This window comes from Moschus berezovskii, chromosome 2 (genome assembly GCF_049115385.1).
Source record: "Moschus berezovskii isolate FMDL1 chromosome 2, NW_MosBer_1.0, whole genome shotgun sequence".
Lineage (NCBI taxonomy): Eukaryota > Metazoa > Chordata > Mammalia > Artiodactyla > Moschidae > Moschus > Moschus berezovskii.
The window spans coordinates 66,361,249-66,433,337 of record NC_142461.1 but is presented as its reverse complement, the minus strand read 5'-3'; the positions used below and the strand labels follow the sequence as shown (position 1 = coordinate 66,433,337).

Here is a 72,089-nt window from a genome sequence, read left to right as displayed (position 1 = left end):
CTCGTATAATACCCCTTTCATGTGAAGTCTAGAAAAATGGTAGAGATAAACTTATTTGCAAAGAGGAATTAGAATCACAGATGTAGAAAACAAACGTGGTTACCAAGAGGGAAAATGGTGGGTGGAATGAACTGGAAGGTTGTGATTGACATATATAACTACTATATCAACCACAGATAACTGATGAGAGCCTACTGTATAGCACAGGAAACTCTACTTAATAATCTGTGGTGACCTAAATGGAAAGGAAATCTAAAAAGAGTGGATATACGTATTCATATAACCAATTCACTTTGCTGTACAACAGAAGCTAACACAATATTTTAAAGCAACTCCAGTAAAAGAAAATTATTTGAGCATAAGGTATAAAAATTCATGAAATAAAACACCACAAGGAGAATAAATAGATAATAAAATGAATCTCCTGTAGACAACATATAGTTGAATTATGTTTTTTAAATCCCACGTTCTTCCAAACTCTCTGGGTTGTAGAGTCTAATCTATTTACATTTAAAATAATTACTGGAAAAGAGGAACTTACTGCTGCCATTTTGCTATTTGCTTTCTACATGAATTATAGCTTTCCCCTCATTTCCTCCATTAATGCTTATTTGTGTTCAGTTGAATTTTTTTAGTGTAACATTTTGATTTCTATTGTCATTTTCTTATATGTGAAATCTATAAATATTTGATTTTAGGTAACCATTGAATTCAAATCCTAAAGTTATAACAGTCTAATTAGAATGTATACCAACTTCAATAGCAAACAAAAACTCTGCTGCTGTAGTGTTCTGTTGCCTCTCACAGAGATCCTTACTGAAGATTCTTTGAAGTCACTGCTGTCTTGCTGCTTCCAAGATTTTCTTTGTCTTTTGACAATGTGACGATAATGTGTATCACTGTGGGTCTCTTTGAATTTATCCTACTTGTTTATTGAATTTTTTGAATTTGCAGATTAATTACTTCATCACATTTGGGAAGCTGTCAGCCATTATTTCTTCATGTATTCTTCCTGCCGTTTCTCCTTTCCTTCTTCCTACAATGTGCATGTTGGTCAGCAGTGCCCCGCAGATTCCTCAAACTCTGTTTACTTTTCTTCATTCTTTTTTCTTTTTGTTCAGACTTAGTAATCTCAATGATGGTATCTTCAAGTTTTCTGATCCTCCAGCTTACTCAAATGTGTTTTTGAACCCCTCCAGCATATTTTTCATTTCACTTTTCATACCCTTCAGCTCTAGAATTTCTTTTTGGTTAATCTTTATATTTTCTATGTCTTTGTTGACAGTCTCGTTTTGTCCATACATTGTTTTCTGTCTTTGTCCATGCATTCCCTTAGCTCTTTGAGCATCTTTAAGACAATTGTTTTATTTATTTTTTATTTATTGGAGGCTAATTATTTTACAATATTATATTGGTTGGTTTTGCCATACATTAACATGAATCCGCCCCGGGTGTAGATGAGTTCCCCTTCCTGAAGCCCCCTCCCACCTCCCTCCTCCCCTTATCTTCCCTCTGGGTCATCCCCACACACCAGCCCCAAGCATCCTGTATAATGCATCGAGCCTGAACTGGCGATTCGTTTCACATATGATAATATACATGTTTCAATGCCATTCTCCCAAATCATCCCACCCTCACCCTCTCCCACAGAGTCCCAAAGACTGTTCTATACATCTGTGTCTCTTTTGCTGTCTCGTATACAGGGTTATCATTCCCATCTTTCTAAATTCCATATATATGCGTTAGTATACTGTATTGGTGTTTTTCTTTCTGGCTTACTTCACTCTGTATAATAGGCTCCAGTTTCATCCGCCTCATTAGAACTGATTCAAATGCATTCTTTTAAATGGCTGAGTAATAATCCATTGTGTATATGTACCAAAGCTTTCTTATTCATTCGTCTGCAGATGGACATCTAGGTTGCTTCCATGTCCTGGCTATTATAAACAGTGCTGCGATGAACATTGGAGTACACGTGTCTCTTTTAATTCTGGTTTCCTCGGTGTGTATGCCCAGCAGTGCGATTGCTGGATCATATGGCAGTTCTATTTCCAGGTTTTTAAGGAATCTCCAGTTTTAAAGTCGTTGTATGGTTAAGTCTTACATCTGGGCTTCCTGAAGTATATTTTCTGTCTATTTATCTCGTTCCTTTGAATGGGCCATACTTACTTATTTCTTTGTATGGCTTGTGATTTTTTGGTTGAAAGCTGGGACATTTGAATTTTATAACGTGTTAAATCTATAAATCAGCATCTTCCTCTGGTTTGCTGGGTTTTTTAATTTTTTTAAAAATTGTTGCTATTGTTGTTTTTAATTTTTAAAAAATTGTTGGAGTGTGTCTCCTAAAGTGAAAACCTAAAGTTTTTCTCAGCTCTTTTATAATCTGCCTCTTTGTCTGGGTATGCTATCCAAAGTCTGACATATATAGGGTTGTTTTTTAACACCCAAAACAGCAGGTACTGCTCCTATAAATCTCCTGGAAGTTTAACTAGTGAGGGTTGAAACGCTAGCATACATCCTCCATGTCTTCTCCTTAGTTACATGAAGGAGCAATCTAGCCAGAACACAGAACCCCAACATCTGGAGGACAAGGTCCTTACTCCACACTCTGGTTCTAGAAAGTCATGCCAGAAATTGGTTTTCTGTCCCTACAAATGTCTGCCAGTGAGGGCAAGAAGGAGATGGGTAGCTGCCATCGTGCTGAAGGCGGAAATATTATATATAGAAATTAACTGCAATTTATCAGCCAAGTTGTTTCCTAAAAACCACAAATGTTCAAATAAACTTCAGAACTATAACTTGGTCACTTCACACTGTTTCTGCCAGTATAATTGCTATTTGGCTGGAGAAATAGATACCTGCTAGTTCACTACTCCATCATCTTCTCTGACATCATGCCTGACTTATGTTTTGAAAGGATCACTCTGGCTGCTGTATTGAATGTGGACCATATTGTAGTATGGACACCAGTTAGAAAGTTACTGAAGTAGGGATGCAATGTAAAGCATGATACATGTAATTAACACTGCAGACAGTTCTGTGTGAAAGTTGCTAAGAGAGTAAATCTTAAGCATTCTCATCCCAAGAAAAAAATTATTTTTTATTTCTTTAATATTATATCTTTATGAGGTGATGGATGTTCCCAAAACTTATTGCAATAATCATTTCATGATGTATGTAAGTCAAATCATTATGCTATATACCTTAGACTATATATCTCAATAAAACTGAAAGGAATAGTAAATGCTAGGGTTGAATATTATATTAAAATCCTATTTCTTTACAAAAATAAAGTTAATGAAGTATTTAGGTGAGAGACTGTGATGACTTATACCAGAGTGGTAGTGGGGAAATGGTGAGAACTTTCAAATTCTAGATGTATTTTGAAAGTAAAAGCAAAGATTTCTTAATGCATTGAGTGTGGTGAGAAAAAGGCTGTGAGAGAGAAAGGAGTCAAGGTTGGTATCAGTTTTTTTGGTTTTTTTTTTTTAATCAAAACAACTGGAGTGAACAAGTTGCCATCACCTAAGATGAAACAAATTCAGGAGCAGTTAGAACTTGAGATGTCTATATGACAGGTGTGTAGAAATAGGCATCTGTAGTTCAAGAGTGAAGTCTGATCTAGAAATGCAGATTTGTGAATAATGACACATAGGTGTCATTCCACAGGTGGAACTTAAACCTGTGAGGCCAGATAACATCACCAAAGAAGTGAGTATAAATAGGAAAGACAATGAAGGATCAGATCCTGGGGCACCATAACATAAAAAGAGATGAGGAAAGAGAGAACGAATCAGCAAAATAAACTAAGAGTGACCAGTGAAATAGGAAAACTATCAAAAAAGTGCCATGTCTTAAAAGACAGCAAAGGAGATTATTTTAAGGAGAGGGTGAGCAATCCATTGGTGATAACGTGAGCGTCGTTTTGGTTGAATTATGGGGATGACCGTTCCACTGGAGTGGATTTAAAGAGCACAGAAGGAGAGGAGTTACCAACAGTGGGTATCAGCAACAATTTTAAGGAAGCTTTCCTCAAAGGAGGGTAAAAAATTGGGTAGTAGGTTGAAGGAATTGTACCAAGATTAAGAGTTTCAAAATGGAGAGCTAACAGTATGTGTCTTCAGCAGTTGGTAATAATCCAATGGAAATTGCATTATTGATGCTGTGAAGGAGAGAGAAGGAAGGACTGCTGCTGGGAAAATACTCAGAAGCAGGTAAGAGGTGGTGGAATTCAGTGCACAGGTAGAAAGAGTGGTTCTTGACAGGAGCTTGAACAGTTCATCTAGGTCATAAGAAAGCAGGTGGATGGCATCTTGGTAGAGACGGTAGCAATGGTGGGAATCCAGAGTTTCACTTCTGGTTGCTTGAATTTTCATAATAAGGAAGAGGGCAAGATCATCAGCTCAGAGTGAAGACAGGCGATCAAGTGACAATGAATGGATTGTCTGGCAGAGAGACTTGAATAAAGACCTATACCCTACTGCCAGACGGGTGCTCACAATGAGACCGCCAGCATAATCACATCATTTACCCCAGTTACATTCAGTTGCCCAGAGAGTTGGATCCAACCTGTGCTATGTATTTTGGCAAGTGAGTACAATGAAGCGAAACAGGAGCAACAGTTGAGGATGTGTGCCAGGGGGTGATTAAAATGACTGGCCATGAGTTTAAACACGAGAAAGGACAAGAAGTGGGGAATGGACAGTGGAAGAGTGGCAGAATAACAGATCAGAAGTCCTAGAGGCAAAGGATTGTTGGGACTAGCATACTGAAAGAAGAATTGAAAAGATTGGAGGTGTGCCAGAGAGTAGAATGGAAGAGTGATTATGAAGGATTTACCATCAGTAAAAATGACAAGGTAGGGTATGACCTGATAGCATGTGACAAAGTGGTGTGTGAAGAACCAGACCATCAGAGACTCTGCTTTCTCTTCTTAACCAGTGCAGGGCTTGGGTCGGAGTTAGCACTCAATGAACATCTGTTTAATGAATGGGGAATGACTGACAACCAACTCTAGGCAATTTGGATTGATTTCCTATCTTTTCTGTTCCATCCCCATTGTTCTCAGTCCAGAATTGCTCAGGCAAAATTGTTTTAGATCAATGAGAATTAGCACAGGTGACCCTTGGCACAAAGCCTGCACAGTTTCTAATAGTGGTTCTCTCTATCTCTCTCTCTTTTTTTTAAATGCATATTTAACATTTTCTTGTGCAGAGGCTTCCAGGATCCAGAGTTGTTCTACTCTCACCTGCCCAGGCATATCCTCCAACTCTCAAATGTCTCTCTGGGAAAGGAATAATATTGCTTATTTATTCTTCAGTATGAGTCCGTCCGTCCGTTCCATCGCTCAGTCGTGTCCGACTCTATGCGACCTCGTGGACTGTAGCCTACCAGGCTTCTCCATCCATGGGATTCTCCAGGCAAGAATACTGGAGGGGGTTACCATTTCCTTCTCCAGGGGATCTTCCCGACCCAGGGATCGAACCCGGGTCTCCTGCATTGGAGGCAGAAGCTTTAACCTATGAGCCACCAGGGAATACCCCCCAAAATGAATATATTTAAATTAGGGTAATAAAAGTTTTGGGTTTCCCTGATGGCTCAGTGGTGAAGAATCTGCCTGCCAGTGCAGGAGACATTGGTTCCATCCCAGGGTTAGAAAAGTCTCCTGGAGGAAGGAATGGCAACCCACTCCAGTATTCTTACTTGGGAAATCCCATGGACAGAGGAACCTGGCAGCTACAGCTCATGGTGGTCACAAAAAATCATCACAACTTAGTGATTAAACAACAACAGAAAAAAGTTTTGGCTCCTGTGAAAATATTGTATGTGTCAGGAAGGCAGAGGGTGGTGTCTGTGGTCAGGAGAACTTTATAAAAAAAAAAATCAGACCAGAAACTCACAGCTGCCTCTCTTGCTTTTGCCCTGGGTGTGCCCTGAGTGGGAGTGCTGGTTCAGTGGGAAAGTTGCACCACAGACCAGTCTGCTTCCCTTTTCTTCCCTCCGTTCTAGAACACAGGCTTCAGTCCTGATGCAGCAATCCCAAAATGTGTGTGAGCATCCCTTCACAGGGAAGAGAAGATGTGGGTGGCTCAGCAAGGTCTCACACACACTTCACCTCATCTATACCCTCTAATGGCTTTCAAAGGACAAACTTCTACAAGTTGGGCCAGGGTCCAACAATAGTAATTTTGTCACCTTTTTTTCTCTAACTTCTGTTTTCATTAACTTTGTTGAAGTATAATTTACATACTATATATGTATTTCAAATGTAAAATTTGGTGAGTTTTGTAACAAACACCCAATCAAGACACAGAGCACTGCCATCAATGCAGAAATTTCCCTGGTACTCCTGATCGGTCAATTCTCCCCTACCTCTACCTCCAGGAAACCATGGTTCTGTTTTTCTTCTTTCTTTTTTTAGTGTTGTTTTTAAATTGTCAACTACAGATTGGCACTTACCGAGAGCATCGTGAGCAACTGAACAACCACAACAAGGGCATTTGCCATCTGCCTGCTCTGCTGCAGCTGCTGACCTTCAACACTCCCTGAAGGGAATTCAGGGTGGAGAGCAAGGCACTCTGTGCTCCCGGGAAACTGGTGAACAGGTCTATAGATAGTTAGATATTTTCAGGAACTGTTTTCATGATCCCAATCCTTGCATCTCTTCATATCTAGGAAAGCACTAAATCCCCTCATGGTCACATCATCTCCTTGTAACTAAGAGAAAACCTTTTGTAAAGTAAGTGCTTGATTGCATTGAACTCTCCCTTCACCAAAATCTTATATATTGACCTTTCCCAACTGCCTCTTTGGAGCAGTGTCTCAGAGTTATTTAGTGCTGTCTCCCAGGCTGCAGTCCTCACTCTGCCCAAACTTAACTCATCACTCTCAAATGTTATCCATCTTTTTAGTCAACAGGAATTTTATTTATTTATTTTTGGCTGTGCTGGGTCTTCATTGCTATGTGGGCTTTCTCTAGTTTCAGCAAGCAGAGGCTACTCTCTTGTTGCAGTATGCAGGCTTCTCATTGAAGTAGCTTCTCCTACGACTGGAAAATGGGCTCTAGGCCATACAAGCTTCAGTATTTGCAGCGCATGGACTTAGTTGCTCCGTGGTATGTGGAATCTTCCCAACCCGTGTCTCCTGTATTGGCAGATGGATTCTTCACCAATGAGCCACCAGGGAAGCCTAATGACACTATAGATGAGTGTGATTTGTTCTGGACACTTAACATGGATAAAGTCATACAATGTCCTATTGGGGTCTAGCTTATTTCGCTCAACATAATGGCTTTTAAGATTCATCTATGTTGCTGCCTCTTTCTCTTTATTGCTGTAGCCCATTGAATGGATATACCAAAATTTATTTACTTGTTAATCTAATGATGCTCATTTGTGTTGTTGAGCTTTTTTAACTTTTAAAATGAATTCATAATAATTATGCTTCTTTAAGTACCATTAATGAAATTATTAAGTAAATGCTGAGCTAGTCATGGGGGACACTAACCACCACGGTCATGCATGACTAGCAAGAAAAATAAGGTCAATAGATAGAAATGTTTAATATTTGTCTCCTTTCTCTTTTCCTTAGCCCAGGTCCCTCTTTCTATCATCTCCACTGGTGATCTTAAGGAGATGGCAGAACCATGGGCAAAACTGTCAGTGAGGTGTGACAGGGATCAAAGAGCATCCTGGAGACCTGGCTTGTCTGTTTGCTGAGAAGTTTGTTTGTTTTAAATACTTTGGTTTGCTGCAACCAGGACTAAAAAAAAAAAAAAAAGGACATAATTTAAAGGACTGTCTCCAACCTGGATGGAAGGACTTTTTTCAGAAGAAACTACACTACACCAGGATGAGAAGATGACGACATCAGAGGTAGAGAGCTTGCCCAAGATGCTGGACCTGATTTGTACGATCATTTATAATGTTTTCTTGACTTCTTAGCCCTCTGCATATAAATCAAATGCTTTTCTACCATAGGCCTGATCCTATGCTAGTTTTAGAAATTAATCCAATTGTCGGGTTTATAGACATGTAAAAGCTCATTCTGCTTACACAAAAACTCTGTTAGACTTGTGCCATCTTAATGTCCTTAAACCATGGCAACAGTCTGCTTCTAAATTGGAAAATTAAAAACAATAGCTGGAAATCAGAGTCAGGGCTATGGGAAATCCAAGAGGGCTGCTTGGCTTTTCCCAGCTCCCTGACAAACCTCATTTTTTATTTGATGGGTTAAAGCCTCCCTGGCTACAGGGCCTCCATAATGAAAAATCACGGAATATTAAGTTTTGTAAATTGTTAAATTAAGTTTCTAGTTTTGTTAATGTCTAGTGTTTATTAAGACTCACTGCTGAGACAGTTTCTTGTTACGTGATACTGCTAAAAGATTTAATTAAGTTATAAAAAAGGACATTCTAGGTTAGTTTCTAAGGCTTATCTCAGTAACCAATCTTCAGTTAAACCTCGGATGCTCCATAATGTACAACCAGGAGATTAACACCAGACTATAATCATTTAACGAATGAAGTCAGGTGACTTGGGGTCTACCAGGCTTTATCTAATGAAAGTTCTTGACTTAAAATTCTTATTCGACTAATAACTGCTAGCTATGGCTACATTATTTTCTATGTCACTTGTTTCACTGAGCCTGTGATATAATGCTGAACTGACAGTTCCATATGAGATCAATAATTGTAATAATGTGACTCTGGGTATGGGAAAAAGCAACAAGAGGAAATATTTACCTGGACCAGGAGGCTAGTAAGACAGTGGTCCAGAGACTTTTGCTCCTTGCAAGGCCTGGTCCAATTTTAGCATCACTTCCCTAGACCTGGGAATGAGCCTTCCCAGCACCGCCGGACACAATGGCCATGAAATGGTGTCACATGGTCAGATATGTGGCTATGAAGGGACCCTGCTGACTGGAAGTTGGTACTTGCCAGCTGCCTCTACAAAGATTACATCATGATCATTGCAAGCTGCTGACCTTCAACACCCCCTGAAAGAAGTTCAGGGTGAAAATCAGGAATGAGGCACTCTGTGCTCTGGAAAAAAAAAAAAAAAAACTGGCAGAACAGGCCTTCAGATAGTTAGAGCTTTTCAGAAAAAGGTTTTATGAGTTCCAATTCTTGCATCTTCTCATACCTAGAAAAACACTGACATCATTAATGGTGAAATCTGCTTTGGCTATTAAAAAAAAATTTTTTTTTTTTTTGCAATTAAAAGTCAAAATAGAGTAGCTATGGTTCAGACATCCTGGGAAATAACTATTTCCCAGATATCCTGAAAAATGATATTATGGGTGTGATTTCAGATTAGATGCTGTAACCTAATGTAGAACTTAATGCTCCTGTAATGCATTTTTGCTTCTGTACTTTGCTTGCTGCTCGTAAAACCAAAGTTACTCCATTTTAAGATAAGGTTGTTTTTAAGTAAAGATTCCTAAAATTGTTTTTGAAAAAATAAAAAAAAAAAACTTTATTTACAAAAATAAATGGTGGGCTGAAAAAAAAATATTTTGGTTTGTGCAGGTAAATTTTACATCATGTGTTATCATGGTTGTCCCACTTTTAAGCTGGAATGGGGTTACTCAGGAGTTCTTGATGATCTGCCAGGTGGCCCAATGACTATAGTAGTTTGGGAGCCACTAGTTCAGAGGGTCAAGCTCTGCAGAGGGTACCATGAGTTGGGGTCATGCTTTCCTGGGCCTCCAACACCATAACCCCTGTGTAAGAAAGGCAATTTGGAGAACATCAAACCTTGATAGAACTATGTCAGAACCCCTCTGAAAACACGTTTAAATTCTCCAATTCAATTATATGCACTCTGCATGAAAAGGAAAGCCAAACCCTGCATTTCTTGAACAGCATGGTCCTCAAATGCAAGTCAACCACTTCATCTGGTGCTCAAGGAAAGTAACAGCCAGATCTGTGTTCCAGAGATAAACATGTCTGAGTGGGACTCAGGAAGAAACTGGACACGATTCTCCAAATCCTGTCTTTTGCACTTTATGGAAGACTTAATGGACTTTTAAGGGTAACACCCACAATCCAGAAGTTTCACACTATGTATCAACTTGGTATAAGATTCTATTCCATTAAAGTCCTTTTGTTTACAAATACTTAGACGTCTATCATTCAGTTTGATCCTCAAACTCATACTATGTAAAAACAGGGAAACTGTTGGTATCCCATTTTGCAAACGAAGATACTGAAACAGAGTCAGGAGCAGTGCTGGGACCTGGTTGAATGAGTGACCAGAGTCATTGCACAAAGAAGCATGGGATCCTGTGGTGTATTTAAAATGTTGTCTTTGTTTTCATGATGGACCTTTTGCATTAATTTTGATTTTTAAGGATTGTGTTAAAATAATCCTTACCTTGATTACTGAATCTTTTTCACCCCAAGCTAGTGCCTGGTTTGCTTTATCTGGCCCTGCTAAACAGATGGACTATCTTGAATCTTATGGAGTATCCATTTATCCACTATCAAATGGGATTAATATCAGTAATTTCCTATGGTTCAACCTCATGGGTCCTCCTAGGATGGAGTCCTGAGGGCTTACATGGGTCTCTGTGCTGCCTGTGACTGCTTTATTATTCTGCACAGCAGTCCTCAGCCTGGCTGTGCAGTAGAACCAACCATGAGGCTTCTAATTAAAACCAGGATCTCAGGCTGGAGTAGGAGAATAGCAGGGAGTATTTTCAAAAGCTCAGCCAGTATGAGTTTCTGCATTAGAACCCTTGGATTAAACTAGATTAAACCAAACTGTAAAGGCTAGATGTCCTGGATTTGAATTCAGGTGTTATCACTTTCTAACCACAAGATCTGAGGCAAGTTACAAGTTATTGTGAGTGCTGAGTCATGTATATGTGTCCGACACAGTGCCTGACGCCTGATACATCTTGGATAACAGTTAATGCTTCTGTGAGCTATTACATTGTGCTGAGGTTCAGAGAAGCTAAGCCAATCACCTGAGGTTACACAGCAAGTATGTGAAAGAGTTGCCTTTGGGTCCCAGGTCTGTCTGACCCCACAGTCAGAGCTAATTGACTGTAGTTGATATATCCACTAAATGTTCCCGCTAAAGAGGACTACACTCTAATTAACACAAGCGTTTTCCAAAGAGTCCCTTCTGCACCCCCACGAGTGAGGACTGCCCTTGGCCAGAGCTGAGATAGCCAGGCAGAGAGGGGAGGCCCTGCAGCCCAAGTAATGGGTTCCTTTGGCCAGGAGATTTCCTGCCCATGGAGGAAGCCCTTGTAGCCTCTGGCCTCTTGGACGGTCCACTACCAAACTTGTGACTGGAGCTGCCAGCTGCCTTCATTTCCTCACTGCCTCTTTTTTAACCTTTCCTGTCCTGGATTCTGCTCCTAACTCTCAGCCCAAATCAGTGACCTCTCGAATGTTGAAACTGTGAACAAGTTGGGGACCTCTACCTTGAAGGGCACTGTCAGTAACTCCCTTTCCTGAGTTTGCTTTTTGCCACGCCACTGGCTGAAGAAAGAGACTTAATCTAGTTGAGCTTTATCTCCTGCCATGTCACAGCTCATGCCCCCAGCATTCCAGTGGTCCATGATTCCTCTGCCTCCAAGTATCCTGCTGCCGTGATGCTACGCTTGCCATTTTTTCCCACCTGCAAGGCCACCACCTTATTCTGGTCTATAGTTAACACCCAGTCACCCCTTCAAACCCAGATCTAATGGACAAGCTCTTTGTGGCATTCCCAGCCCTGCCTTCTCTACCTCCATGTCACCCCTGTCCTCCTAGGGGCTCCAATCACCAACATCAATTTTCTAGAATTCAGTTGTATCCACAACCGTTCTGCATACTGGACTGATATCCCTTAAGGCAAAGGCTATTATTACCTTCATCTCCCTGAACCCAGTGGGTTCACAATGTCTCTCGTGATAATAGCAGCAGCACAATGTTAGTGTTCATTGCCCATCAAATGCCACCCTGGCCACTTTACACCATTTAAGTTATTTAATGCACACACAAAGTATTACCACCTTCCTTATTTTACGAACAAGAAAAGTGAGATGTTCAAAGCTGGCATGACTTTCCCATGGTCACACAACCGCTTGCAGGAAGTGAAATTGGAACTCAGGCATTTAAGTTTTCAGGGTCCATGTGTTGACCCCTGTGCCGACTCCTGTGCCATATAACCTCCCTGGTAGGGAGTACCTGGTGTAGGGAACAGAGCAAAGGGGTTTCTCTTAAGGGGCTCGGATCTTACTGGGACCAGAGCAAGCACATGCTTTCACACACAGAGAGAACGTGGAAAAGCAGTGAGAGGAAACATAATTAAATGCTAAACCGTATGTGGTAGAGCAGTGTTTCTTCAACATGAATGTGTACATACGTCACCTGGGGACCTTGTTAAACTATAGATTTGGATTCGGTCTCTATGGGGTGGGACCTGAGACTATGCCTTTATAACAGTTCCCAAGTGATGCCAACGCTACTGATCCATGGCCCACACTTTGTGTAGCAAGGATGAGCTCAAAGGATTGAAATAGGTCAGAGGAGTCAGGTTTCACTGGGTTGGAGAGGTCCCATGACAATAAGCTGAGTCTGGGATGAAGGCAGGGTCTGGATAGGCAGAGGAGATGGGGGTCATTGATTCTGCTCTTGGGGGCCTGAGAACAAACGGTGATTTCAGGGACCTGTGATTTGTGCCCCAACTCCCCATACCCCTTAACAAGCAGTTGCACTAAGCAGGAGCTCCACATGTGAATGGCCCATTTTTGAGAAATGCCTAATCCTGACCATGTCAGGAAACATTTTGCAAATTCAGAAATCAGAGTCAAAGGAAGTCCTGTGAGCTCTACAAGTAGAAGCAGTAGTCAAAAGGGAACAATCTCTCCCCAAGTGGTTCCTCTTGGAGAGAGCATTTCTGCTGGCTCCAGAACTTTGGCCATTTATAAACCTTAGCAATGGAAAATGAGGAAATTCTCAAGGAGAAAGAGCTCTTGGCTAGCACTGAAGACGGAACGGCTCTCGACCAAACCATGTTGTCTAGGATGGAGACGTTCGAAGTTAATGGTAAAGTACTACTCCCCAATAATGACATTGCCTGTGATGTCTTTCTCTTGGCAACATAGGAATAGACAAGTCCATTGAAAATCTAGGTTTGTGCCTTAGAGATTCAGTGATGCATTTCTGGAATGCTTCCATTGGAAATTTGTATAACGCTAGTAATAGAAACTATGCCTTTAGCATAGAGTTGGGTTTTCCTTTTTTTTTTTTAGCTTCACAACTTGTTTAAATTGTATTTAAGTATTTTCCCTTTCATTAATACTAATACTTTTTATATGTCCCTCCTTTACTAATGTCTCATTGACACACAGATTATGTCTGTGATGTTTGTAATAAAAGGAAAATTCAAAACAAGAGGGATGAAAAAGTTGAACAAAACTGAGGCCAAGTGTCATATTTATTTAATGCAGTCCTGCTGAAATTCTTTAAGGTAGCTTCTGTGAATACTCATGTGTTGCTCAGGGAATGAATTCTCTTCTTGTGGGCTTCCTCGGTGGCTCAGTGGTAAAGAATCCGCCTGTAATGCAGGTGACTCGGGTTTGATCCCTGGGTCAGGAGGTTACCCTGGAGAAGGAAATAGAAACCCTCTTCAGTATTCTTGCCTGGGAAATTCCATGGACAGAGGAGCCTAGTGGGCTACAGTCACAAAATGATGTAGCCTAAAGCGACAGCCCTAGTGGGCTACATGGGGTCTCAAAAGAGTCAGACACGATTTAGCAACTAAACAACAAAGAACACGTTATAGTGGCATAACTAGTCTGTCTTAAACTCAGATTTTAAAATTCAGTCAACTCTGTTGTTTATTTTCTCCCTCAATGTTACACAGGTGATATATTTTTTAAAATCTCCTAGAACTCATAACATTGAAAGTCACCAATGAGTGCTTCCCACAGGGGATCTCTGATTTCCTATTTCAGAATATCCTCTTGGAATTAAGTCAATCAGTCATTCCCACTGTCAGTCTTTTCTGTAAGTTGTATGTGAAGGAACAAGTGCAGTTCTGTCCCCTGGCTTAACTGTCCCTCTTGTCCAGGGTCTGTGCAAATCAGTGGCTGGAAGGATAGGGTGACAAAGATGAAGGGCCTGGTGCTCTGCCTTTAGGTGTTCAAATGGGGTAACAATAAAGGCAGAATTACAGACGACTTTGATAATTGTTGGCTATTCAGAACTTTGGAGGAGGCAGCGTTATGGACGTGTGACTTTTTAAGATACTGAAAATGTTCAAGCAAAGTCAGGTGATCAAACAGACTCAGTACCTACTACCTGCTGAACTCTGTACTCAGCACCAAAATGATAGACAAGAATCAACCTAGGCTCTGGCCTCAGGGATCCCACAGTCATGTAGGATGGAGGATGGCAGAGTGAGCCTCTTCATAACTCATTGCTATACAATTTGTCACAGGCTGTCGCTGAGATTTGCACAGGACTTTACGGACAGATCTAATCTGGTGCAGGGCCCTGGAGGGCAGAGCTGAGATCTCTTCTAAAGTTTAATGGATAAAGAGGATCCATTAGAGAAAGGAAATGGAAGCTGGGACAGGGGTAGGGCACCACAAGAAATATTCAGGAAAAAACAAACAGCTCCATATTGTTTGGTTCAAAATTGGGTGGAGAAACTCAGTGGGGATTGAGATTAGGACCAATTAAGCCAGACCTCGTCCTGAAAGCATCTACTGAAAAAAAAAAAAAATGCACAATGTCAGAGTTGTGAGTTAATTTTTTTTAATTGTTAATTGGAGGATAATTGCTTTATAATGTGTTGGTTTCTGCTGTACAACAACGTGAATCAGCCATTGTTGTTGTTTAGTCACTATGTTGTGTCCCACTCTTTTGCAACCCCATGAGCTGTCCGTGGGATTTTCCAGGTAAGAATACTGGAGTAGGTTGACAGTTCCTTCTCCGGGGATTTTCCCGACCAGAAATTGAATTCACAGCTCCTGCCACATCTCCTTCATTGCAGGTGGGTTCTTTCCTGCTGAGCCACCTTAGTTCATAAGTATACCCCTCCCTCTAGAGCCTCTCTCCCACCCTCATCTCACCCCTCTAGGTTGTCATAGACCGCTAGGTTGAGTTCTCTGTGTTACACAGCAACTTTCCACTAGCTATCTATTTTACACATGGCAATGTACACTTTGGGCTTCCCTGGTGGCTTAAACAGTAAATAATCTGCCGGCAATGCAGGAGACCAGGGTTCAGTACCTGGGTCAGGAAGATCCCCTGGAGAAAGGAATGGTTACCCACGCCTGTATTCTTGCCTGGAGAATTCCATGGACAGAGGATTCTAGTGGGCTGTATATAGTCTATGGGGTTGCAAACAGTTGGACACAACTGAGCAACTAAGACAGCAACAACAAATGTGTATATTTCAATGCTGTTTGGGACAAAATAAGGGCAATAGCCTGGGAGATAGCATTTCAAATAGTTCTGAGAAAATGCTCCAAAGAGGCAAAGGGGAAGGTCAGAGCTATATATGATTTTAGTGAAGAGGGTATTTGCAGTCAAGTACACATTTTGTCAGAGGCTTGCTGCCAATCACAAAGAGCAGATGTCACTGTTAATGATTTTAGTGCTTTTTCAGATGTGAGGAGAGGAAAGAATTGGGCTCATAAAATCTAATCCTATAAATATCTATTTGAAGACCTATTCTATCATTTTTCCCAGAGTACAAGAATGCCTCATTCTTAACCTCCACACTGAACTCATTTCAGAGGGTGTTGAAAACAGCTTCAGCGGCTCATGATTTAATCCTTGTAGAGGTAGATGGCAGGGGCCAATTCATAGGTGGCAAGGGCAGTGGGGAGCTTTGTAGAGACTGAAGGTGGCTGAGAGGCAGTGATTTGAACTTCAGTTACTTATCCTCACAGATGGGGGACAAGTTGGAAAGAGCAACCCTGGGGACAGAGAGGAGCTTGGCAGCCAGAGATGATGAGAGACAGTGGCTGTGTGGAAGGAAAAGAGAGGATGCTCTGGAGAAACGGAAGTCAAATCAGTAAGACTATAGTAGGGGAGTCACAGCAAGTGAGGATGATGCATAAGTCAAAGGTGAATCCTAGATTTCTGACCGAGGTTACAGATACCATGAAGTAAAAATCTAACCACAATCACTCCTGTTTGGAGAGAACATCTTCCTAGATGCATCCACAAGTTCCTGTCTCCTCATACAAAGAAGATGGAATGCAGGAACTTTCTCGATGAATACCATTATGGACAGTGCTCACTGTGAGATTATGTAACACCGGTACCCGCTCAGGGCTTACTGAGACTAAAAACACTATTTGCTTCAGCACTAAGTGGCTCCAGTCTCATCTATCTGTCCATCCTCATTTATCTGTCTGTCCATCCATCTATCTATCCATCATCTATCTATCTACCTATCTCTCTATCAACTGAAGATTGCCTAAGTTATCTGAAGAAGCTCCGCAGACTTCAGGCTCTTGCTGCCCTTAAGACCCAATGAAACTCCAGGTCTTCCTTCATGAACCAGTATCAGTTCCTCTTCCCTTCAACAATGGAGTATTCGAGCCCAAATGACAGAATACACATTTGTGCCTGTGGTCCACATCTTTCTGGAATGTACTTCTTTCACCTTCTTGAAAATATGAGCATTTCTCTGGCTCACATCTTCCTGTCACTCTCCTTGCGGGATGTGTCTGATGTCTGGACTTCTGTTTCCAGATCAGCATGCTCTTGTTGGTTTCCATGGAATGTAATCTGGCCCCCTCATGCAAAGCCCTCAGTTATTTTAGGTATTATATCTCTCATCATGATATTTCTTCCCATCAATTTCCACCTGAAGAACATCCTTCTTGACAGAGAAGACCTCAAAAAATACAAATAGAGAAGTTATGGGGGGGGGGGGGTATTGTTTGTTTTAATTAACACAGAGCATTGGCCCCAGCATTGGACCTAGCTGTCCCTTCTTCCCGCTCTGAAGTTAATTTTAAATATTCTGCTAACAGACTTTAACTTTGGAGTCCATGTAGGGTCAGCCTTGCTGAAAGGACTACTTTCATTTCACATTACTGTTCTGACTTTTGTGTTTTGTCATGTCCCTATTTCTCAACATGTTTAAAAAATCTGACTACCCAGAGGTGTTTTTCCACTTTTTATTGTGAAATATTTGTAATTTCACAGAAAGTTGCAAATAATGTACAGGGAAGTCTTTGTGACCTTCACCCATTTTCTTCCAGTGATAGCATCTTACATAACTCTGGTACAATATGACAACCAGGAAACTGATATTCATACAATCCACAGAGCTTATGCAGGTTTCTTTAGTTTTACAAGCACTCGTTTGTATGTATGAATATAGTTCTCTACAATTTTATCAGACATGTATACTTGTGTAACCACCACCAAAATCAACATATAGAACAGTTCCATCACCACAAAATCTCCCTCATGGTATTTTTTAGAGACACACATGCCCTCTCTCCTGTCCAACAATCACTATCCCCAGCTACCACTAATCAGCTCCTCCTCTTTATAATTTTGCTACTTAAAGAAAGTTACATAAGTAGAATTACAAGTATGTAACTTTTTAAAGATTGGCTTTTTTTCCCCTTGCAATCCATCCAAGTTGTTGTATGTATCAATAGTTGGTTCTATTAGTAATGAGTTTTACTGAGTATTATTCTGTGATATGAGTGGACCACAGTTGGTTTAACCATTCGCCCACTGAAAGACTTTTCGTTTGTTTCCAGTTTGGGGCTATTACAAATAAAGCTGCTATGATTATTTAGGTAAAAGTTTTTGTGCAGCACAAATTTTCATTGCTCTGGGAAAAATGCCAAAAAGTGCAATTAATTGCTAGATTCTAGATATGTTTAGAATTATCAAAGCAGTCGATCTGTTTTTCAAGTGTGGATGTTCCATTTTACATTCCCATCAACAGTGTGCAACTGATTCACTGTCTCTGCATCCTTGCCAGCAATTGGTATTATCACTATTTTTACTTTAGCCATTTTGATAAGCATATGATAGTAATACTTCACTGTAATTTTAATTTGTATTTTCCTAGTAGCTAATGATGTTGAATATCTTTCCATGTGTTCATTTGTCACTTATATACTCTCCTCAATGAAATGTCTCTTTGTGTCTTTTGCCAATATTTTAGCAGGGCTTTTCTTTTTTACTATGCTAAACTAAAGCTAAACTTTTTGAGAATTCTTCATATACTCAAAATATATGTCCTTTGCTGGATATGCAATTTACAATATTCTTTCTCAGTCTGTAATTTGTCATTTCATCCACTTAACAAAGTCTTTTGCAAAGTGAAAATATTTAATTCTATTGGGGTCCTATTTATTGACATTTCCTTTTGTGAATTGTGCTTTTGGTGTCAAGTCTGAGAACTTTTTACATAGCACTGGGTCCTAAAGATTTCTCCTATGTGTAATTCCAAAGCTTTTATAGTTTTATATTATAATATCATGGTTCATTTTCAGCTGATGTGAAGTTTAGGTCAAGGTTTGTTTATTTTGCCTATGGATATCCAAATGCTTCAATACCATCTGCTGGTGTTGAAGCAATCAGTACTATCCTTCCTCAAGTAAATTACTTTTGCTCCTTTGTCAAAAATCAGTTGGGCACACTTGAAGGAAATGGCAACCCACTCCAATATCCTTGCCTGGAAAATCTCAGGGACAGAGGAGCCTGGTGGACTGCAGTTCATGGGGTCGCAAAGAGTCAGGCACGACTGAGCAACTAACAGTTACACTTACTTACTTGTATGAGTCTATTTCTGTGTTCTTTATTCTGTCTATTAATCTACATGTCTATCCCTGCACCAATACCACACTGCACTGTCTTGATACTGTTAACTCTAAACATAAGGTAATGTTATTTCTCACATTTTATTCTTCTTTTTCGAGATGATTTTAACTATTCTGGGGCTTGTGCCTTTCCATATAAAGTTTGGGGTAAATTTATACCATCAAAAACCTTGCTGGATTTTGTAAGAATTATATTTTACCTCTGGATAGTTCAAAAACTGACATCTTTTTGTTGTTTTACAATCCACGAACTTGATATATTCCCACATTTCTTTGGGTCTTTGTTGCTTTTTTTTAATGAAAATTTTGTAACTTTTGGGCATGCTGATCTTGTGTACATTTTGTTAAATTTATATCAAAGTATTTCATTTTCTTTAGGGCAATTATAAATGTATGTTTTAAATTTTGATTTCCACTTGTCAGTTGTATATAGAAAAAGGGACTGACAACACACATCCTTGCCTTGTTCCCAGTCTAAGGAGGAAAGTTTTCTGTCTCACCATTAATTGTGAGATAAGCAGGGGGCCTCCCCTGGCAGTCCAGTGTATAGACTTAGCCTTGCAATGCAGGGGGTGTGGGTTCAATCCCTAGTTGGGGAATGGAGATCCTACATGCTTCTCCGGTGAAAAACCAAAATATAAAACAGAAGCAATACTGTAACAAATTCAATAAAGACTTTTTAAAAATGTTCCACATCAAAAAAAGAAAAAAGAGTGATGTAAACTTTAGATACCTGTTGATACTCTTTTTTAAAAAAGAAAATTTGAGAATGTTCTCTTCTAATTTGCTGAGTTTTATTATATATGTGTTATTTATTATGAGAGTGATAATTATGACAGTTTATCATGAATTGGATTTTGTTAAGTACTTTTTTCTGCATTAATTATACAGTTACATGATTTTTCTTCTTTAGTCTATTGATATGTAGATTACATTGATTTTCTAATATTGAACAAGTCATGCATACCTGGAAATCCCATTTAGTATATAAATCTTTTTAATGCATTGTTGGATATGGTTTACTGCTACTTTTTGTTGAGGATTTTTGTGTCAACATTCATGAGACATATTGATCTTTAGTTTTCTTTTTTGTACTGTCTTTGATTTTCATATTATGATACTACTTACAAAACAAGTTAAGAAGTGCTCTTTACTCTTCTGTAAACCATAAGAGATTATCTGAACTTGCTGTTAATTCTTTTCTTAAAGGTTTGTTAGGATATTGGACCTGGATATTTCTTTTATAAGAGATTTTAAATTACAAATTAAACTTGTTTAATAGGCATAGATATTTATATTATTTCTTTCACTTTGGTTGAGTTTTTGTAGTTTGTGATTTTTCAGGAATTGGTTCATTTCTTCTAAGTTGTTAGCATAAAGTTAGTAGTATTTTATTGTTTTCTTTTTAATGGCTGCAGCATCTGTGGTGATACATCCTGTTTTATTCTTTATATTGGTGATTTGTGTCTTCTTTCTTTTTCTTTGTCAGTCTTGATAGTGCTTTATCAATCTTTATTGATTTTATTTAAACAACCAGATTTTTGGTTTTTCATTTTCTCCCTTGTATTCTTATTTTAAATCTCATTGATTTCTGCTCTGGTCTTTTTTTTTTTTTTATTGGAGGCTAATTACTTTACAATTATATAAGTTGGTTTTGCCATACATTGACATGAATCCGCCCCTGGTGTACATGTGTTCCCCATCTTGAACCCCCCTCCCACCTCCCTCCCCATCCCATCCCTCTGGGTCATCCCAGTACACCAGCCCCGAGCATCCTGTCTCATGCATTGAACCCAGACTGGCGATTCATTTCACATATGATAATATACATGTTTCAATGCCATTCTCCCAAATCATCCCACCCTTGCCCTCTCCCACAGAGTCCAAAAAACTGTTCTATACATCTGTGTCTCTTTTGCTGTCTCGTATACAGGGTTATATTTCCATCTTTCTAAATTCCATATATATGCGTTAGTACACTGTATTGGTGTTTTTCTTTCTGGCTTACTTCACTCTGTATAATAGGCTCCAGTTTCATTCACCTCATTAGAACTGATTCAAAAGTATTCTTTTTAATGGCTGAATAATACTCCATTGTGTATGTGTACCAAAGTTTTCTTATCCATTCGTCTGCAGATGGACATCTAGGTTGCTTCCACGTCCTCGCTATTATAAACAGTGCTGCAGTGAACATTGGAGTACATGTGTCTCTTTCAATTCTGGTTTCTTCGGTATGTATGCCCAGGAGTATGATTTCTGGGTCATATGGCAGTTCTATTTCTAGTTTTTTAAGGAATCTCCACACTGTTCTCCATAGTGACTGTACTAGTTTGCATTCCCACCAACAGTGTAAGAGGGTTCCCTTTTCTCCACACCCTTTCCAGCATTTATAATGCAATAGATGAGATCAGAAACACTCTGGAGGGAACAAACAGTAGAATAACGGAGGCAGAAGACAGGATAAGAGAGCTAGAAGATAAAATTGTAGAAATAAATGAAACAGAGAGGGAAAAAGAAAAACGAATTAAAAGAAATGAAGACAATATTAGAGACCTCTGGGACAATGTTAAATGCCCCAACATTCGAATTATAGGAGTCCCAGAAGAAGAAGACAAAAAGAAAGACCATGAGAGAATACTTGAGGAGATAATAGTTGAAAGCTTCCCTAAAATGGGGAAGGAAATAATCACCCAAGTCCAAGAAACCCAGAGAGTCCCTAACAGGATAAACCCAAGGCGAAATACTCCAAGACACATATTAATCAAATTAACAAAGATCAAACACAAAGAACATGTATTAAAAGCAGCAAGGGAAAAGCAACAAATAACACACAAGGGGATTCCCATAAGGATAACAGCTGATCTTTCAACAAAACTCTTCAGGCCAGGAGGGAATGGCAAGACATACTTAAAGTGATGAAAGAAAGTAACCTACGGCCCAGATTACTATACCCAGCAAGGATCTCATTCAAATATGAAGGAGAAATCAAAAGCTTTACAGACAAGCAAAAGCTGAGAGAATTCAGCATCACCAAACCAGCTCTCCAACAAATACTAAAAGACCTTCTCTAGACAGTAAACACAGAAAGGGTGTATTAACTCGAACCGAAAGCAATAAAGAAAATGGCAACAGGATTATACTTATCAATAATCACCTTAAATGTAAATGGATTGAATGCCCCAACCAAAAGACAAAGGCTGGCTGAATGGATACAAAAATAAGACCCCCATATATGTTGTCTACAAGAGACCCAGCTCTTGTCTTTATTATTTGATTTTCTTTTCCTGATTGTTTGATTTACTTTTCTTTTATGTTTTCTTGAGGTAAGAGTTTATTGATTTGAGAATTTTCCTCATTTGTATTGTAAACTTTGAGTGCTGTGAATTTCCTTTCCAGTGCTGCTTTAGATGCATTCCATAATTTGATATCTTAATTCAATTTTTTTTTAAGATTTTTTTCTTTGAGACTTTTCCTATGACCCATGCATTATTTAGAAGTTAAAAAAAAGATTCTGATTGTTTGAAGATTTTTCTGTTATTATCTTCTATTTTTATTCCATTATTGTCAGAAAATATCTGCAAATTTTAATTTATTTTACAGTTTGTTGAGGTTTGTTTTATGACTCAAGATATGGTCTTAGTAAATATTCCATATATGCATGGAGAGAATGCATATTCTGCTGTTGTTGCATGGAGTATTTTATAAATGTTAGTTAGATCCTGTTGGTGTTCAGTTGTTCTATACTTTTGCTGATTTCCTATCAATTGCTGAGAATGGGGTGTTAATATCCCCAATTATAACTAGGATTTGTCCATTTCTCTTTTCAGTTATATCAATTCTGTTTCATGTGAATAGAAGCTCTACTGTTTGGTTTCTTATGGACATCTTATAAAGGGTCACAGTTTTTCATTCACTTTGCCAATTTCTGCCCTCTACTTGGTATAGTTAGACTATTTACGAAAGTAATTATAGGTATGTTAGGTTTAAATCTGCCATCCTAGTTTGTATTTTTCTCTTTGTTTCTTCTATTTCCCATTCATCTGTTTCTCTTTTCTTATCTTCCAATAGGTTACTTGAGCACTTTTTAGAGTTCCATTTTTATTTATATATAGTTTGTTTGTGGTACATTTCTTTTAACAGTTTATTTAGTGGTTTCTCTATGCATTACAATATACATACATAACCTAGCATAGTCTATGGTATCAACATTTTACCACTTTGAGTCAAGTGTAAAAATCTTATTTACATTTATGTCTTTTTATTGTCTTCACTTTTTAAAATGAATTGTCTGAGGCCTTTCCTCTACATACACTGAGAGCCACGTTAGATGGTATCATATATTTGTTTCAACCATCAACTGTGATCTTTAAAAGCTGTGAGGAGGAGGATAATCTAATATATATCCTTGTATTTTACCCATTCTTCTTTCCCTTTTCCTGTCCTTCCCTTTAGACATGCCAAACCTTTTCCTACATCATTGCCATTCTATTTGAAGATTTCCTTTAGCCATTCTTCAAAAGTAAGTTCATGAGCAATAATTTATATTAGTTTTCCTTCATCTGAGAATCTCTATTTTTCAATTATTGTTAAAGGATGAACTAGAAACAGAATTCATGGTTGACAATTTCTTTCAGCAAACAAAAAGTATTGTGCCACTTCTATCTGATCTCTATGGTTTCAGATGAAAAATCTGCTGACATTCCAAATAGATATTACTTTATAAGTAATTTCTCCTTTCCCTCTGGCTGTTTTCAAGACTTTCTTTTTCTTTAGATTTTAAATTTCTTTATCTATAAATTTTTCAGATTTTTGCCTATGTGTCTTGATATGGATTTCTTCATGCTTGGGATTTGTGCAACTTCTTGGATCTGTAGGATCTTTCATCAAATTTGAGAAATTTTCAGCTACCGTTATTTCTTTGAGTTTTTTTGTTTTTTTTTTTTTTTTTGGCTTCACACTCTTTCTGGGACTTCAATGATGAGTATTATGTGTTTTGTGTATGTGTGTCTTTTTTTTTATTGACTCACACATCTCTGAGGCTCTGTTTATTTGTCGTTTTATTGTTGTTGATTTTCTGTTTTTCAGATTGGGCAATTTCTATTGTTCTATCATTTAGTTGAGTGATTCTTTCTTTTGTCATATTTATTACACTATTGAGCCAACGTGGTGAGGTTTAAAAAGGACTTTGGGAATTTTGAAATTATATAATTTCCATCTGAGTCTTTTATATATCTTCTATTTTGTGAGATTTTCAAAAAAATTTTGTTTGTCAGTACTCATTAAAGCATTTTTGTGGTGGCTGCTTTAAAATCTTATTGAATAATTCCAACATTTGTGGGGTTGTTTTTGACTCTTATTGTCCGTTTTATTTATTTTTCTTCTCTTTTCTATTTTTTTAATATAAATGTATTTATTTTAATTGGAGGCTAATTACTTTACAATATTGTATTGGTTTTACATACATCGACATGAATCCGCCATGGGTGTACATGTGTTCCCCATCCTGAACCCCCTCCCACCTCTCATCTGAATGATCGTAGGTTTAAGTTTCTTGCATAAACTGTTTAAGTTTATTAGATAGATTCTGGCCCATTTTGTGGGCTATCATTCTTGACAGTTTCTTCTAACCACTAAGAGATGAAATGATTGACATCAGTCAGTTCAGTCACTCAGTAATGTCTCTTTGTAACCCCAATGGACTGAAGCACACCACACATTCCCAGAGCTTGCTCAAACTCATGTCCATTGAGTCGATGATGCCATCCAACCATCTCATCCTCTGTCATCCCCTTCTCCTCCTGCCTACTATCTTTCCCAGCATCAGGGTCTTTTCAAATTAGTCAGCTCTTCGCATCAGGTGGCCAAAGTATTGGAGTTTCAGCTTCAGCATCAGTCGTTCCAATGAATATTCAGGACTGATTTCCTTTAGGACTGACTGGTTTGATCTCTTTGCAGTCTAAGGGACTCTCAAGAGTCTTCTCCAACACCACAGTTCAAAAGCATCAATTCTTCAACATTCAGCTTTCTTTATAGTCCAACTCTCATATCCATACATGACCACTGGAAAAACCATAGCTATGACTAGATGGTCCATTTTTGGCAGAGTTATGTTTCTGCTTTTTAATATGCTGTCTAGGTTGGTCATAGCTTTGCTTCCAAGGAGCAAGCATCTTTTAATTTCATGGCTGCAGTCACCATCTGCAAAAAAATAAAGCCTGTCACTGTTTCCATTGTTTCCCCATCTGTTTGCCATGAAGTGATGGGACTGGATGTCATGATCTTTGTGTTCTTGAATGTTGAGTGTTAAGGCAACTTTTTCACTCTCCTCTTTCACTTTCATCAAGAGGCTCTTTAGTTTTTCTTCACTTTCTGCCATAAGGGTGGTGTCATCTGCTTATCTGAGGTTATTAATATTTCTCCCGTCAATCTTGACTCCAGCTTATGCTTCATCCAGTCTGGCATTTTGCATGATGTACTCTGTGTATAAGTTAAATAAACAGGGTGACAATATACAGCCTTGACGTACTCCTTCCCTAATTTGGAACCAGTCTATTGTGCCATGTTTGGTTCTAACTGGTTCTTGACCTGTATACAGATTTATCAGGAGGCAAGTAAAGTGTTCTTGTATTCCCATCTCTTTAAGAATTTTACACAGTTTGTTGTGATCCACACAATGAAAGGCTTTAGCATGGTCAATGAAGCAGAAGTAGATGATTTTCTGGAACTCTTTTGCTTTTTCGATGATCCAACAGATGTTGGTAATTTGATTTCTGGTTTCTCTGCTCTCTAAATCCAACTTGAACATCTGGAAGTTCTCAGTTCACATACTATTGAAGCCTAACTTGGAGAATTTTGAGCATTACTTTGCTAGTATGTGAGATGAATGCAATTGTGTGGTAGTTTGAACACTCTTTGTCATTGCCTTTCTTTGGGATTGGAATGAAAACAGACCTTTTCCAGTCCTGTGATCACCTGTGATCACCAAATTTGCTGGCATATTGAGTGCAGCACTTTAAAAGCATAATCTTTTAGGATTTGAAATAGCTGAACTGAAATTCCATAACCTCCACTAGCTTTGTTCGTAATGAGCTTCCAAAGGCCCTCTTGACTTGGCTCTGTGTGAGTGATCATACCATCATGGTTATCTGGGTTGTTAAGATCTTTTTTGTATAGTTCTATGTATTCTTGTCACCTGTTCTTAATATCTTCTGCTTCTGTTAATTATCAACATAGGGGTAAAGGATTTCTCATATTCTTTGCTTTGTACAGAGCTAGTTAGATAAAACCTATAGATTGAAAGTTCCCAGTTCTAAAATACTTTGCCTTTATGCCAGTTAGAGCTCTGAATTAAAAAGCATTCTGCATTCTGGACCTGAACTACTCCCACCTCACTGTCATGTCTGTTTTTCCTCTTGTTATCCTTTTTCAAATGCCTTAAACCCTGTTCCTACCATGTACTTGAAAATATCTGTATCTTCCATGCTGGCCCTCACCCATACCTCTAGCATCTATGATATGTGTGTCTCTGAAACATAGTTTACCTTTCTATTCCCATTACATGTTACATTTCATCACATTTTGTGCTGTCTCAGTTCAGTTCAGTTCAGTCCCTCAGTCGTGTCCGACTCTTTGCGACCCCATGAATCACAGCACGCCAGGCCTCCCTGTCCATCACCAACTCCCGGAGTTCACTCAAACTCATGTCCATCAAGACATCTCATTCTCTGTCGTCGCCTTCTCCTCCTGCCCCCAATCCCTCCCAGCATCAGTCTTTTCCAGTGAGTCAACTCTTCGCATGAGGTGGCCAAAGTATTGGAGTTTCAGCTTTAGCATCAGTCCTTCCAGTGAACACCCAGGACTGATCTCCTTTGGAATGGACTGGTTGGATCTCTTTGCAGTCCAAGGGTCTCTCCAGAGTCTTCTCCAACACCACAGTTCAAAAGCATCAATTCTTTGAGACTGTATTTGCCATCCACCATCATCTGTTAAGCGTGAGCCTTCCCGTCACACTTATTCATTCTCACTATCATGACTATATGGTATCTGAGGTTTTAAGTTACATTCCTAATGCTCTCCCAACACTTTTAAACTCGCAGTGTTCAACTCTGCCCACATTTGGCACCCAGACTACTCATTCATCCATTCAACTAGCCAGTTGCCATTTTTCCAGCATATCATATCCATATCATATTGATGCTGGAATACAGCCTTGGGAACTTCCAGGCCATATAGAGGAGGCTGAGACATAGAAATAGTTCAAGGTGCTCAGGGTCACAGCAGATAAAAACACAATGATGTTGGGAAGCAGAGCAAGGTCCCACCCATCCCAGAGGAGCCTGCGGATCTATCGTGGAGCAGGGAAGTCTCTACTCTGCTCCCAAAGGATGAGTAAGAATTAGTTATGCATAAAGAAGGAAGGAATAGTCCTTCCTTGGGTATTCAGAAGGGATACTCTGTCTGAAGTCAGAAGGGTGTAACCCCAGTGGTCTGGCCTGACCATTGGTCAGTATGAGGAGTGGAGGTGAGGTATAGAGGCATGGCCACAGGCCACAGCTGGCTGGAGACCAGGCTACATGTACCCACAGGGAAGTTGTTTGTCTTGAAGGCAGTGAGTCCAAGGGCTGAAAACAAGGAAGCAACTGAGGCAGGATGTGTGTTGGAGAACTCACTCAAGCTGCTATGTGGGCCTGGACTCCAGGGGTGCATGCAGGTAGAGAGGACACCCTGTGGTAGACAGAGAATAGCCATGTGTCTTTAAGGAATATGAAGCAGCTAATAAACAGAACAGTTTAATCTCTGTCTACTGAGAAAACTAAAAGGAAATCCATGGAAAAATTCTTCCTTGCAGAAGGAACGTGTGCTTTAGTTGATTACATACTACTAAAGCACATGTGACCAGTGCGTTCTCTCGGCAAAACTCTATTAGCCTTTGCCCTGCTTCATTCTGTGCTCCAAGGCCAAATTTGCCTGTTACTCCAGGTGTTTCTTGACTTCCTACTTTTGCATTCCAGTCCCCTATAATGAAAAGGACATCTTTTTTGGGTGTTAGTTCTAAAAGGTCTTGTAGGTCTTCATAGAACCGTTCAACTTTGGCTTCTTCAGCGTTACTGGTTGGGGCATAGGCTTTGATTACTGTAATATTGAATGGTTTGCCTTGGAAGCTAACAGAGATCATTCTGTCTTTTTTGAGACTGCATCCAAGTACTGAATTTCGGACTCTTTCGTTGACCATGATGGCTACTCCTTTTCTTCTAAGGGATTCCTGCCCACAGTAGTAGATATAATTGTCATCTGAGTTAAATTCACCCATTCCAGTCCATTTTAGTTCACTGATTCCTAGAATGTCTACGTTCACTCTTGACATCTCCTGTTTGACCACTTCCAATTTGCCTTGATTCATGGACCTAACATTCCAGGTTCCTATGCAATATTGCTCTTTACAGCATTGGACCTTGCTTCTATCACCAGTCACATCCACAACTGGGTATTTGTTTTGCTTTGGCTCCATCCCTTCATTCTTTCTGGAGTTATTTCTCCACTGAGCTCCAGTAGCATACTGGGCACCTACCAACCTGGGGAATTCCTCATTCAGTATCCTATCATTTTGCCTTTTGATACTGTTCATGGGGTTCTCAAGGCAAGAATATGAAGTGGTTTGCCATTCCCTTCTCCAGTGGACCACATTGAGAAACCTGTATGCAGGTCAGGAAGCAACAGTTAGAAAAACAGATTGGTTCCAAATAGCAAAAGGAGTACGTCAAGACTGTATATTGTCACCCTGATTATTTAACTTATATGCAGAGTACATCATGAGGAACGCTGAGCTGGAAGAAGCACAAGCTGGAATCAAGATTGCTGGGAGAAATAGCAATAACCTCAGATATGCAGATGACACCACCCTTATGGCAGAAAGTGAAGAGGAACTAAAAAGACTCTTGATGAAAATGAAAGAGGAAAGTGAAAAAGTTGGCTTAAAGCTCAACATTCAGAAAACTAAGATCATGGCATCTGGTCCCATCACTTCATGGCAAATAGATGGAGAAACAGTGGAAACAGTGTCAGACTTTATTTTGGGGGGCTCCAAAATCACTGCAGATGCTGATTGCAGCCATGAAATTAAAAGGCGCTTACTCCTTGAAAGGAAAGTTATGACCAACCTAGATAGCATATTAAAAAGCAGAGACTTTGCCAACCAAAGTCTAGTCAAGGCTATGGTTTTTCCCGTGGTCATGTATGGATGTGAGAGTTGGACTGTGAGGAAAGCTGAGCGCCGAAGAATTGATGCTTTTGAACTGTGGTGCTGGAAAAGACTCTTGAGAGTTCCTTGGACTGCAAGGAGATCCAACCAGTCCATTCTAAAGGAGATCAATCCTGGGTGTTCATTGGAAGGACTGATGCTAAAGCTGAAACTCCAATACTTTGGCCACCTCATGCGACGAGTTGACTCACTGGAAAAGACTCTGATGTTGGAAGGGATTGGGGGCAGGAGGAGAGGGGGACGACAGAGTATGAGATGGCAGGATGGCAGCACCGACTCAATGGACATGAGTTTGAGTGAACTCTGGGAGTTGGTGATGGACAGGGAGGGCTGGAGTGCTATGATTCATGGGGTCACAAAGAGTCGGACACAACTGATCGACTGAACTGACTGAACTGAACTGAAAGCACATGTGATAAGCACAACATGATAAGCGCATGTGCTATAGTAGTATGTATTTGTAATTGATATTATTAGTGTAAAACTAAAGGAAGAAACAGTCCATCTAGGAGGGTATGGGTTTGTTAGGAAGGGGGAATGGGAGGAAGGCCACATCCCAGAAAGCTAATGAAGCTTACCTCAGCAGGCTAGGACCTCAGGGGATTAATTATGAGATTATTAATCCTTGAAATGCTCTCCATATTGTTTGATAAATTATATTATGCATGTTTTACTTTCATAATTTAAAAATCTAAAGGAAAAGAAAGCGAAGGCCTGGACAAAATTTGCAGATCTTGTCTTATAACCTAATAGGTTTTTCAACTGTTCCAAACCTCACTCACTGCTTTTAAAATGGGAACAATCATTTTCCCCCAAAAATTTTGAAACTGAAATCTGTTAATTGATCAGTTAATCTGATGTATACCTATAGAGCACCCCCTGTAGCTGGTGGCACACTGGGGCTTCTACAGTGAGCAAAGCTGGTGTAATATCTGGTTTAAGGACTGTGCTCTTTCAGCAAAGAATATATGCAGAGGTGTTTTTCACCCAGCCACACAAATGAGCAGCTTCTTGCCTTGTGGAAGGAGGATCAAGGAGAGGATTTGGGTGCCATTGGTCTTTGTATCTTTCCCCTCATGGAACCTCATGGAGAGCCCCTTGCTCACCCAGAGGGGATTTGGGCCCAGGCTAGGGACCTCTGCTCTCCACCCTCTCCAGCAGCTGCTTTCTGCCTGTGTTCTACTTCAGATCCAAAGCCCAGGAGGAGAAATGGAATGAACTGCGTCATGGTCCTAGTGGTCCTGTACCTGGTTCTGCTCACTGCGGGCGCTGGGCTACTGGTGATACAAGGTGAAGTATCTGAGTCCTGTCTGGTCCTTCCTTGGGTAACAATGTGGACCCACCTGACACAGAACTCAGGTTCGGGGGAGAGCCCTGGGGCCACTGCTGCCCATCTGCTGGGAGAAGGTTCTCAGGCCCTGGGTGGCCAGGGTGGTGGGGGGAGGGGAGGGGAAAGCAGAAAGGGGAGTGTGTGTTACGTGTTACGTGTGTGTGTGTGTGTGTGTGTGTGAGGGGGGCAGGGAAGAGGGAGGCAAGGAGAAACAGACCACACATGTGTACGTCTGAAGCAGTGAAAGAGGCAGTGATTTCACACAGGTGTGCCTTATGCATCTCAAATTAAGAATTCCCTGTCTCTGGGTGGGAAGGAGCTTTGTTTGTTTGGGTTTTTTTTAATTTATCTATTTTAATCAGAGACTAATTACTTTATAATATTGTAGTGGTTTTGCCATACGCTGACATGAATCAGCCATGGGTCTACACGTGTTCCCCATCCTAAACCCCCTCCCACCTACCTGCCCATCCCATCCTTCAGGGTTATCCCAGTGCACCAACCCTGAGCACCCTGTCTCATGCATCGAACCTGGACTGGCGATCTGTTTCACATATGATAATATACATGTTTCAATGCTATTCTCTCAGATCATCCCACGCTCGCCTTTTCCCACAGAGTCCAAAAGACTGTTCTATACATCTGTGTCTCTTTTGCTGACTCTCATATAGGGTCATCGTTACCACCTTTCTAAATTCCATATATATGCATTAGTATACCATTTTGGTGTTTTTCTTTCTGGCTTACTTCACTCTGTATAATAGGCTCCAGTTTCATCCACCTCATTAGAACTGATTCGAATGTATTCTTTTTAATGGCTGAGTAATATTTCATTGTGTATATGTACCACAGCTTTTTTTTTTTTTTCTTTTTTCATGTACCACGGTTTTCTTATCCATTCGTCTGCTGATGGACATCTAAGTTGCTTCCATGTCCTGGCTATTATAAACAGTGTCATGATGAACATTGTGGTACATGTGTTTCTTTCAATTCTGGTTTAGGAAGGAGCTTTGTTGATCAGGGTTTCATTTCAACATGATTTGACTTTCAAAGTGCTCCCAGTCCAAATGGTTAGGTCAGGAAGCAATTCCATTATACAAACAGTGAAGTTGCTCAAGCGTGTCATGTGCCCAGTTATCATAAACACACATCACACACATATTAATGCCTTACATGATTAGGCCAGGTCAGCATATTAGTGGTCATGCACTCACGCCCAAGGATGCACAAAGTTCTTAACCGCATGCAAGTTGATCATGGATGCAGTGGGTTCACAGACTGTGCCAGTGTGTTCTATGGACATGTAACATCTGTGAGTGTGAAGCGCCCATGTGCAAGATACAGACAAAGCTCTGTGCTCACTCTAGGTCCTCATAGTACACAGAACATGTGTTTACATAGTCAGAACTTACAGAGTTATGCACATATGACACAGAATGTCAGGGTTATGTTCAAATGCCTTGGGCTTTAATGAAGTCCCTGAAAGAATGCTGAAGGGTTGGGGTGTGGGGTGTCCAGTTCTAAACCTGCAGGAGCGGCTCCGGATCCTGGAGATGCCCTCCAACAATGAAACGCAGACCCAGCTCACCCGAGTCCTCACCAAGCAGGAGAGCCTACAACAACGGATGGACAACTTTATTCAGATCCCAGGTTGGTCCCTCCCTGCTGAGCTGGGACTTTCCAGAGAGAATGGGAGTGGGGGAGCTCCTTGTGTGTGGACAAGAGGGTCTTTAGACCTGAATTCCTTTCTTTGACAGAGGGGCTTCCCAGACCCTGGCCTGGCATGAGACCCTGGAGGCCAAGAGAGGAGGTAAAGGCTGATTGAGGAGGGCATGAAATTACAGGCACCCTGGGTGGCTGCAGACAGATCTGGAGAGAGTGAGGTCAGGAAGCTAGGAACCAAGGACCCTGACCAAATGATGATGACATCCAAGAGCCAAGGTCTTCAGGAACCAGCCAAAGGTCAGGTCTGAGTCACAGAGCCCTCAGACCAGCACAGAATGCTCAGGAGGGCAGGTAAAATGCAGAGCCCGGGGCGATTCCCAGGACCACTTCCAAGTGGCAGACTAATACTGGTCCGTGGCTGGAGAGAGGAACGGTGGGCACCAAGCCAGTTTAGCCAAAGCAGGGACCATGGAGGGGAGAGGACACTGGACCTACCCTTATAGAAGAGACCCCAGAAAGCACCCTGGCTCCTCCCACATGTGGGGACACAGAGAGAGGTGGCAGACTGCCACACAGAAGGCTTTCCCGTGCACTCAACCCTGCAGGCCCCCTGTCTTGGGCTTCCAGCCTCCAAAACTGTAAGAAGTGAATTTCTTTGGTTAAGCCCCACCTCCCCAGTCCATAATGTGTTGTTATAGTGGCCAGAATGGACTAAGACAGGACAAGGAACCCTGTCACATCCATCCAAGCCTTTGGGAGGCTGTCGTCCCCAAAGCAGTCCTGGAAAGGGAGAGATCTGATATGGGTGGCAGCAGTGATCGGTTCCATTTATCAGAGCCTGGGCACGCTTTCTATGTGGGTTTCCATGTGGCAGCCTCAGAACAGCCCTGCTTAAGTGGTTTATGAACCCTAGTTCACTGATGAGAAAGCTGATGCTCCAAACAATGAAAGGTCAGGCCCAGGATCACTCAGCTAAAGGGGCAGTGCTGCTGTTCAAACCTGGGTCTGTCCGGCTCAACCTCCCACTGGAGTCATCATCTACACAACTGAATTTTGCCTGCTGGGCCATGAGCTTCTTGTGGGAAGGCACTCCATCTTTTCTTCCTTCCACACGGTTTGGCTGATCCATGGTGCCCAATGACACTTGTTGAGTGAATGATGGTGTGAGTGGCACTGTCATCCTCACTTTATTCATTGGGGCATGGTGTCTCTGCTCCTTTTCCTTAGGTCTTTCAGGTCCAAAGGGGCTCAGGGTGGACCTCGCCTCCCCCACCTGCCAGGACTGCTCGCAGAGAAGTCATAGAAACCGCCTCTGTCTATTGTCCCCATAATCCTTTTTCTCCTCCTTGTCCAGGCTACATTCTGAATTCCTTTTCCTTTCCAGGACCCCCAGGACCCCGAGGCCCACCAGGAATCAAGGGAGAGGCAGGTGAGCAGGGGCTGGGTGTGTGTGCCAGCCAGGCAGCAGCCTGTCTCGGAGCAGCTGCAACACACACCCCACCCTGAGAGTCTAAACTCCGAGTGGGGTCTGTGTGTGAGGGAGGTCACCTGGGGTGAGACCCTACGTGTCCTGGGTTGCTGGGAAGTACCTGCTTCAAGGAGGAGACACCTAGGTGTGGGTGGAAGGGCGAGAACACTCCAAGACTTGGTGCTCAGAGTACAAGCCTATGAGCATCCCTGGAGACAGTCAAGCTCATTGGGCCAGACCCCAGAGTCTGACAAAACTGCCTTCACCATAGACTGGCTGCATGACCTGGGGAGCACTCCTTTACCTCTCTGAGTCTCAGTTTCTGTGTCTGTAAAATGGGGATAACAATGCTTCAGAGGATTACTGGGAAGTTAAAATTACAATTCAAAGCCCATGATTGGCTCCCCTTTTTAGGCTGTGGCCTTAATATGCCCAGGTGCCTTTCCAGTGGTCACGGCAAGGCTAGGTCAGAGAATGGGGGAGCTCAGCTGTCCCCTGGGGGAGAGGGGCTTCATCACTGTTACAATCCACTCTGCCCTTCACTTAGACTCTCAAACCTCCAATCCCCAGAAGGGTGGAAGCTGCTGAGTTGTAAAGATGCCAAGAAAGCTGTTACTAAAGAAAGAGCAGAATGAGGGGATTTGCAAGAAAAGGGGAAATAGACTGAGAGCCTCTAAGTCTCCAGGACACTGAGACAGAAAGAAAAACACCACTAGTTGCAGAAGGGAAACTTGTTAGGAGGGAAAACTTTTTTTTCTAGGAACTAATTTTTGGAAGGATTTTAATAGAAGGGGAAATCCAGAGGGCCTAGTGTTCTAAGTCTCCAGCAGGGTTTTTCTGGGGAAGGTTTTCAGAATGGAGGTTAGGTAAACAGTAGGAGGAGAGTTCAGGGACCCACCCAGGCACACAATCACACATGCACGGTCACACTAGGGCACCTGCCCACACGTGCACATACACTCACACGCATACACGCCCACACACGCAGTCACATGCACTCACCACCCCTACCACAAACTCATACACACTCACTCGCTCAGCCTTCAGGGCCAGGAAGGGACAAGGTCACCCAGAGGGTGGTGGGTCACCAGGCATCCCAGGGGCACAGCTGTGGTCCCTTCTGTCCAGGCGAGCAAAGGACAGGATGGGAAAGCTGAGAACAGAGTGAGAAGGGGAAGGATCTTCTGCCATGTATCACTGGTGGCAAGGGCAGACACGGCAGTGCTGGGAACTCAGAGAAGAAAAAGGTGGGAGATCCAAGTGGGGCCTGAGGTGGGCCTGGATCAGGAGGGGAGACTGCTAGTAGTGAGGACAAAGGGGCTGATAAGGCATCTAGAATCTTCCCTTGATGGCCAGCACTTGGTCTAGAGCAGTGCTTCTCAAGCTAATGGCCACGAATAAGAACCATTTGAGATGCTTTAGAGGCCGTGGAGGAGTCAGACCCTAGAGGTGTGGGGAACAGGCTTTGAGAAGCACGGCCCACTGCTCTGGCCACAACTGAGCAGCTCATCCTCCTGGTCTCCTGGCCTCCCCAGAGACCACCCTTGGGGTGGCTCTGGGTGCAGTAGAGGGATGGAGCTGTGGAGCCAGTAGTCTTGATTGCCACTCCTGCTCTGTGCCTACTTACCTGTGTAACTGGACCCATCACTCGGCTTGCTGAGATTTAACTTCATTTCAGCAAAGAATGGCAACTACATTAAAATAATACTAATTAAATTATATGTGCTTTGCAGGACAGCTATAAGGGTTGGAAATCATTGTTTTCAAACTCCGCTACATTGTAGGTAGTGTGAGTGATCCTGTAATGCAGAAAGGGATTTCAGTTCCTAGGTCAGACAGATCTGGGTTGGAACATGGCTCACCAGCTGTGTAACCTCTCTGAACCTCAAATAACTCACCTATAAAAGGGGGATAGTAATAGCAACCTTCAGTGAGGATTGATTACAACAGGAATATAAGACAGAAGATATGTGATACTGTAGCTGGCACGTGGGAATTATCTACATCAGAAGAAACTGAGGGTGCCTGCCTTCACGAAGTGAGCCCTTATAGGGACATGTCGGCCATCCTCAAATACTAGAAAGGTTCTTGTGGAAGAGAAAATAGATTTGCTCTCAGTGGAACCCAGCAGAAGAATGGAGGCCAAGGGGCAAAGATTTCTGGAGAACCAGTTGTGCTGAGGTAAGGGATGAACAAAGAGTTACATTGCCCCACAATGAAACAGGCAGATGCAGGGCTGGGGAGGCAGAATTCTCCTTGGTGGAACAGAAGGGGGATCCTTGCACTGGGTAGGTGGTCAGACAGTTGACCTATGAGGGTGATTCCAAACATGGCCTTCCACAATTCTCTGTGGCCCAGACTTTCTCAAAGTGGCCCCGGCAGCCCCAGAGAGGGGATGGATGAGAGCCAAGCCTTTGTTTGTGGAGCCTGAACCACACTGCTTCCCACTCACCCACTGCCACACCCAGGCTCGGGGCTGGGAGCACTGCAGCTGGTGAGGGGAAATGAATCGGTTTCATGTCTTCAGAAATCAGGATTCCTCTTCCCAAATTACCCACTGTTTGCCCAATCCACTGCCCACAGACGGGGCTAGCAGAACAAGTGGGACCCGCCCCTGCAGTATTGAGTACTTTGTCCCAGAAGATGGGTAATGCTGCTGTGAGGAGGCTCCAGGGGAGCATGTCAGTCTGCTTCACTCCACCTTTAGCTGTGATGGTGGGGAGGTTCTGAAGACAGATGTAGCTGTGATTCCTCAGCTGGTGCCGGATTCTGGTACTTTCCCCAGTACTACTTTGCTTCCCAAGGTGGTCCTCTTTGTGGAGACGTAGAAGTCAAAGCAACACACACTCAGGCCCACACCAGTTTCAAGAATGCTCATACAGGAACTTCCCTGGCACTCCAGTGGTGAGGACTCCATTCTCTCAGGGTTCAATCCCTGGTCGTGGGACTAAGATCTTGAAAACTGCATTGGAGAGCAAAAAAGAGAAAAGAAACCTCATACAGCCAAACAACTGCCTTAATGTGATAACCCTGACTGGCCCAGAGCAGCAAGGCACCAACAAACACCCCAGGGGAATAATTCCTTGCATTGTCCTAGGCTTTTGGCCCTTCTGCTCAAGTGGATGCTCTGAAGGACCGAAAACTTGTTTGCTCTTTGCATCTGAGGCGGTTGTAAGGGACTTTCTTTGTAATCAAGGTCTCTATGGCTGTTTTGTCTTCCATCAAGGAATAATCATTCTCTGAATATCCTAACCACCTCAAAGAATCTCATTCTCAAGACTTATACCTAACATCTCTCAAATCTTAGACCCAAAGAGTTCTGTACAGCAGTCGCTTCTTTGCCTCCACTCAAGACCTCTTTGCCTACTTTCCTAATTCATTAGAGAGGAGGCCAGGGCCTTTCTGTGTTCTCTCCAGCTCTGCTGCTGCTGCTGCTAAGTCGCTTCAGTCGTGTCCGACTCTGTGTGACCCCATAGATGGCAGCCCACCAGGCTCCTCCATCCCCGGGATTCTCCAGGAAAGAATACTGGAGTGGGTTGCCATTTCCTTCTCCCTCCAGTTCTAGAATCATGAAAATAATGGAATAGAGCCCTTTAACCAAATTCCATCTTAATGAGCCAGTCCTGCCCACTGGGGAGTTGCTTGGAGTGGGACTCTGCTGATGGTGGGACCTCACCAACCCTCCTCAGCCAGTGGGTACTGATGAGTAGACCCTTTATGGGTGGCTGGCAAGTTTGGGAAGGGGTTGCCGAGCCCTACCCAGTGAGGAGCCTCCCTTGATTGATACGCTCTGAACAGTGGCAGGAAGGAGGGAGGAGTGATGGAGGACAGAGGAGAGGATAGACTGGGGCAAGGTCGGAATACTGATGACAAGTGGAAAATTTGAAACCTTGTCCACCAGGAAAGCCTGTGTCTGAACCACTAGGGGAATAAGTGCTGTTGCAATGTTTTTCTCTCCACCAGCACCTCAAAGCTTCTGCTCTCAGCACTTGAAATCTGCTTTCTGGAATATTCAGAATTCTGTTTGGAAAGTTTAAAAAATAGTTCTCCAAATTCAGACACTGAAATAAGCCAGGCAATGCTGATGGAGAGCTCAGCTTCTGGGACCTCCCACTTCCCATCAGCCAGGCCAGGTCCTCTTATCCATTTTTTATAAGTTTATGCCTGGTCTCTGGGCAAGGTGGTGTGCTCCTTGAGGGCAGCCATTGTATCTTCCACTTCTGGATACCAAGGAGTTCAAGGAGTCTGAGCTTGGAATTTGAGTGGGACAGGAAGTATCAGAGTTGGATTTGGTGGCCTGGCTTGCCCTTCTCCTATGGTGGTGGTGGTGGTTTAGTTGCTAAGTTGTGTCTGACTCTTTGCGACCCCATGGACTGTAAACTGCCAGGCTCCTCTGTCCGTGGGATTCTCCAGGCAAGAATACTGGAGTAGGTTGCCATTTCCTTCTCCAGGGGATCTTCCTGATCGAGGGATTGAACCTGGGTCTCCAGCACTGCAGGTGGATTCTTTAACTACTGAGCCACCAGGGAAGCCCCACCCTCCTCCCATGTCTGACCACAATTTCTTGTTTTTTCAGGAAAAAAAGGAGACACGGGCATGAAAGGAGACATGGGGGCCATGGGGGCCATGGGACCCCCCGGAGCTCGGGGAGATAAAGGTGACTCGGGAAAGCCCGGTTCCCCAGGTAAGAGTCTGCACTGTCAGGTCGGTTGTCCTGTGGGTATTCCCCTTTCACCTGGCAGGCTGAAGCTAGAGGGTAAAAATACAATCCCTAAAAATCCTTCTGTATTTTAGGGGTGGCTGGAATTCCTGGAGTCAAAGGTGATCAAGGTAAGAATTGTAGGAATGGGCATCATTCCAGGTACCATTGTCCCTGTCTCGTATTTGACTGTAATATTAACCCAGAGCCTCTGAGATTTTGTAAAACCTGGCCCATCCTTAAGAGGAACAGAGCAGTATTCAGAGGGCAGACCTAATTGATATTCTTTTTGAGAGCTTCTCTTCACTTTGCTGCTCAGGCTTGTGAAGCCAGAAGCTCACACCCAGAGTTCTGAGTAAGTCCATAAGCTTCAAACCCTGCAGCAGTGAATGGAAATAAATTAATAAATTGCTGAGACTGTAATTTTCCTCCCACTAATAGGGCTAGTTTAAGGCTTCTAAAGAGAGAGCTTTTAAGCTGCCCAGGGAACATTTAAGGTGTTAAGAGATGCATGTGCCACTGCAGAGAACAGAGGTGTGTTGAAATCATAGGCAGCCAGGCCCTCTACCAACCACCCCCAGCCTTCTATTCATGACTTTACTTTCAGGACTACCTGGAGTGAAGGGTCTTCCAGGCTTTCCAGGAGCTGTGGGATCCCCAGGTGCCAAGGGTGAGACTGGCAGCCCTGGCCCCACTGGGCCAATAGGTGAGGTCCTGGGTCCTGTGGTGGGTGTGAGGAGTGATGTCTGAAGACCCACCCAGCCCAGCCCTTACACTTTCTGTGTTATCTGTTGTCCAGGACCTCCAGGGATGCCCGGGAGACCAGGAGTTGAAGGTGTGAAAGGAAGCAAGGGGGACACAGGTAACAGAGGCTGTGGGTGGGTGGGAAAGTGGAGTTGCAGAGTGTCAGTCATGGACACGGAGGAGGACTACTTCCCAGCAGGGCCATCAGAAGGAGGTAGAGGGTCTCCTGTGCTCTGGCCTCTGCAGCATCTGAATTAAGAAGGGCACTTTCCTCTGCCAGAGCCCTTTGAGTCAAGGCCCTATGGCTGTTTTTCTCTGCCCAGAGTCCATGAGAGACCTTGAATGCCACAATCAAATCTCCACTGTCAAACAGGAGGGGGGTGGGCACCTTGCTCGCACTGTCTCCTGGCCTGCCTTCCAGCTGTGCATGTAGAGCCCACTCTCTCCCACTGACCTGAGGTGGGGCCCCAAGGGTCAGGGCTCTGGATTTGGGCAGCAGTTGTCAAAAAACCCTGATGGGCCTGCAATGCAGGAGACCCGGGTTCAATCCCTGGGTTGGAAAGATTCCCTGAAGGAAATGGCAACCCATTCCAGTACTCTTGCCTGGAAAATCCCATGGTTGGAGAAGCCTGATAGGCTACAGTCCATGGGGTCACAACGAATCAGACACAACTGAGTGATTTCACTTTGTCAAAAACCCTACTTACACATTCTCCCTGGGGGGGGGGGGGGCAGGCTGAAAGGAGTGACCCACAGTTACCCAACTCACAGAGACTAGTTCACGAACCATCACACCAGCTTAATCAAGGTCATAAGCTGTTAGGCCAATTTAGTCAAGGTTATAAACCATCTTACCAATGTGGTCTGCTTTATAAACAACCACTAACTTTTGCTAGTTACTAAGTAAGTCTAGGCACCCACGATGATCTACAAAGTCTGGTCCACTGGATAGTCTAGTTGGGCCTCCAAGACACATAAGACCTGGTTCCTGCCCTCAGACATTCAGGCTGGTGCAGGAGGCAGGCAGACAGACTGTTGTCAGATGGCGTCAGGCATGCTCTGCTGAGGGTTTTGCGTGGAGGAGTGCCATGTACATTTAGGAAACCAGGGGCAGGCCAGGAGGTGTTGTGGCCAGTGCAGGTTGAGAAAGGGCTGGGCATCTTCCAAGGATGTCTCTGGACAGTCACTGCAAGTGCGGAAAGTCATACTTGAGTTAGACAACCTGGATGCCCTCATCCCAGAGCCACACTAGAAACCCACACCAGGGGCAGGCCCTCTCATTTTTCATTGATCAAGTGGTCAATGGATTGATTGATTTTTTTTTTTAAACAGATGTGACTTGACTCTGTCAAAATCTTCAAGTTCACAGTGGCCCCTGGTGTGGGTAGCAAAATGTAGCATCTTGCAGGAGTGATGGAAGAGCTGGAGTTGAGTCATAGAGGATGAATAGGGCTTGGCCAGGTGGAAAGAGGAAGGCAAGTCTACAAAAAGGGAACACAGCAAGTGAAGTCTTGGAAGGTGAGGGAGGGCTCTGTAGGTTGGCCCTCTTGAGTCCAGGTCTGGGATGTAGTGGAGGTTCAGGAAGTTCTGACCAGAGAGCTGGGCAGGCCACTTTCTGAGCCTGGGACTCTGCGCCTTTGACCTTTGGGTTTCCCCTGAAGGTTGTTAGGAGCCCTGGCACAGGTGACTCCTATACACACTGTCCTTCTAACCCATCCGTCTTCAAAGCTGCTTTCCTTTTCGCAGATGGTGGGTCAGGATAGGAAGGGGCTCTGCTACCCAATGCCATGTGGATGCCACCTGAAGGCTGTCAGCAAAGTCTTGCCTTCCAGGCTCCATCTGGGTGTAGTGGTCACGTGACCCCAACTTATTGGCTGCTCCTTTCTGATCTTATACTTCTCTCTTCCCTGACCCCAGATCTTAGGATTTCTGATTCTGAGGCCTAAAGCTGTCTTACCCCTGAGTTTTCTGCTTGGCTTCATGGAGATGTTGGCTTTTCTCCCTCAGTTATAAATTTTGGGGGGAGCCCCTGCACCCCATCCCACCTTTGCCAGACTAGTGATTCTTGACTAAGCAAGAGTATGGGTGATGAAACAAGATTTTAGACACAGGCAGCACTGCACCCACTTCCCAGGTCCCCAGCCTGTGTCTCCCACTGTCCAAAGGTGGGGAATCTTGCCTTCACTCTGCATCATGAGAGGGTTTGAGTCCTAAAACTCAAAGAGCATTTTCATGATAGCTCAACAGGATCAACACTCTTGTTAGAGCTGCTTCGCAGTAAAAGATGCAGCTAGGTTTGTGATCCAAGCCTGGCTGATTCAAAACTTGGGGGCTCATCCATTATACTTTATCATGCTGCCTTTTCCTTCAAACAACCTGAGAGCACCCCCACCCCATCAGGGCATTCTGATGAGGAGCACCTTCTCCCTCTACCCAAGTCCTGGAAGGATCAGAGCAGAAGCTTCAGCAGCTTCTTCCACTCTTAGAAGGAAACATAGAGCTGTCAGACCCTGTTATAGTTCTTTGTTATTTACCCAAGATCCCACAGACACTTTTGGTTGACTGGGAATCATTTTAACTCCATTATCAAGTCCCTTGGGGGTGCTAGTGGTAAAGAACCTGCCCGCCAATGCAGGACACATAAGAGATGCAGGTTCTATCCCTGGGCTGGGAAGAGCCCCTGGAGGAGGGCATGACAACTCACTCCAGTATTCTTATCTGAAGTATCCCATGAACAGAGGAGCCTGGTGGGCTACAGTCCATAGGGTCACAAAGAGTCAAACATGACTAAAGCAACTTAACACACACACATGCATATTAGGTGGGCACCTTTTTGGGAACTTCCATCAACCAAGCCTAGTGGTGAATACCAAATCTGGAAAATTCTAAGGGCTATTCCTTAACTCCAGCTGCTCAAGTAAACACAATGAATTGCATTTTCAATTTGGGGTGTGTGATGATCATAATTTATTCCAAATTGCATAGGTTTCCCACTCAAATCCAAACATTTCCCTTGATCAAGTAGCGGATGGTCTACATAGACAGCTCTGGAGGGAATTCCCATGGGACCATAACCTAGCTAGTTGTAGCCAGGGCTGTGTATCATCCTGAAGTCATGAGTTAATGGACTTTTGGAGTGGTCAGATTTCTGAAGTGGGAGATGGAAGGGAGGGTGGGAACAAGATCTTCTCATCATAGAAGGCAATTCCTATTTGTCAATGTCGGGATGTTGGTGTTCCCCAAACTAGAGGTACTGCAGTATTTGTTCAGTTTTGATTATATCAAACCAAGTTTTTCAAACTGATGTATTTCCCATTTTGTAAATAAAATCATCAATGTCACAGAAGAATATCCAGCTGCATGGGATTGAAAGCAGAGAAAGCATGGTCCCTTGACTTAACCTAGGAGACAGCTAGATCTCATTTTTGTGCATATATGCTCAGTTGCTCAGTTGTGTCTGACTCTTTGCCACCCCACGGACTTCATTGACCAGGCTCCTCTGTCCAAGGGATTTCCCAGGCAAGAAGACTAGAGTGGGTTGCCATTTCCTACTCCAGGGGATCTTCCCAACCCAGGAATCAAACCTGTGTCTCCTGCATTGGCAGGTGGATTCTTTACCACTGAGTCACCTGGGAAGCCCCATTATTGTGCATTAATTAGCAAAATAAAGAGGTCTGTTTATTATTAACGACAACTCTAAGCCAGGTAATCTGGGCCTTTAATCCCATGATCTTAGTGCATCCACTCACACAGCTGAGTTTCACCATCCCTGCCTTACAGCTGAGGAAGTAAAGGCTCCAGAAAGTAAAACCTTTCCTCAGGGTCTCATAGTTAATATACACTGAGTCCAAGATTTAATCCCAAAGTCTGATTCAAAAATTGTGCTTTTCTAAGTTTTGTTGTATAGAATAGCATAGAGTGTAGGCCACAGAGAGATCAGAATTGCCCATATTTCCCACCCATGGTAGATGGGTCAGTCCTAGTTTAGCCACCAAATCTTCCTAGTGTTTGAAACACTCAATAACCACACTCCAACCCATTCTGGTGGGATATTTCCCCATGTTCACACCCCTTGAGAAAGAAGAACCATCTCAGATTAAAGATGGCAAAGAGGAGACTCCTTCCATTCTGTTGGGAAGATAGATGGCATAGCTAATATTTAAGGTAGGACATTATCACCGAGAATAAATTTTTCTAATGGCAGTTCCTTTCAGTTCAGTTCAGTCGCTCAGTCGTGTCCGACTCTTTGCGACCCCATGAATCACAGCGCGCCAGGCCTCCCTGTCTATCACCAACTCCTGGAGTTCACTCAAATATGTCCATCGAGTTGGTGATGCCATCCAGACATCTCATTCTCTGTCATCCCCTTCTCCTCCTGCCCCCAATCCCTCCCAGCATCAGAGTCTTTTCCAGTGAGTCAGCTCTTCACATGAGGTGACCAAAGTATTGGAGTTTCAGCATTAGCATCATACCTTCCAATGAACACCCAGGATTGATCTCCTCTAGAATGGACTGGTTGGATCTCCTTGCAGTCCAAGGGACTCTCAAGAGTCTTCTCCAACACCACAGTTCAAAAGCATCAATTCTTTGGCGCTCAGCTTTCTTCACAGTCCAACTCTCACATCCATACATGACCACGGGAAAAACCATAGCCTTGACTAGACAGACCTTTGTTGGCAAAGTAATGTCTCTGCTTTTTAATATGCTATCTAGGTTGGTCATAACTTTCCTTCCAAAGAGTAAGCATCTTTTAATTTCATGGCTGCAATCAGCATCCGCAGTGATTTTGGAGCCCAAAAAAATAAAGTCTGACACTGTTTCCACTGTTTCCCCATCTATTTCCCATGAAGCGATGGGACCAGATGCCATGATCTTAGTTTTCTGAATGTTGAGCTTCAACCAACTTTTTCACTCTCCTCTTTCACTTTCATCAAGAGGCTTTTTAGTTCCTCTTCACTTTCTGTCATAACGGTGGTGTCATATGCATATCTGAGGTTATTAATATCTCTCCCAGCAACCTTGATTCCAGCTTGTGCTTCTTCCAGCCCAGCATTCCTCATGATGTACTCTGCATATAAGTTAAATAAGCAGGGTGACAATATACAGCCTTGACGCACTCCTTTTCCTATTTGGAACCAGTCTATTGTTCCATGTCCAGTTCTAACTGGTGCTTCCTGATCTGATACAGGTTTCTCAAGAGGCAGGTCAGGTGGTCTGGTAGCCCCATCTCTTTCAGAATTTTCCAGTTTATTGTGAGCCACACAGTCAAAGGTTTTGGCCCAGTCAATAAAGCAGAAATAGATGTTTTTCTGGAGCTCTCTTGCTTTTTCCATGATCCAGCGGATGTTGGCAATTTGATCTCTGGTGCCTCTGCCTTTTCTAAAACCTGCTTGAATATCTGGAATTTCACAGATCACGTATTGCTGAAGCCTGGCTTGGAGAATTTTGAGCATGACTTTACTAGCATGTGAGATGTACAAACCCCCCAAACTTGGTGTTTTCTAACCTTTGATCTTTCAAGTGATTGCAAAATCACTTCACTTTGGGGGAAAAAATCCACAACAAAACTAATTTTAGCTCTAAATCTTTTAGCCATTTTGAAAAGTAAACTTGTTTGGAAATAAGGAAGGGCTCACTTCAGCTTGTGATCATGGCATTTCTCTTTCTAACTCCCCATCTCATGAAACGATGTTCGGTTCAGTTCAGTTCAGTCGCTCAGTCGTGTCTGACTCTCCACGACCCTAGAAGCAGCCAAAACATTTAAGCTCCAAAATACCAATCTTATAAAAATTTCTGCATCTCAACAGTGCTCATGTCTAAAATATAACAAGAATCTGAATTTTCTAAGTCCTTTTATGTTTCTTTTGAGACTAAGCCAATGTGCCAATAACTTGAAATCTAGTTCCTCATCTGTATTTTAAGATGTGTTTTACTTTTAAGGTAACAAAGAATAATCCATAATAGCAATTGAGCCTTATATCATGAATACAATTTCTCAGCTATTTTCATTCCCTGTGTCTAAGTATTGAGTTAGTCTGAGAATTTATTAAATTCTCCCAACTCATATTACTAAATTGCCACAGATTTTTCCTCATTTTCCTGTAAGTTTCTTAGAGACATCTGCAGAAGTGTACATGTGTCCCAGTTTTGGTCCCCTATCTACCATCTGACATCTTATCATACAACTCTAAGTTGTTAGCTATTAAATTAACCATGTTTGCCAGGCTGCACTTAGCCTGTAATTTGGGATGGTATTTAAGGAAGTTTCCCAATGTACTGGAAATTTCTACATTAAATCAGAGTCAGTAGGCTTGTGTGTTATGTTGGACTTGTCAACTAGCTAGGTGATGATAGGTTGATATTGGACCTTGCAAGGCCTTGGTTTGCTCCTCTGTGGTGTATGGGGAAAGGCCTAGAATAACACACAGGTCCCTGACAATTCTCCAGCATTCTGGATTTGAAACAGGCAATTTCCCCTGATTGAAGGGAAAGATTTTAGGCAGAGCACCAGCTGAACATGAAAAAATAGGAAGGCTTGTACTTTTCAACTGAACTATTTTCTTGGGAGAAAATTATGTCTCTAAATAAGCACCTTGCAAATAAACATTTGGGGCCCTTTCAGCTTGAGCCTGTGACACCCAGGGAATCCCAGTTTGCTTGTGGTTAAGAGGACAAACTCAGCATTCCTTCGCTTCCAGTGTAGGCTTACAACACGCACTTCTAAACGTGCACTTCTGTTTTTCAGCCGTTTCTCCTTCTCCCTGATCCACTCAGGATGCCACCTTGATTTATAGTGAAGTAATTACTAGTCCTTGGATCATGCACAGTCACTCAGTGAGCAACCTCTCAGAGTCGAGGGAGGCCTGGAGAGAAATCACACAAAACTCAATTCCAGTGTTCTGCCCTTGAAGAGGGGAGTTTTGAAGATAAAACCTACACCTGTTATATATCTATTTATACCTATTATACAATTCTCAGAGGGCATTTTATCAAGGGCCAGTGGGTTCTGTGAGAGCTCAGCCAGGGGAGGGGTCGTTAGTTCTTTAGAGACAGGAAGTTTTCTTGGAGGAGCTGAGATATGAGCTGGTCCCTGAAGACTGAGTGGGATGTGTTTAGGGAAGTGGTTACTCAAACCTTGATTCCTGGACTAGCAGCATCAGCAATACCTGGAAACTTGTTAAAAACACAGCGCCTCAGATGCCCGAACCAAATGTACTGAATCAGTAACTCTGGGGTGGAGCTTAGCAAGTTGTTTTTTGTTTGTTTGTTTGTTTTTAGAAATGTAAGGGAGAAACGTTTTTAAATGTTTTTATTTATTTATTTGGCTGTGTTTGGTCTCAGTTGTAGCATGCAAACTCTCATTGTGGCATGTGGGATCTAGTTCCCTGACCAGGGATCGAACTCAGGGTCCCTGCATTGGGAGCTCAGAGTCTTAGTCACTGGACCACCAGAAAAATCCCAGAAAGTTTTTCACAGATGTTGTACAGGTGACTCTGATGTTCACTGTAGTTTGACTACTCATTTAGAAGTAAGGGATGGCCCAAGGCTACTGAAAGTCTTTGGAACCAGGTGGAGAGCCCATGTGAAATTCCAGGAGGGATTGAGCTGGCATGCTGGTGGAACAGGCAGCCAGAGTGCCCAGTGGGAGGCCAACCCTGGTTCCCAAACCCAACTTCACCACTCCCTCTCTGTGTGACCTGGGATAAATCACCTAGCATCTCTGAGTGTAGACTTCCTCCTCTGTAAAGAGGGAAATGGCACAACCTAGCAGGGCAGCTGAGAGATGCACGGGAAGCCCCTGACAGGATGTCCGGCATAGCGCGTGCAGGAGCAGATGCTTAGTCTCTTAAGAGGTGAGGGACTGGGGGAGGGTGTGAGAAATGAGGTGGGAGAGTCAGGCCTCAGGAACCATGGACCTAGTGAACCAGGGCTTACCTAGGGCTCCTGTTTGTACAAGACATTTGTTGTTTGGTGCTTTGGAGGCTTCTTAGGTAGTGGGGAGGCAACCAGGAGAGATCACAGTGTGAGGTGGCTTCAACCTTGCATCTAGGGACAGGCTCTTAAGGTAAAGATGTGTGCAATATGGCACCCTTTAGGATGAGACGGGGGGATCAAGAGTCTAGATATGAACCATTTTTCTATTTAACAACTGAAGACAGGTTTCTGAATGTGGTTTCTCCTCCTTAATCTTGACACCTGCAATTCGGATGCAGGTAAGCACAGAGGATGACTTCCCAGGTGGCTCAGTAGTAAAGAATCTGCCCTCAAATGTAGGAGAGGTGGGTTTGATCCCTGGGTCAGGAAGATCCCCTGGAGGAGGAAATGGAAATCTATTTCAGTATTCCTGCCTGGGAAATCCCAGGGACAGAGGAGCCTGATGGGCTACAATCCATGGGGTCACAAAGAGTCAGGTACAGCTGAGCGACTCAGCGCACACCTAAGTAAAGAGGAGACATCGCCACCCCTGCTGGGCCCCTTACGGTCAACAGCAAACATTTCGGGGGGCTTCCTGTGGGGGCTCTGGCCCCAGTGTCCCAGCTGCTCCCCACTGAAGGAGTACATACAAGTACCAAAGGGTCCCCAGGGTCTGCATGACACCACTTGCCAGACACGAGGCTTAGGGCTTGACACAGGTAACTTCATTTCAGTCATATAACCATCCCCGAGGCAACCAGAAGCTCAGAGGAGAAAGTTAGGCTGAGGGAGAGGGAACTGGACTAAATGTCATGGAGGCAGATGCAAACCCAGGCTATCTGGGCCCTGTGCTGCCCTGGGAGGAAGCGCATCATCCATGGGCAAGGTCAGAGAAGGTTTTATAGTCGCAACATTTAGCATCATAGCAGCTTTCACAGGCTTGATCCAGTTCTCCAGAAGACCAAAGGGGTGAGACTTTCCAAACAGAGGGACCAGAAGAAGCACAGCTGGCCCAGGGTGAGCTGGGGCCTGCCTGCCAGAGTCTGAACTCAAAGATTCCTCCAACTTTTAGAAGAAGCTCTCTGAGACTCAAACTGGTCCTCATCTCAAGAATGAGGGGCAAAACTAGTTGCTCTCTGAGATCTTTCCAGCCCTTCCAGCCTCCCTTAGTGCCCAGGCCTGCAGCAGCAGCTCATAGCTCCTCAGCCCTCTGATCCTCCTCCTCAGGCTAGCCATCTGAAAGGCGGCCAGGAGCCAGGACTCCTTGTTCATCATTCCCAGAAGGGATTCTGAAGAGGCCTGACAGGCCCCACCACTGCCCTCCACTGACCAGCACACAATGGGTGCTCAGGAAAGCCAGGAATTTGAAGTGGGAGGCAGGAACGTCCCCCGGGCGATTGGCAGTGAGAGTAACTGAGTTCCTCTTGGTTCCTAGTGACTATCCAATGAGTGGGTTTTTGGTTGAAGAATGGCAACCCACTCCAGTGTTCTTGCCTGGAGAATCCCAGGGATGGGGGAGCCTGGTGGGCTTCCGTCTATGGGGTCACACAGAGTCGGACACGACTGAAGTGACTTAGCAGCAGCAGCAGCAGAGCTGGCTTGTTGGAAGGGACCCCAGTCAAGATCATGGTGGAAGTACAATCCCATTGTTACCCTCAAGAAACTGTTACTTCATGATCAGTAATGAGCTTTACTTTCCCCAAGTTTGCGTAACTGTCTTGGAGAGTCCTGTTTCCCTGAACCTGAGAGATCATGGAGTTGCTAAACCAATAGGTTATTATCCCACAATAAGTAATGACCCATCATGGTGCTGGGAATAGTAGGGCTTCCCTTGTAGCTCAATCAGTAAAGAATTTGCCTGCAGTCCTGGAGTCCTGGGTTCGATCCCTGGGTTGGGAAGATCCCCTGGAGAAGGAAATGGCAACCCACTCCAGTACCCTTGCCTGGAAAATCTCATGGACAGAGGAGCCTGGATGTCTGCAGTCCATTGGGTCGCAAAGAGTTGGGCACAACTGAGCAACTAACACTTACTTACTACATAAGTTAGTGAATACGATGAATGGAGAAAGGGAGGGAGGGAGGAACTTTCACATCAGAACTACAAATAGGATCATCCCAAATAATTGCAGTGGTAATTTTTCCATTTTCTGGACATGAGACCCTTTAGCTGCCTAACTGTTTAGCTACAGCGGGGACCACAATGAAATAAACCAATAGACTTATGGAATATCTACTGAGGGTGAGAGACTCCCAGAGCTTCTAGTGGCCACTGAGTCCCCTCCAGTCTTTTAGAAACAAAACTAACTTTATTTTCAAAATATCTCTCAATTCTTTTCAATAGAAAACCTTTTTTCCAATCTTTTCCTTCTTTGGCAACAAGAAGGAATAGATATCAAACTGGACAAAGAAGGCCAGTTACTGAGTGTGGGGTCTGTTCACCCAACCCAGACCTTCATCCACCACGTTTCTATTTCACCGCAATACACGTCCCCATTTATCTGCAGTCTGTCTACTTTTATGCTCTGCTAAAGAGGCTTTAAACAATCGAGGAGAACCGATGTACCTTTCCATCTGCATTAATCAGACAGAAGGTAGAGGCTGTCTAAGATTAAAAGTGTTTAATATCTAAGTTTTATTATCTTCTTCCCTTTTCTGTATTTTGATCTTAGGACTTCAAGGACAGAAAGGAACAAAAGGAGAATCAGGAGTTCCAGGTAAAGTGCTGGCTTCATTTTAATTTTCCACAATAATGACTGGAAGGACTCTCTGAGGCGGGTTTTGTTGACCCTGAAAGCAGGGCTGTAAATGCAGTAACTTTCCACCAGAGTGCCGAGGCCTCCAGGGCTCTGTCTTTCAAGCCTCAGGCTCTTCCAGTGATAAACCAGGGGAAAGGGTATAGAGACGGGGTGCAGTTGAGAGCGAAAACGGTAAAGAAGCCCCCGGAGCTGCTGTATGGCGGCAAATTCAGGCTGCGCAGCCGCAGTGGAGCCAAGCAACCTTTCTCTCCAGTTCCCAAGATGGTTGCCTGGCCTGTATCTCTTTGGTCCATCTCACTGTTCACGTTGGCCCTCAAGGCACCCCCTCTTCCTGCTACTTCTCACAGGAGTATCATCACAGTCCTCGTTGGTCCCCACCCTTGCACATGGCATTTCTAGTCTTCTTGCCGGCCCCACCCTAAGGAGCCAAAACAAAACTCCTCGGATACATTTCCTGAGCAGTCTTTATCACTCCTAAGGTGGATTTTCTTTTCCTATTCTAACTTACTAAAGGGGAAATTGAGACCTGGAAATGTTCTAGCAAATTCTCCCAGAATGGCTTCCACATAATGGCCCAATGAGGGCCAACAATTTTGGAATCCTGTCGGCTATTTTCACCCTCTTGTCCGCAACCAGAGTTTACCTGGGAGGTGTCGGGGCGGGGGGGGGGGGGTGGTTGCGGCAAGGGCAGCACTCTGCCCCTGCCCCCAGGCTGAACATCCAAATGGCCCATTGATAGGGGTGGGGGGGGGACCTTCAGAACAATTCATTCATTAAACACCAGGGCTGTTAGTTTCCCTTGGAAAGCAGAGCAGAGCATCTGATGGCAGTGGTCTCTCTTCCCCAGGTCTTACAGGCATGAAGGGAGAGAAGGGAAGCCCAGGCCTGGGAGGACTCAAGGGGGCACCTGGTCCAAGTGGTCAAAAGGGAGAGCCCGGATCGAGAGGTAAGGTCTCGGCTTCTGACATAAGGGTTCAAAGGAGAGGCCTGTTATAAGGGGTTAGGAGTGGTTTTCAGAACCAGAAGGCTAGAGGTTTAGTGGTTCTGTGGCGAAGTCTTGTGCTGGGATTGCCCTCAGCCCAGAGCTTACAGAGGTGAATAAGGCACAGCTGGGCACTCGGAGCAGCAGGTGACAATATGCTGGCACCACGCCCAGCCAGGCCCCTGGACCATACAGTCTCCATGACTGACCTCAGGAGAGACCTCCCACTCCATGCTTCTTGACCGTCCTTCTCTAATCTAGCTTAAGTCCTTCCTGCTGTAGCTCAGGCCCATTTCTTCTTGCTCAACCATGGAGATCCATGGCATATCCAGTCCTCATGATTCCAGGGGGGCCGGCAAAGATGGAGGAGTCTGACCCCCACCACTCCTCCCCACTGGTGGCAAAGGAGAGCGGGGGGTTCCTGACTTGGTTTCCTTCAAACTGTGTGGTTTTTCTCCTCATGACAGGAGCTACTGGGCCACAAGGAGCCAAGGGAGAGAAAGGTCAAAAAGGTAATTGCTATTTCTGTTCTGTTTAACATATACCATAGAGGCTACTCTGTACTTGAAAGTCGTATGTGTTCTGGGGGAGAGGCCTTGGTTCTCAGAGAGATTCCTCATTTTGGGGGAAAGCTAAAAGGCTTGTCCCTTGAATAAGCCTGCCCGTGTCACAGAGCCACAGGTAACAGTTTCTCTCTCTCCCTTCTTTCCTCACTTCTTCCCCACCCCTAATTCCCTCCCTCTCTTCCTCCCTTCTTCCTCCTCCTTTTTTTTTTTTCCTCCACAACGCAAGCAAAACATGGTGGGCTGGATTTGCAAGGCCAGCTGCAGAGGCATCTCCCCCTATGGCCTCACGCCTGCAAGCCTCAGTGCAGAGAGGCCGCTGGGAGTGCTGGTGCCATAACGTGGGATCTTACCACTATGATGACACCCAAGCAGAAGACTTCTTTTCCCTAACTGAAGGACTTCCAAGGCAAAAAGAGAAGGGGGAGGCAGAGGATGAGATGGTTAGATAGCATCACTGACTCAATGGACATGAGTCTGAGCAAAGTCTGGGAGATAGTGAAGGACAGGGAAGCCTGGCATAATGCAGTCCATGGATTGCAAAGAGTCATACATGACTTAGTGACTGAACACCAACAGTAAGACTTTCAAAAATTAAAAGGCAGACCTGCATCTACCCAAAGTCCTGTGCTGCTTCCCTCACCTCTCCCACGTGTGTTTTGTCACCCAGGTGACTCCTCGTTAAGCGTCCGGATTATTGGCTCTAGGAACCGAGGCCGAGCTGAAGTTTTCTATAATGGTGCATGGGGGACAATCTGCGATGACAGCTGGGACAATTCAGATGCCACCGTCTTCTGCCGCATGCTGGGTTACTCCTCTGGAAGTGCTATCTACAATGTGGGAGCGGGTGAGTGAATCAGTCCTCAACCAAGAGTCTTTTAGTTTTTTTGAGGTGTTGATGTGAGCTTTCTCTCCTGGGTAGGGTGTTGGCACCCATCAGTTGCAAGTGACTCATCGTGGTTGGCTTAAATGAAAGGGATTGGTTCAAGCAACTGAAAAGTTTCTCAGCTCCGGACCCCAGCTTACATCCTTCTGGCTGGCAGTCCTAGGAGAAAGAAGGCTCTCTTCCCCCACAAGGACAGAAGTCACTGTCCATCCAGTCCTAAAGCCAGAATGCCATGTGTCCGACAGTGTTTGTGAGGGGTGGAAGGACACCTGAGGGGTGGAAGCTAGGAGAACAAAGATGCCGGACAGGCAAACACAGCTGTCATCTCAACTCTCTGGAGCCTAAAGGCCTGGGCAGCCCAAACTTGATCATCTTCAAGGAGAAGGGAAGGGATAGTGAATCAGAGCAGGGACTTCCTAAAATCAGTTTTGTAAAGATGTCCTAGAGTGCTGGAGATTCAACTATGTTTTGCAGCCAAAGGTCATTTTCTTTGGCCGTAAAAGCAGACCTATTCTTCCCTGGTGGCTCAGTGGTAAAGAATCTGCCTGCCAATGTAGGAGATGTGCGTTCAATCCCTTGGTCGGGAAGGTCCCCTGGAGTAGGGCTTGGCAACCCACTCTAATATTCTTGCCTGGAAAATTCCATAGACAGAGGAGCCTGGTGGGCTATAGCCTGTTGGGTTGCAAAAGCAACTTGGCAACTAAACAGCTAAACAACCACTAAGAGCTGACCTGGCAAGGGCACTCGGCTGCTTCTCCTGCTCCCACCCCCAAATCTTCTCTGCCTTTACCCTCCCCCCCAACCCCACCAAGTGCATACCTATTTTTTAATCTGAGTCTAGTTGGATTATAAAACTCCTTAAAAATACACATTTCCTCCCACAGATTAAGCCTATATAGATTGTCACACTGTAGTGTAAATTACTAGAATCAAATAAGCCAGTAATTTCTCTGAGCTCTTGATCTGAAATCGATGATATCAGAAGGAACGGGGTTTGAAGGAGGTATGAGTGCTTCAGAACTGGGAATGGCCTGGTTACAAAGGCATTTAAGGAAGAGATAAACCCTGAGAGGTCCCTAGGAGATTTCAAATCAGGCTTGGATTACATATTAAATACTTGGATGAGACTTTTATCAAAGGGTAGAAAGCAGAACAGAGGCAGGGTCATCATAAGAGAGCAGATCAGTCTCCGCACCTGGGCAGTTGCAGGAGAAATGATCGTCTAGCTCCCTATGGAAGACCCCGAGGACAGACGGACCACATAGCTTGAACCCTAATCCCACACTCCTCCCTCTCCTTGCTTTCTCTGTGTCCAGGCTCTGGGAACATCTGGCTGGACGATGTTGCATGTTCAGGGTCAGAATGGACCCTGTGGGACTGCAGCAAGAACACCTGGGGCTCCCACAACTGCAACCACAATGAGGATGCGGGAGTGAACTGCAGCTGACCCCACAGCCCACTCACCACTCTGCCCCCAAGGTGTCCACAGCCAAGACACTCAGCCCACGAAGGGAGGCGGTGCTCTCTGAGGAGTTCCCAGGGGTGGCTGACAGTCTCTGAAGCGGGTTCAATAAAGCTAATAAAGCTCAAAGCGCTACCTGGCACTGCCCTGGGCTGTGGCTGAAATTACTAGCTCATCACTCCTGTCCCTTAGGGATGCGTCCACTCAATGCACACAGCATTTCATTGAGTCCTCATGCTCCTCGCACTCCCACCCAGTACACAGGGACAGTGGAATCTTAGCTCAGAACTGGGGCACATGGGGGCTGAAATTCGATGGTGAAAGTGGGACTCACCTGTTGTCAGAATTAGTCATGACCAGCCCTTCGGTCAATCAGATGTAGCCTCTTTGCGCAACAGCAGATGGTCTCCCCAGCACTGGAGCTGCTCGCCAGCAAATGAAGAGACCTCATGTAGTTGACACCAGGTTGCATGGAAAATAGGAATTGTGCCTTTAAGCATGAAAATTTGTTCTCATTAGGATGTGAGCTCCATAAATGCAGGAACTTTCATCCATTTTATTCACCCGCGGGAGACGTGGGTTTGATCCCTGGGTTAGGAAGATCTGGCTGGAGGAGGGCATGGTAACCCACTCCAGTATTCTTGCCTGAAGAATTCCATGGACAGAGGAGCCTGGTGGGCTACAGTCCATGGATTCACAAAGAGTCGGACACAACTGATGCGACTTAGCACACATGTATGCACTTGTAAGTGGTAGAGCACAGGAGGAGCAGTGGAAGGGCTGGGAGATGGAGCGGACATCCCAGGGCTTCCTCCCTCAAGAGCTCAATCAGCCACCCAGGACCCAGTCTGCACTTTCAGAGGCTGCAACTGCTCAGAAATCAGCACCAGGTTCAAAGCTGCAGGGTGATGGGAGTGTTCTCTGAACCTGGGCATGGAGAGGGGAATGGGACCAGGATTCGAAAGCTGGTTATTTTAATTTGGCAGAAACCTCTATAATGATGCAGGTTTTCTTGGCATTTCAGGATGGAAGAATGGAAAGTCAGGGAGGAAGGAAGCCTGTCAGGGGTTCTAAGATGTAATATTTTACAAATGTAACTCATGTGTCTTATCAGCCTCCTTACCTCTCAAATTTTATTGCTCATTCCTTCTATCCTAACAAGTCCCCCCTACCCACCCACCTACAAGGAAAGTCAAAAGCAGGTCCAACCTGAAACAGAGAGTGGGGGTGGGGGGGTTCATCTCTACCATCTGAATCTCAAAGTGACTTCCTGAACCTCTTTAGAAACAGGAGAACCATGAAAGCAGAAACAGTTTTCTAGTTTTTTCCATTTAGCTTATCAAAAGCCAAGCCTAACTGACTTGGTCACAGTGTTTTAAGTGCAGGAGATCAGAGCAGAGAAAGCAGGAAGGGAGGGTGCTGTGAAAGCCCCCTGCCCTTCCTTGGGGAAGGTGGGAAAGGAGATGAGACAGAAATAGAGGAGGGTTCTCCCTGCAGTATCAGGCCCAACTTTCCCATCTTCATCTCCTTTCCCAGGATCTGCCTCCTCCAAGAGTGATGGACTGTGAGACTAGTTCCTACCTGGGGGACCCCTTGCATCACCCTTAGGGATGTGTGAGCATGCATGCGCTCTTCTCTCTCTCTCTCTCTCTCTCTCTCACACACACACACACACACATCTTTCCACAGGAACAAATAACAGTTTATAGGCAGAATAGACAAAATCCTTGTGGAGAATGGATCAACCTCCCCCTACCCCTCCCCTCCTCCAGCAAGGAAGCTGAAAGACATGGTTCAACACACCCAAAATTTCCCTTCCATGGCTTTGGTTTTCATCTCTTAGCTGTTGATCCCCCAATCTATACTTCCAGTGAAGACCTCTCTCCTGAGCTCTGGCTACCTATATGTCCACCAGCTGCTTCCACGCAAGTACCTCAAAGTTCAGGCAGCTAAAACCTGCTTCCTCCATCCAGTGTCCAAGATGGAAACTGAGTGTCAGACGCCATGCCTCCAGCAGGCACCAAGTATCACTAATTCTACCTCCCAAACATCTCTCCAGTCCACTCAGGTCTCTCCATCTCTACTACCATAGTGGCCGCCTGGCCTGGATGCTTGGAGCTTCTAATCAGTCCCTTTCCACTATCGTGTTCCACCAACCACCTGCAGGCAGCAGCCTGACAGCTCTTAGAAATCATACAGTTCACTATGCCACTCCATGCTCATATCTTTCAATGGCTCCCCGTTCCCTTAGGCAGTGGGTCAAACTCAGCACCATGATTACAAGGTTGGCACTCTCACGAAGTCCTCCTGCAGCCTTAACGTTTCGTGTCCCCCCATTACATCCAGTCCTGTTCATTCAGTCTCTCTTACACAACAAACTGGTGATAAATATTTCCTGACTAGCTCTCTGAAGGAATGCTAAACAGAGCACTGACCTTTTCAATATTGGGATTGCTTCACAGTCTTTCCTCTGACGAGAGACATATCCTTGTGGTGCAGTGGTTCCTCAAAAAGAAGAAGGTTTTCTCCAAAGGCAGATCTAATCCTAGGCCTTTCACACTTTAGAAGATTAGCTTTGGAAACAAAATCATGGGCTCCAAGTTTTGCAAGGTGTGTTGCAAATTTTAAAAGATCCTGTCTTCCCACTGTCTCAGCATCGCCACAAACAGGCTGTGAGCACCAGCCCAGGTGATCAGGTGCACCGGTGCAATAAGCTGGGCCCCTGCCACAAATTCCCCTTCCTCCTCCCACCCACAGCGACTGTGACCTAGTGACACTCAAATGCACCAATGAAATCCCCTTGCACTGTTTGCTTGTTTACCCCATCCTGACCCCCCAACGAGGACCCTCGTCCATGAGTCTTCACCCTCTTCTGGCTCCCCATCTAAGCAGCTGACCCACTCCCTGGGGCCCCTCTCAACCTGCAGGGACTCTGTCTTGGTGACTGTAATCCCCACACCTCTTTTGGGTCCCCTCTTGAGGCCGCACCTGACCAACCATCCCACTGAAGAGCACAGCACACCAGAACAGTACATGATACCAGGGATGTCATTCCCATCTCACAAGTATGCAAACTGTGGAATGCTGGCTCCAGTTCCATCTTTCTATTCACGGCCTTTGCAGCGTGACTGCTGCTCTTCTCAACAGGAAGCAGGGCTTTCACTATCTCTCTCAGAATTCCCACCGTGATATGAAACTAAGCCCAGGCTAAACCTAATGGAGGAGGCGTGTGAAGGAGTGTGAAGTGTGTGAAGCACGACCCAATTGCCCCAGCTGAGGTTATCCTCTGTGAGTCAGCATACAGCTGGCCACAGTCACGTTAGTGAGCCCAGCCAAGACTGGTCAAGCCTGGCCCACATCAGAAGACCAACCCATAAATTCATGAGTAATCACAGATGGTTGTGGTTGAAAGCCGCTAGGTTTAGGGGTGGTTTGTTATATAGCAATAATGGCCTCAGAAGACTACATGCAGCTAATAAGAAGTAGAGGGGGATTCACCCAGCAGGAGAGTTGCTGCCTGCATGTCTGCCAAGTGGGTTCTCTGATAAGCTCTCCGGCCGAGCTACGCTGAGGAAACTCCTTTGGAACCACAGTGACCACAGACCTCGGCCGCAGCATGTGGCATGCTGGTGCTGTGACTGACTGGCGGTTAGTGGTGGGGCTGAAGAGGAACTGGGTAAAATTAGCAGGACAGCATCCTCAACCGTTGGAGAGCAGGCTAGGGGCCTGGGGCCACCATATGTTGGGCATGACCCCTGTGTGACACTGCCGTCCACTGGCAAATACTCTCCTCCCTCCTGCTTCCCCTTCCTGGGGATACTGGACCCTGGCTGAGGCCAGCAGCACAGACAGCAGCACTGAGCACGCTGGCCGGGCACGACAGAGATGGCAGGGCCCTCTAAGGACCCTCATCACTGTGTGCAAGACCCCCATCAGTGGCCTGGCAGGGCAAGCACAGAAAGCTTCCCAGCATCTAGCTCTAGAAATGCAACTCAGGACTGAGATTCTGGAGTCAAATGTCCTGGGATAGAATCCAGCGCTGCCATTTAACAGGCCTTCACCTGCACAATTATATTATTGAAATTCTCTGACTCCCAGTTTCCTCATCTGTAAAATAAAATCTAGTAATAGATTCCCCCCTCTTAGAGTTCTTATGAGGATTCATTGAAACGGTAAGTTAAGGTCAAGGTCAAGATGATGGAATAGGAGGACCTGGGGTTCACCTCTCCCCACAAGTATATCAGGAGTACATCTACATGTTGAAAAGTTCACACAGAGCACCTGCTAAGCTCTAGCAAAGGACCCCAGACACCTCAAAGGACAAGAAAAGATCCCAGCATGACCAGGTAGGATGAAGGAGAAAAAGGGAAGAAAAAGGAAATAGGGAACAGGATGGGACCCACACCCCTTGGGAGGGGGGGAGCTGAAGGAGAGGAGAGGTTATTGCACCTGGGGAGGCACCCTTTCTGGCAGCAAAGCACACTGAAATAGAGGGAGACTGGTCATAGCCTGGGAGCCCCAGCTTGAGACGGCTGTCTGCCAATGCAGGCAGGGGCTGGGTACTGAAGGGTGGGGTTAGGAGAGCAGACCTGGGGAAAAGACTGCTGTTGGCTGCATGTAGGCAGCTTGAGGAGAAAAGAGTGAGGAGCTCCACGTCCCAGAAAGCTCCTGGAGGAAACGTGGTCTGCCTCGGAAGCGAGGTACCATTGTTGAGTGGTGTACAAGTAGAGGGGTCACCATCAAGAGTCCTCGACAGGGAGACTCTCTCCCCACCACACCAGCCCCTGCCTCCATGGGCACTAGAGGGGAATCCCATCAAAGTGAACCCATGCACCCCATGCATGGCTGCCTTATCACTCTCCCGTCTGAGTGAGCCTGCACCCCAGTCTGTAGCAGCCTCTTGCCCCTCCCACCCAAGAAAGCAAGAGTGCCCAAGTCAGGCACTGCCTTTCCTCCTCTCGCCTGGGCAAGGAACAGACACCTGAGGGTCGCCCACATGCAGAGGTGGGCCCAAAACCAAAACTGAGCCCAGGGGCTGTGCAGCTAAGGAAGAAGAACCGAAATCTTTCCAAGAAACTGCACAGGCGATGGATTAAACTCCAGCAATCAGCTTGGTAAACCCAGCATCTGCAGACTATATGAGTGGACATCAGTGCCCTCATAACTGAGACTGGTCTACCTTTAGCAGCTGTGGACTCTGGGGACAAGTACGTGTGGGTGTTGGGCCAGGTCAGAGTTTGAGCTGTCTGCAAAGTGCCCACAGCAGGTACAGAGACCTACCTAGAGGTCTTGGAGGGCCTCCTGGGAAGAAAGGGGTTGTCTGCAGCTCACCGTGGGGACAATGACACCGATAGCAGAGGCCTCAGGGAGGCTTTCCAAACAACCAGCAAGACAGAAACACAGCCCCACTTATCAGCAGTAAAGTCATACTAAACTCACAGACACCCCAAAACACACTCTCCAATGCAGCCCCACCCATCAGAGGAACAAGACACAGCTTCACCCACCAGAGTGTAGACACGAGTCCCTCCCACCAGGAACCAACAGAAGCCCCTGAATCAAGCGGACCCACCAGGGAGCAGACACCAGAAGCAAGAGGAACTACAACCCCACAGCCCATGGAAAGGAGGCCACAAACAGTACGTTAGATAAAATGAGACAGCAGAGGAAATATGTTGCAGACACAGGAGCAAGGTAAAAACCTACAGGACCAAATAAATGAAGAAGACATAGAAAATATATATACCTGAAAAATAATTCAGAGTAATGATAGTGAAGATGATCCAAGATCTCAGAAAAGAATGGAGACATGGATTAGGAAGATGCAAGAAATGTTTAACAAGAAACTAGAAGAACTAAAGAATAAATGACCAGTGATGAACAATACAGTGACGGAAATGAAAAATACACTGGAAAGAATCAATAGCAGAATAACTGAGGTAGGAGAATGAGCTGGAAGATAGAATGACCAGTGATGAAGCCACTCCAGTACTCTTGCCTAGAAAATCCCATGGACGGAGGAGCCTGGTAGGCTGCAGTCCATGGGGTCGCTACGAGTCAGACATGACTGAGCTACTTCAATTTCACTTTTCACTTTCACACATTGGAGAAGGAAATGGCAACCCACTGCGGTGTTCTTGCCTGGAGAATCCCAGGGACCGGGGAGCCTGGTGGGCTGCTGTCTATGGAGTCATATAGAGTCGGACACGACTGAAGTGACTTAGCAGTAGCAGCAGATAAACAATACGATGACAGAAATGAAAAATACACTGGAAGGAATCAATAGCAGAATAACTGAGGTAGGAGAATAAGTGAGCTGGAAGATAGAATGGTGGAAATAAATGCCACAGAGCAAAGGAAAAAAGAAATGAAAAAAAGAGACCTCTGGGACAACATTAAATGTACCAACATTTGAATTATGAATATCAGAAGAAGAGAAGGATCTGAGAAAATATTTGAAGAGAATATGCTCAAAACTTCCCTAACATGGGGAAGGAAATAGTAACCCAAGTCTAGGAAGCACAGAAAGTCCCATACAGGATAAACCTAAGGAGAAACATGCCTAGACACATATTAATCAAATTAACAGGAATTAAATACAAAGAAAAATATTAAAAGCAACAAGGAAAAGCAGCAAATAACATACAAGGGAATCCCCATAAGGTTATCAGTTGATTTTTCAGCAGAAACTCTGCAGGCCACAAGGGAGTGGCAAGATATATTTAAATTATTAAAAGAGAAAAACCTACAACCAAGATTCCTCCACTCCACAAGGATCTCATTCAGATTCAACAGAGAAAGCAAAAGCTTTACAGACAAAGAAAAACTAAGAGAATTCAACACCACCCAACCAGCTTTAGAACAATTGCTAAAGAAACTTCTCTAGGTGAGAAACACAACAGAAGAAAAAGACATACAGAAACAAACCCAAAATAATTAAGAAAATGACAATAGAAACATATACAGCAATAATCACCTTTGGGGAAATTCTCTGGTGGTCCAGCGGCTGAGACTCCATTCTCCCAAAGCAGGGGACCTGTGTTCAGTTCTGGTCAGGGAACTAAATCCCACATGCCTCAGCTTAAGAACTGGCACAGCAAAATGAATAAATAAAAATATTAAAAAATAATAATAATTACCTTAAATGTAAATGGATTAAATGCTCAAAAAAAAATAAAGGTATAGATGTTGCTGAATAGATGCAGAAACAAACCCACATATGCACTGTCTACAAGAGACCCACTTCAGACCTAAGGACACATACAGACTGAAAGTGAAGGGATGGAAAAAGATATTTCATGCCAAAGGAAATCAAAAGAAAGTTGGAGTAGCAATACTCATATCAGGTAAAACAGACTTTAAAATAAAGACCATTATAAGAAATAAAGAAGAACACTACATAATGATCAAGGGATCAATCCAAGAAGACATAACAATTAGAAATATATATGCACACAGTATATAATATATAGGCACCTCAATATATAAGGCAAATGCTAACAGGTAAAAAAGGGGAGAGCAATGGTAACATAATAACAGTAGAGGATTTTAACACCCCACTTAAACCAATGGATAGATCATACAAACAGAAAATTAATAAGAAAACACAGTCCGTAAATTAGACCAAATAGGCTTAATTGATATTTATAGGACATTCCATCGAAAAACAACAGAATGCACTTTCTTCTCAAATGAAAATGAAACATTCTCCGGAATAGATCACATTTTGGATCACAAATCAATCCTTGGTAAATTTAAGAAAATTGAAATAATATCAAACATCTTTTCTGACCATAGCACTATGAGATTAGCAATCAATCACAGGGGAAAAAAAACAGTTAAAAAAATGGAGGCTAAACAGTATGTTAAAAAGTAATCAGAGACGCGAGAGACGCCCGGCTCCCGGCGGCGCAGACGCCAGAGACGCCCGGCTCCCGGCGGCGCAGACGCCAGAGACGCCCGGCTCCCGGCGGCGCAGACGCCAGAGACGCCCGGCTCCCGGCGGCGCAGACGCGAGAGACGCCCGGCTCCCGGCGGCGCAGACGCCAGAGACGCCCGGCTCCCGGCGGCGCAGACGCCAGAGACGCCCGGCTCCCGGCGGCGCAGACGCCAGAGACGCCCGGCTCCCGGCGGCGCAGACGCGAGAGACGCCCGGCTCCCGGCGGCGCAGACGCGAGAGACGCCCGGCTCCCGGCGGCGCAGACGCGAGAGACGCCCGGCTCCCGGCGGCGCAGACGCGAGAGACGCCCGGCTCCCGGCGGCGCAGACGCGAGAGACGCCCGGCTCCCGGCGGCGCAGACGCGAGAGACGCCCGGCTCCCGGCGCAACCGACCACGTGCAGAATCATGGCTGAGAGGAGCTGCCCCGCACCCAGGGTTAGGGCGGTGGCCGAGAGGAGCTGTACCACGTCCAGGAGGCGGTGGCTGCTTGGGCACCGGAGGGCCGAGAGGAGCTGATCCACATTCAAAGCAGGAGGGGCGGCCTTGAGGAGATACCCCTCGTCCAAGGTAAGGTACAGCGGCTGCGCCTTGCTGGAGCAGCTGGGAAGACGTACTCCACGATCAAGTGGAATATAAGAATCCAGTGTTCTGGGGAGGAAGGAACAAGATGGCGGAGGGATAAGACGGCGAGACCAATTTCTTCCCTACAAATTCATCAAAAGAACATTTGAATGCGGAGTAAAGTCCACAAAACAACTTCTGAATACAGGCAGAGGACATCAGGCTCCCAGAAAAGCAGCCATTGTCTTCTAAAGGAAAGAGAAGAAATCAAGCTCCACCCACCAGAACACTGACACATGCCTCCCTAACCAGGGAACCCGGACAAGTCACCCGTCCAACCCCACACACAGCGAAGAAACTACATAATAAAGAGAACTCCACAAACTGCAAGAAGAGGGAAAGGCCACCCCAAGCAAAGCAATATAAGCAAGATGAAGAGGCAGAGAAATACCCAGCAAGTAAAGGAACAAGATAATTGCCCACCAACACAAACAAAAGAAGAAGATATAGGGAATCTACCTGATAAAGAATTTCAAATTTTGATGGTGAAAATGATTCAAAATCTTGAAAGCAAAATGGAGTTACAGATAAATAACCTGGAGAAAAGGATTGAGAAGATGGAAGAAAGATTTAATAAGGACTTAGAAGAAATAAAAAAGAGTCAATATACAATGAATAATGCAATAGATGAGATCAGAAACACTCTGGAGGGAACAAACAATAGAATAACAGAGGCAGAAGACAGGATTAGCGAACTAGAAGATAAAATTGTAGAAATAAATGAAACAGAGAGGAAAAAAGAAAAACGAATTAAAAGAAATGAGGACAATATTAGAGACCTCTGGGACAATGTTAAACGCTCCAACATTCGAATCATAGGAGTCCCAGAAGAAGAAGACAAAAAGAAAGACCATGAGAGAATACTTGAGGAGATAATAGTTGAAAACTTCCCTAAAATAGGGAAAGAAATAATCACCCAAGTCCAAGAAACCCAGAGAGTCCCCAACAGGATAAACCCAAGGCAAAATACTCCAAGACACATATTAATCAAATTAACAAAGATCAAACACAAAGAACAAATATTAAAAGCAGCAAGGGAAAAGCAGCAAATAACACATAAGGGGATTCCCATAAGGATAACAGCTGATCTTTCAACAGAAACTCTTCAGGCCATAAGGGAGTGGCAAGACATACTTAAAGTGATGAAAGAAAATACCCTCCAGCCCAGATTATTATACCCAGCAAGGATCTCATTCAAATATGAAGGAGAAATCAAAAGCTTTACAGACAAGCAAAAGCTGAGGGAATTCAGCATCACCAAACTAGCTCTCCAACAAATGCTAAAGGATCTTCTCTAGACAGGAAACACAGAAAGAGTGTATAAACTTGAACCCAAAGTAATAAAGAAAATGGCTACGGGATCGTACTTATCAATAATTACCTTAAACGTAATGGGTTGAAATTTTCAAAAAGGCTAGGAAACGACTCTCATAGCCATCAATAGTTCAGTGTTGAGTTCATGAATAGTTTTTAAAGTTTGGGACAAACTGTAGTATTTGCTATTTGAAGTACTATTTGTAATTGGCATATTACGATGTAACATTGGTCTTCATTTCCAACTTAAAACGCCTAAAAATGCCTAACAGGTTTTTAGATTTGTGAATTTTAGTTGAAATGTATTTTACGATGTTACTAAACCTGCAGAAATATTGAAATATTTCAGAGAACTTATTCACTGTACATTTAATTTATTTTATTTATAAAAGTTATGAACTGTAGAAAGTTTTACTTGTTGGGTCAAATGCTTGTTGCTTCAAATGCTTGTTGCATTTGAAGTGCTAGTTACAAGAAAATCAAATACCTTCAATGTATAAATGCTATTAAGTTTTTAAAGGACTCTGGAGTATAATAAGTTTGTTTAAAGAAATTTAGTCTATTCAACCTGAATCAGCTCTGTCAAACATTAATTAAAAGCCTCATTTTAAATAAATAAATAAATAAATAAATAATGGTGGTGGGAGGGAGGGTTGGGAAGCTGGCTGGAGGTGGAGGTGGTGAAGTTTATAAATCTAATTAAAAATGAAGTTGCATTTCCATTTTCCAAATCCTCCCATCCACCAGCGTACTGTGTCACTAGACATTATGTACGATTTTACTTTGCGACAGAAACCATTACATTTAAAAATTCATTACAGCAAGGTGAGTTAGACACATGATGGATGCAGCTTTAATTCTGCCATATATTATTACAGTTAAAATGTAAATGATGAAAAATATTTTGTGCTTATCAGCATTTATGTGGAAATGTGTTTTACAGTGATATATGATGTTATATTTCTATTATTGTGATGAAAAAAAAAGCAATACAAAAAGACGAAGTGTTTATTAAAACATGAAAAAAAAAAGAAATAAATGGTTTTGCAGCACTGAAGAGATTATAGAAAGTAAATAAGCTAGATCAGACCTGTTTTATGTAGTAATTTTATAGTTTATTTTAATTATTTCAGTTGTAAAATATTGTTATACTGTTAATTAGTTCTGATAGTTCATATTAAACTATTGTAATGCAAAAAAATAAATAAATAAAATTAAAACAAAAAAAAAATTAAAAAAAAAATAATAAAGTTAAAAAAAAAAAAAGTAATCAGTGGATCACTGCAGGAATCAAAGAGGAAATAAAAAATGGCAAATGAGACAAATGGCAATGAAAATACAACTACCTATGGGATACACCAAAAACTGTTCTAAGAAGGAAATTTATAACAATAAAATCTTACCTCAAGAAACAAGAAAAATCACAAATAAACAACCTAAAACAGCTAGAGAAAGAAGAACAAACAAAACCCAAAGTTAACAGGAGGAAAGAAATCATAAAGGTCAGAGTAGAAATAAATGAAAGAGACAAATAAAACAATAGCAAAGATCAATGAAACTAAAAGCTCGTTCCCTGAGAAGATATGCAAAGTTGATAAACATTTAGCCAGACTCATCAGGGAAAAAAAGGAGAGGATTCAAATCAATAAAATTAGAAATGAAAAAGGAGAAGTTACAACAGACAACACAGAAACACAAAGGATCCTAAGACATTACTAAAAGCAACTATATGCAAATAAAATGGACAATTTAGAAGAAATGAACAAATTCTTAGAAAGGTAATCTCACAAGATTGAACTAGGAAGATGTAGAAAACATAAAGAGACTAATTGAAGTACTGAAATTGAAACTGATTAAAAATCTTCCAACAAATATACGCCCAGGATCAGATGGCTTCACAGGTAAATTCTAAGAGTTAACACCTACTCATCTGAAGCTCTTCCAAAATACTGCAGAGGAAGAAACACTCCCAACCTCATTCTACAAGGCCATCACCTTGATATCAAAACCAAAAAATGATCTTGCAAAAATAGAAAATTCCAGACAAATGTCACTGATGAACATAGATGCAAAACTCCTCAACAAAATACTAGCAAACCAAATCTAACAACACATTAAAAGGATCATACACACTGATCAAGTAGGATTTATCCCGAGGATACAAAAATTCTTCAATATATGCAAATCAATCACTATGATATACTACATTAACAAATTGAACAGTAAAAAACATATGATCATCTCAATAGATGCAGGAAAATCTGTTGAAAAGGTAACACCCATTTAGGATAAAACTCTCCAGAAAGTGGGCCTAGAGGGAAACTACCTCAACATAATAAAGGCCATATGCAACAAACCTACAGCTAACATCATACTCAATGGTGAAAAGCTGAAAGCATTTCCTCTAAGATCAGGACCAGGACATGGCTGTCTGCTCTCACTACTTTCATTCAACATAGTTTTGGGAGTCTTAGCTGTGGATATGAGAGAAAAAAATATATATATATATGGAATCCAAATTGGAAAATAGGTAAAATCATCACTGTTTGCAGATGTCATGATATTATCCATAGAAAATCCTAAAAATGCTACCAGAAAACTACTGGAACTCATCAATGAATTTGGTAAAGTTGCAAAATATGAAATTAATACACAGAAATCTCTTGCATCCTTATACACTAACAATTAAAAATCAGAAAGAGAAACAATCCCATTTCCCATCACATTGAAAAGAATAAAGTACATAGGAATAAACCTACCTAAGGCGGTAAAAGACATACTCAGAAAACTATGAGATACTGATGAAAGAAATCAAAGATGATAGAGATGGAGAGATATACCATGTTCTTGGATTAGATGAATCAATATTGTCAAAATGACTATACTACCTACCCAAAGCAATCTACAGATTGAATCCAATCCTTGTCAAGTTACAAGGCATTTTTCACAGAATTAGAACAAAAGAATGTATCCTTTGTATGGAAACATAAAATATCCCAAATAGCTAAAGCAACCGAAAGAAAGAACATTGGAGCTACAGGAATCAGGTACCTTAGCTTCAGACTATACTACAAAGCTACAGTAATCAAAACAGTATGGTACTGACCCCCCCCCAAAAAAAAACCAGAAATATGAATCAATGGAACAAAATAGAATAGAAAATCTAGCAATAAACCCAATCACCTAGGGCCACCTAATCTATGACAAATGAGGTAAGAATATATAGTGGAGAAAAGTATCTTCAATAAGTGATGCTGGGAAAACTGGACAGTTACATGTAAAAGAATTAAAATAGCACACTCCCAAATGCCATACACAAAAGTAAACTCAAAATGGATTAAAGACCTAAATATAAAGGCAGATACTATAAAACTCTTAAAAGAAAATATAGACAGAACATCTTTGACATAAATTACCATAAGATGTTTTTTGATCCAATGGAATTAAAAACAAATTTTTTAAAAATGGGACCTAACTAAACTTAAAATATTTTGCACAACAAAGGAAGCAAAATGAGAAGAAATCTCTCAGAATAGGAGAAAATATTTGCATATGAAACAACTGATAAGGGATTAATCTCCAAAATATATAAGCAGCTCATATTCATGCTGCTGCTGCTGCTAAGTCACTTCAGTCATGTCCGACTCTGTGCGACCCCATAGACGGCAACCCACCAGGCTTCCCCATCCCTGGGATTCTCCAGGCAAGAACAATGGAGTGGGTTGCCATTTCCTTCTCCAATGCATGAAAGTGAAAGTGAAGTCGCTCAGTCATGTCCGACTCCTAGCGACCCCGTGGACTGCAGCCTACCAGGCTCCTCTGTCAGTGGGATTTTCCAGGCAAGAGTACTGGAGTGGGCTGCCATTGCCTTCTCCCATATTCATGCACTCAGTACAAAAAAAAACCCAATCAAAAAAATAGGTGGAAGACCTAAATAGACTTTTCTCCAAAGAAGACATACACATGGCCAACAAACCCACGAAAAGATACTAAACATTACTAATTATTAGAGAAATGCACTTCAAAACCACAATGAGGTATCACCTCACACCAGTTAGAATATCCATCATCAAAAAGTCTGCTGCTGCTGCTGCTAAGTCACTTCAGTCGTGTCGACTCTGTGTGACCCCATAGATGGAAGCCCACCAGGCTCCCCCTTCCCTGGGATTCTCCAGGCAAGAACACTGGAGTGGGTTGCCATTTCCTTCTCCTCAAAAAGTCTACCAAGAATAAATTCTGGGGAGGGTGTGGAGAAAAGGGGAACTCTCTTAAACTATTGGTGAGAATGTAAATTAATACAGCCAGTGCAGAACAGTACAGAGATTTCATAAAAAACTAAAAATGGAGTTATCATATGATTTGGCAAACCCACTCCTATATATCAGGAGAAAATCATAATTGAAAAGATGCATGCACCCCAGTGTTCATTGCAGCAGTATTTATAATATCATGGAAGCAACCTAAATTCCATCCACTGAGGAATGGATAAAGAAACTGGGGTACATATATACAATGAAATATTATGTGTGCCATAAAAAGGAATGAAACAGTGCCATTTGCAAAGATGTGGATGGACCTATAGATTGTCACACAGAGTGAAGTAACTCAGAAAAAGAAAAATCTAGTATAATATCACTTATATGTAGAATCTAGAAAAATGGTACAGATAAAATTACCTGCAAAGCAAAAATAGAGTCACAGAAGTAGAGATTTACAGTTACCAAGGGGTGGAAGTGGAAGGGGAAAGAACTGGGAGATTGGGATTGACATATATACACTGCTATGTAAAAAACAGATAACTAATGAGAACCTACTGTACAACACAGGGAACTCTCCTCAGTGATCTATGGTGACCTAAATGGGAATGAAATCTAAAAAAGAGTGAATATAAATATACATGTAACTGGTTCACTTTGTTGTACAGCAGAAGCTGATACAACATTATTGAGCAACTATACTCCAATAAAAATAAATAAATAAAAAATAAAGTTTCAGTTCAGTCGCTCAGTCGTGTCTGACTCTTTACGACACCATGAATCGCAGCACACCAGGCCTCCCTGTCCATCACCAACTCCTGGAGTTCACTCAAACTCACGTCCATCGGGTCGGTGATGCCATCCAGCCATCTCATCCTCTGCCGTCCCCTTCTCCTACTGCCCCCAATCTCTCCCAGCATCAGAGTCTTTTCCAGTGAGTCAACTCTTCGCATGAGGTGGCCAAAGTAATGGAGTTTCAGCTTCAGCATCAGTCCTTCCAATGAACATCCAGGACTGATCTCCTAAACCAAAAGAAATGATAAGTTAAAAGAAAGCATGTTAAATGTCTCCTGGCATAAATGCTCAGTCTGGGTTATTATGATTATTCAAGACCCTTCACAGAAGCTCAGAGAGTAGTATTAACATATATACACTGCTGCTGCTGCTGCTAAGTCGCTTCAGTCGTGTCCGACTCTGTGCGACCCCATAGACGGCAGCCCACCAGGCTCCCCCGTCCCTGGGATTCTCCAAGCAAGAACACTACCATGTGTAAAATAGATAGCTAGTGGGAAGATGCTGTGTAACACAGGGAGCTCAGATCTGTGCTCTCTGATGACCAAGAGCAGAGGAATTTGGGGGTGAGTGGGAGGGAAGTTCAAGAAGGAGGGGATATTTGTAAACTTACAGGTGATTCACTTCATTTAACAGCAGGAACTAACACAACATTGTAAAGCAATTATCCCCCAATTTAAAAAGGTAAAAATAAATTTTTTATAAAAGGAAAAAATAAATTATTTAATGTAAACAATAAATGGGCTCAGCAGAGTCCATCCGAGTCCATCCCCCTCCCAAGCTCACACTTTTCACCGCAGTGTCCCTGTGTGCCATTGTGTGTCACTGGGGCACGGGCACCTGGGAGGACAGAAGCACTGGGCCCAGCAGACACTTCGGTTGTGTGGCTGTGGAGAGAAATGGGGCTGCAGCTGGAGGCAGACAGGTGGGATGCAGGGGAGGACTTCATTTTTTGTAACAAGATAAAGTCCTGTTTATATGCTGATGGGAATGACCTAGTAGATAGGCTCAATTAATAATTCAGGAGGGAGGGCACAATTTCAGGAGCCAGGTCCTTAGGAGGACTAGAGGGTTCTGAGCAATTGGCAGGGACAGAAATAGTTCTAGGATAGCAGGAAGGAAGGTAGCAATCTGAATCAAGATGCAGAAGCCAGTGGATTTGGTAGATGAGGAATGAAGGCGTTCTCACCTGACTGTTTCTATCTTCTCAGAGGGCAGGAACCAAAGTCAGCAGCTGAGTGGGGTCTGGGGAGGAATGGGTGCTGGGCGCATGGAGAGAGAAAGATCTGAAGCTGGGGTTGGGAGGGTTGCATGGGCACCTTTGCTGGAAACATGAGGAGTATTGGGGCAACTATCTTGAGGGTTCCCTCTGCCAGGCACATATTTTCAAACTTCAGAACAATCTGCAAGGTAGGATCACTGATAAGGAGCTGTGGGTTCAAGGTCACACAGAAAGAGGCAGAGGCCAGATTTGAACCTGGTGTTTCTGATGACAGAGACGAGTGGCCCTCAGTGCACACGCCTGTTGGACATGCCCTTGATGAGACTGCATAGTCTGACTCCACCCACCCTGCTGGGCACCACCTCAACCCAGTATTCACCGGGTCAAGTCCTGTTTCCTGCAGGACTGGCAAATTTGGGGGCTTTGGTACAAGAACGAATGCAGTTTAAAGTCCTACCAGGGGAGTCTGGGGTGTTTTTAAAGGGGGGCCCCTCTGTGCTTAATTCTGTACTGTACCTCTCTTTTCCTTCCACCTGTCACAGCTGTGTTCCCAACCTCACCTTCTCACACTTGCCTTTGCCCCTCTAATCTGGCATTTACCTGTGCCTTCTCCATATGAGGTGCTATGCAAGGAGCCACTGACACAAAGATTAAAAAAAAACCCATTTCATGACCTCTGAGGTCAGGATTCAAGGGGGAAACCACAAGTGAACCACAAGTGAATCAGCATAGCGTGATGGGCTGGTCTGGCCCACGAATGCGGGGGCCAGAGGGGTCTCTGCTCTGAACTCCCCTCTTCCAGGCCCAGGACCAGTGGGATTCCCTCCCTACCACTTGCCCAAATCTTAAAGAACCAAACAGCTGTATGGTAACTCCTCACTAAATGCACTCAAAATCATTGTTGTTGTTTAATCACTAAGTCGTGTCTAACTCTTTGCAATCCTATGGGTTTTATCCTTCCAGCCTCCTCTGTCTATGGATTTCTCAGGCAACAGTACTGAAGTGGGTTGCCAATTCTTCTCCAAGGGATCTTTCCCATCCAGGGGTCAAACCTGTGTCTCTTGCATCTCCTGTATTGGCAGGCAGATTCTTTACCATTGATCCACCTGGGAAGCCCTACTCAAAAGCATACAAACCATCAAAAGAAATTTGCATGCTTGTTAAAATGCATGTTAGAACGACATTTTTTCTGGATTTTCTGATTGGAGTCCTGCGATAAGCAGATGGGAGCTCTGCTCTGGCCCTCTGCCCCTTTTTGGGGGGACTGGGAAGAATACTGCGTGGAATACAGAAGGTGCTTGGTACCACAGGCTTGGCGGACTCCAAGAACTCGGTAAACACTGGGCAATGACTGACCTTTGCAGACGGTGCCAGGATTGCGACCGGGGGACAGTCTGGGGAAGTCTCCTGCCCCACAGACACAACTTGGCTGCCTCCCAATGCATGATTGGCTGGACCCTGTTTTCCACTCAGGGCACAAGACCTGCAGACCTGTCTCTGGGGAGGCCGCCTTCCCGCTGTGGGCACTAGGGGGCGCTGCAGGCCGTGCTCAGCCCGTCAGGCTCCGACCTCAGTCTCTGCCCGGCTCTGCCAGGGACGGAACTAGAGAGGCTGCGGATTCCCGCAAAGGCTCCAGGGCTGGACACAGCCCACTGCTCAGAAGAAATACACACGCTTCATCTGTGCCAGGTCCGGGCATCCACGAAACTCTCTCCTCCGTTTCTTCTCCTGATGCCCAGTAGTAACCAATCTACTGCTGGCCCTGGACAGAAGGCATTCAAAAGGGACCATTTAGCGGGGTCAGCACCTTTATTTTAGGATGTTGCAGAACTCCCATTCATTAAGCACTCACTGTGAACTGGTACTGTGTGAGGTTCTTTATATACATTATTCCTTCAGTACAATCTCATGAGATTCTATAGCGTCCATTTTACTAAGAAGCTCAGAGAGGTTAGATTTTTACCCAGGAAGCGAGCTGATATGCAGCAGGGCTAGAAATCCAAATCCCAAGATTGACCCAAAGCTCATGTCCTTCCCCATTCTTGCCATCACTGCCGGTGCCCATAGCCCAGGGAAAAGAAGCTGGGCAGGAGGAGGGGGCAACCACAGCAGGTCTGATAGAAGAACTTCTGAAAAGCTTGGAGAAGACTGAGGTAGAATTCTACAATGAAAAGGCATCAAACTAGTCAGGGACCTGAATCCCAACCTCTGCTCTGTCAAATATTAGCCGGTAACCTCCAGTCAGGTCCTTCCCCTTTGGTATCCATTTCCTTATTTGGATAAGGTGGGATGAGACTAGGTCATTTCCCAAGCGCCCCCACCCCCAACATCTCCAACAGTTTGTGCCATAGAGAACTCCCTAACTAGGAGCTTCCTCCAAGGACTGACCAGAGAGGTCAGAAAA

General features: G+C 43.7%; 1 protein-coding gene across 2 annotated transcripts; it reads left to right on the top strand.

Moving 5' to 3' along the window:
- The first annotated feature begins 12,842 nt into the window (after nucleotides 1-12,842).
- MARCO (macrophage receptor with collagenous structure) lies at nucleotides 12,843-53,686 on the top strand. 2 transcript variants are annotated; one of them, XM_088828916.1, is made up of 14 exons: nucleotides 13,028-13,045; nucleotides 20,950-21,044; nucleotides 30,260-30,361; nucleotides 31,920-32,051; nucleotides 33,451-33,495; nucleotides 38,111-38,218; nucleotides 38,329-38,364; nucleotides 38,841-38,939; nucleotides 39,033-39,095; nucleotides 49,561-49,605; nucleotides 50,495-50,593; nucleotides 51,097-51,141; nucleotides 51,863-52,039; nucleotides 53,395-53,686. In XM_088828916.1, the coding sequence occupies exons 3-14, from the start codon at nucleotides 30,286-30,288 to the stop codon at nucleotides 53,523-53,525; spliced, it is 1,056 nt and encodes a 351-aa protein (XP_088685042.1). In that variant the 5' UTR covers nucleotides 13,028-13,045; nucleotides 20,950-21,044; nucleotides 30,260-30,285; the 3' UTR covers nucleotides 53,526-53,686. The 2 variants fall into 2 exon arrangements, with proteins under 2 accessions (XP_055254379.2, XP_088685042.1); XM_055398404.2 differs by lacking the exon at nucleotides 20,950-21,044 and having other exon boundaries at nucleotides 12,843-13,045.
- Nucleotides 53,687-72,089: the final 18,403 nt, after the last annotated feature.

What these genes read in the sequence shown, in the direction of transcription:
- MARCO (XM_055398404.2), top strand. Translation starts at nt 12,937, where the DNA reads ATGGAAAATGAGGAAATTCTCAAGGAGAAAGAGCTCTTGGCTAGCACT. An exon ending in TGGCCCCACTGGGCCAATAG is followed by an intron (nt 38,940 to 39,032) that starts GTGAGGTCCTGG and finishes TCTGTTGTCCAG; the next exon opens with GACCTCCAGGGATGCCCGGG. An exon ending in TATCTACAATGTGGGAGCGG is followed by an intron (nt 52,040 to 53,394) that starts GTGAGTGAATCA and finishes CTCTGTGTCCAG; the next exon opens with GCTCTGGGAACATCTGGCTG.